The sequence below is a fragment of the Lissotriton vulgaris genome, chromosome 6 (genome assembly GCF_964263255.1).
Source record: "Lissotriton vulgaris chromosome 6, aLisVul1.2, whole genome shotgun sequence".
NCBI classification, from domain to species: domain Eukaryota; kingdom Metazoa; phylum Chordata; class Amphibia; order Caudata; family Salamandridae; genus Lissotriton; species Lissotriton vulgaris.
In genome coordinates this window covers 521,753,602-521,825,690 of record NC_141694.1, presented here as the reverse complement: position 1 = coordinate 521,825,690, position 72,089 = coordinate 521,753,602, and positions in this window count along the sequence as shown.

The following is a 72,089-nucleotide window of genomic DNA, read 5'->3' as shown; positions in this document are numbered from 1 at the left end:
GTGCCAGCCCTATACTGAAACCACATACTTCATTCCCAGTGTCCTCTTACTGTAAAAAGGCAGCTGGTAGGAGTGCTGACTACAGCCATGTTTAAAAAACTGTCACTGTCAACATCCCCTCATCCTTGTTAAATCTAGTGATACGCTCAAAATTAAACAGGGTTTGCTGCACAAATTTCTTATTTACATTCACAATATTTTTGGGGTCTGTGAAGACACGCTGTTAAGCAATCTCTTGAAAAACAGACTCCATAGCTCCAACTGCTAACCATGTGATTTGGTGTCCCCTTTCACACCAAAGACAGTCCCTATTAATATTCCTGGTTAAAGTGCTCTGCATTTTTACAAGCTGCTAACCACAGTTGTGCAAGTTATGCTCTTATGTGATCTTTTAATTAGTGTAAATCCAGTTCTTCGTGGCAGATCACATAGGAGGATGATATAGGGACCGACAGCACCTTCCTGCAGAACCTATTTTCTTTGATCTGTATAGCATCACATTTGGAGACACCCCATATCCCCGCTCAATATGTTGCCACAAGAGTGCAATAAGGGGCAAAGAGCACACTCTCCTGGTGGCTGTGGTGGATTACATAGTGAGACAACCACCCTCGACAACTTAGACATTGACTGAGAGATTGAGGCGTTCAGGACTCAGAAATAGCAAACATGACTCCCAAATAGGAAAAAGTGCTGGCGCATCTTACACTGTTATACCCACAAAAAAAGGGATGCTAACTGCTTGCTCTTTTGACCACATGGCATAATATAGGATTTAATAAAGTTGGTTTGTAAATCCATGGAACCCTTTAAGTTCACAAAAGCATTTATCAGCTGATGCAGGGCTTTAGGTGTCTGCATCATTGACCTAAAGGAGAGATGGGAGCTGTAGCCTTTGGGTTCTGTGTACATCTGGGGTAGCAGTGACCAAAAAAAGGGTGAAGCTTATTAATATATATCATAAATAAAAGATGGGCCGAAACACACCCTTGTCTCACTCCGCGTAAAATCATTGGATACCTTTCCTTCAATACTTATTCTAACAGTAGCCTTCATATATCGATACAAATATGCCATAAGGTACACCAGGGCATTGTCCATTCCATAAGAGAGAAGAGTTTTCCACAAAAAAGAGCAATTTACAGGCAAACGCTTGAGACAGGTCCCTAAATAGTAAGTATAAAGGGGAACATTTAGCCACAGTATAATTTGTAATAATCAGTGACAAAATAATACATTGATCAACAGTCCCACCCCGGTTTTTGAACCTGTATTGGCAAGGGTACAGAGTGGGCGTATCCTGTATCAACTCTTTAACCCTGTTATACAACAACTCCCTAAAGTTTTAACAGGTGTGTGAGTCATAAAACTTTATCCGGTCGATTTGACCATAAAAAGTATAATGGGTACAGAATAGTAGCTTTACAAGCACTTACAATGATTACTGATGTTACTATATACAACATTAGCTGACAATAAATACATCTTCATGAGAGGTTGAAAATAGATGCAAAAACAACAATTGATGGACAGAATGCAAAACAATGTCATACATTCACCCCAGTACAGAGATCTGGGCATAAATCCATCGTTTTTTTGCACTCCACACCACCCCGGTTCAGACATGGCCATATGCAAATCAGCCTTGACCCTGTGCCTCATGAGAACAGTCCAGCCCGCACTGCCAAGCCATGTCTTTCCTGGACCGGAATCAAGCATCCTAGGACCAGTTTCTGACTATCAGCCGTCTTCAGCCAGGATAGCTTGACTCCAGTGGTGTGGAGAGCATGGGACTCACGTCTGAGCATACCCATCCCACTCGGGGTGACAAATGCAAAAACAACAGTTGATGGACAGAATGCAGAACAATGTCATACATTCACCCCAGTACAGAGATCTGGGCCTAAATCCATCGTTTTTTTGCACTGCACACCACCCCAGTTCAGACATGGCCATATGCAAATCAGCATTGACCCTGTGCCTCATGGGAACAGTCCAGCCTTAACTGCCAAGCCATGTCTTTCCTGGACCGGAATCAAGCATCCTAGGACCGGTTTCTGGCTATCAGCCGTCTTCAGCCAGGATAGCTTGACTCCAGTGGTGTGAAGAGCATGGGACCCACGTCTGAGAATACCCATCCTACTTGGGGTGACAAATGCAAAAACAACAGTTGATGGACAGAATGCAGAACAATGTCATACATTCAACCCAGTACAGTGATCTGGGCCTAAATCCATCATTTTTTTGCACTCCACACCACCCCAGTTCAGACATGGCCATATGCAAATCAGCCTTGACCCTGTGCCTCATGAGAACAGTCCAGCCCGCACTGCCAAGCCATGTCTTTCCTGGACCGGAATCAAGCATCCAAGGACCGGTTTCTGGCTATCAGCCGTCTTCAGCCAGGATAGCTTGACTCCAGTGGTGTGGAGAGCATGGGACTCACGTCTGAGCATACCCATTCCACTTGGGGTGACAAATGCAAAAACAACAGTTGATGGACAGAATGCAGAACAATGTCATACATTCATCCCAGTACAGAGATCTAGGCCTAAACCCATCGTTTTTTTGCACTCCAACCACCCCAGTTCAGACATGGCCATATGCAAATCAGCCTTGACCCTGTGCCTCATGGGAACAGTCCAGCCCGAACTGCCAAGCCATGTCTTTCCTGGACCGAAATCAAGCATCCTAGGACCGGTTTCTGGCTATCAGCCCTCTTCAACCAGGATAGCTTGACTCCAGTGGTGTGGAGAGCATGGGACTCATGTCTGAGCATACCCATCCCACTCGGGGTGACAAATGCAAAAACAACAGTTGATGGACAGAATGCAGAACAATGTCATACATTCACCCCAGTACAGTGATCTGGGCCTAAATCCATCATTTTTTTGCACTCCACACCACCCCAGTTCAGACATGGCCATATGCAAATCAGCCTTGACCCTGTGCCTCATGGAAACAGTCCAGCCCGAGCTGCCAAGCCATGCCTTTCCTGGACCGGAATCAAGCATCCTAGGACCGGTTTCTGGCTATCAGCCGTCTTCAGCCAGAATAGCTTGACTCCAGTGGTGTGAAGAGCATGGGACCCACGTCTGAGAATACCCATCCTACTTGGGGTGACAAATGCAAAAACAACAGTTGATGGATAGAATGCGGAACAATGTCATACATTCACCCCAGTACAGAGATCTGGGCCTAAATCCATCGTTTTTTTGCAATCCACACCACCCCAGTTCAGACATGGCCATATGCAAATCAGCCTTGACCCTGTGCCTCATGGGAACATTCCTGCCCGAACTGCCAAGCCATGTCTTTCCTGGACCGGAATCAAGCATCCTAGGACCGGTTTCTGGCTATCAGCCCTCTTCAACCAGGATAGCTTGACTCCAGTGGTGTGGAGAGCATGGGACTCACGTCTGAGCATAACCCTTCCACTCGGGGTGGCAAATGCAAAAACAACAGTTGATGGACAGAATGCAGAACAATGTCATACATTCACCCCAGTACAGAGATCTGGGCCTAAATCCATCGTTTTTTTGCACTCCACACCACCCCAGTTCAGACATGGCCATATGCAAATCAGCCTTGACCCTGTGCCTCATGGGAAAAGTCCAGCCCGAACTGCCAAGCCATGTATTTCCTGGACCGGAATCAAGCATCCTAGGACCGGTTTCTGGCTATCAGCCATCTTCAGCTAGGATAGCTTGACTCCAGTGGTGTGGAGAGCATGGGACTTATGTCTGAGCATACCCATCCCACTCGGGGTGACAAATGCAAAAACAACAGTTGATGGACAGAATGCAGAACAATGTCATACATTCACCCCAGTACAGTGATCTGGGCCTAAATCCATCGTTTTTTTGCACTCCACACCACCCCAGTTCAGATATGGCCATATGCAAATCAGCCTTGACCCTGTGCCTCATGGGAACAGTCCAGCCTGAACTGCCAAGCCATGTCTTTCCTGGACCGGAATCAAGCATCCTAGGACCGGTTTCTGGCTATCAGCCATCTTCAGCCAGGATAGCTTGACTCCAGTGGTGTGGAGAGCATAGGACTCACGTCTGAGCATACCCATCCCACTCGGGGTGACGAATGCAAAAACAACAGTTGACGGACAAAATGCAGAACAATGTCATACATTCACCCCAGTACAGAGATCTGGGCCTAAATCCATCCTTTTTTTGCACTCCACACCACCCCACTTCAGACATGGCTATATGCAAATCAGCCTTGACCCTGTGCCTCATGGGAACAGTCCAGCCCGAACTGCCAAGCCATGTCTTTCCTGGACCAGAATTAAGCATCCTAAGACCGGTTTCTGGCTATCAGCCATCTTCAGCAAGGATAGCTTGAATCCAGTGGTATGGAGAGCATGGGACTCACGTCTGAGCATACCCATCCCACTGGGGGTGACAAATGCAAAAGCAACAGTTGACAGACAGAATGCAGAACAATGTCATACATTCACCCCAATGCAGAGATCTGGGCCTAACTCCATCATTTTTTTGCACTCCACACCACCCCAGTTCAGACATGGCCATATGCAAAACAGCCTTGACCGTGTGCCTCATGTGAACAGTCCAGCCCGAACTGCCAAGCCATGTCTTTCCTGGACCGGAATCAAGCATCCAAGGACCGTTTTTTGGCTATCAGCCGTCTTCAGCCAGGATAGCTTGACTCCAGTGGTGTGGAGAGCATGGTACTCACGTCTGAGCATACCCATTCCACTCGGGGTGACATATGCAAAATCAACAGTTGATGGACAGAATGCAGAAAAATGTCATACATTCATCCCAGTACAGAGATCTAGGCCTACATCCATCGTTTTTTTGCACTCCACACCACCCCAGTTCAGACTTGGCCATATGCAAATCAGCCTTGACCCGGTGCCTCATGGGAACAGTCCAGCCCGAACTGCCAAGCCATGTCTTTCCTGGACCTGAATCAAGCATCCTAGGACCGGTTTTTGGCTATCAGCCGTCTTCAGCCAGGATAGCTTGACTCCAGTGGTGTGGAGAGCATGGGACTAACGTCTGAGCATACCGATCCCACTCGGGGTGACAAATGCAAAAAAACCAGTTGATGGACAGAATGCAGAACAATGTCATACATTCACCCCAGTACAGAGATCTGGGCCTAAATCCATCGTTTTTTTGCACTCCACACCACACCAGTTCAGACATGGCCATATGCAAATCAGCCTTGACCCTGTGCCTCATGAGAACACTCCAGCCCGAACTCCGAAGCTATGTATTTCCTGGACCGGAATCAAGCATCCTAGGACCGGTTTCTGGCTATCAGCCATCTTCAGCTAGGATAGCTTGACTCCAGTGGTGTGGAGAGCATGGGACTCATGTCTGAGCATACCCATCCCACTCGGGGTGACAAATGCAAAAACAACAGTTGATGGACAGAATGCAGAACAATGTCATACATTCACCCCAGTACAGTGATCTGGGCCTAAATCCATTGTTTTTTTGCACTACACACCACCCCAGTTCAGACATGGCCATATGCAAATCAGCCTTGACCCTGTGCCTCATGGGAACAGTCCAGCCCGAACTGCCAAGCCATGTCTTTCCTGGACCGGAATCAAGCATCCTAGGACCGGTTTCTGGCTATCAGCCATCTTCAGCCAGGACAGCTTGACTCCAGTGGTGTGGAGAGCATAGGACTCACGTCTGAGCATACCCATCCCACTCGGGGTGACAAATGCAAAAACAACAGTTGATGGACAAAATGCAGAACAATGTCATACATTCAAGCCAGTACAGAGATCTGGGCCTAAATCCATCGTTTTTTTGCACTCCACACCACCCCAGTTCAGACATGGCTATATCCAAATCAGCCTTGACCCTGTGCCTCATGGGAACAGTCCAGCCCGAACTGCCAAGCCATGTCTTTCCTGGACCAGAATTAAGCATCCTAGGACCGGTTTCTGGTTAACAGCCGTCTTCAGCAAGGATAGCTTGACTCCAGTGGTATGGAGAGCATGGGACTCTTGTCTGAGCATACCCATCCCACTGGGGGTGACAAATGCAAAAACAACAGTTGATGGACAGAATGCAGAACAATTTCATACATTCACCCCAGTGCAGAGATCTGGCCCTAACTCCATCATTTTTTTGCACTCCACACCACCCCAGTTCAGACATGGCCATATGCAAATCAGCCTTGACCGTGTGCCTCGTGAACAGTCCAGCCCGAACTGCCAAGCCATGTTTTTCCTGGACCGGAATCAAGCATCCTAGGACCGGTTTCTGGCTATCAGCCATCTACAGCCAAGATAGCTTGACTCCAGTGGTGTGGAGAGCATGGGACTCACGTCTGAGCATACCCATCCCACTCGGGGTGACAAATGCAAAAACAACAGTTGATGGACAGAATGCAGAACAATGTCATACATTCAAACCAGTACAGAGATCTGGGCCTAAATCCATCGTTTTTTTGCACTCCACACCACCCCAGTTCAGACATGGCCATATGCAAATCAGCATTGACCCTGTGCCTCATGGGAAGAGTCCAGCCTTAACTGCCAAGCCATGTCTTTCCTGGACCGGAATCAAGCATCCAAGGACCGGTTTTTGGCTATCAGCCGTCTTCAGCCAGGATAGCTTTACTCCAGTGGTGTGGAGAGCATGGGACTCACGTCTGAGCATACTCATTCCACTCGGGGTGACAAATGCAAAAACAACAGTTGATGGACAGAATGCAGAACAATGTCATACATTCATCCCAGTACAGAGATCTAGGCCTAAATCCATCGTTTTTTTGCACTCCACACCACCCAAGTTCAGACAGGGCCATATGCAAATCAGCCTTGACCCTGTGCCTCATGGGAACATTCCAGCCCGAACTGCCAAGCCATGTCTTTCCTGGACCGGAATCAAGCATCCTAGGACCGGTTTCTGGCTATCAGCCGTCTTCAACCAGGATAGATTGACCCCAGTGGTGTGGAGAGCATGGGACTCACGTCTGAGCATAACCATTCCACTCGGGGTGACAAATGCAAAAACAACAGTTGATGGACAGAATGCAGAACAATGTCATACATTCACCCCAGTACAGAGATCTGGGCCTAAATCCATCGTTTTTTTGCACTCCACACCACCCCAGTTCAGACATGGCCATATGCAAATCAGCCTTGACCCTGTGCCTCATGAGAACACTCCAGCCCGAACTCCCAAGCTATGTATTTCCTGGACCGGAATCAAGCATCCTAGGACCGGTTTCTGGCTATCAGCCATCTTCAGCTAGGATAGCTTGACTCCAGTGGTGTGGAGAGCATGGGACTCATGTCTGAGCATACCCATCCCACTCGGGGTGACAAATGCAAAAACAACAGTTGATGGACAGAATGCAGAACAATGTCATACATTCACCCCAGTACAGTGATCTGGGCCTAAATCCATTGTTTTTTTGCACTACACACCACCCCAGTTCAGACATGGCCATATGCAAATCAGCCTTGACCCTGTGCCTCATGGGAACAGTCCAGCCCGAACTGCCAAGCCATGTCTTTCCTGGACCGGAATCAAGCATCCTAGGACTGGTTTCTGGCTATCAGCCATCTTCAGCCAGGACAGCTTGACTCCAGTGGTGTGGAGAGCATAGGACTCACGTCTGAGCATACCCATCCCACTCGGGGTGACAAATGCAAAAACAACAGTTGATGGACAGAATGCAGAACAATTTCATACATTCACCCCAGTGCAGAGATCTGGCCCTAACTCCATCATTTTTTTGCACTCCACACCACCCCAGTTCAGACATGGCCATATGCAAATCAGCCTTGACCGTGTGCCTCGTGAACAGTCCAGCCCGAACTGCCAAGCCATGTTTTTCCTGGACCGGAATCAAGCATCCTAAGACCAGTTTCTGGCTATCTGCCATCTACAGCCAAGATAGCTTGACTCCAGTGGTGTGGAGAGCATGGGACTCACGTCTGAGCATACCCATCCCACTCGGGGTGACAAATGCAAAAACAACAGTTGATGGACAGAATGCAGAACAATGTCATACATTCAAACCAGTACAGAGATCTGGGCCTAAATCCATCGTTTTTTTGCACTCCACACCACCCCAGTTCAGACATGGCCATATGCAAATCAGCATTGACCCTGTGCCTCATGGCAAGAGTCCAGCCTTAACTGCCAAGCCATGTCTTTCCTGGACCGGAATCAAGCATCCAAGGACCGGTTTTTGGCTATCAGCCGTCTTCAGCCAGGATAGCTTTACTCCAGTGGTGTGGAGAGCATGGGACTCACGTCTGAGCATACTCATTCCACTCGGGGTGACAAATGCAAAAACAACAGTTGATGGACAGAATGCAGAACAATGTCATACATTCATCCCAGTACAGAGATCTAGGCCTAAATCCATCGTTTTTTTGCACTCCACACCACCCAAGTTCAGACAGGGCCATATGCAAATCAGCCTTGACCCTGTGCCTCAAGGGAACATTCCAGCCCGAACTGCCAAGCCATGTCTTTCCTGGACCGGAATCAAGCATCCTAGGACCGGTTTCTGGCTATCAGCCCTCTTCAACCAGGATAGATTGACCCCAGTGGTGTGGAGAGCATGGGACTCACGTTTGAGCATTAACATTCCACTCGGGGTGACAAATGCAAAAACAACAGTTGATGGACAGAATGCAGAACAATGTCATACATTCACCCCAGTACAGAGATCTGGGCCTAAATCCATCGTTTTTTTGCACTCCACACCACCCCAGTTCAGACATGGCCATATGCAAATCAGCCTTGACCCTGTGCCTCATGAGAACACTCCAGCCCGAACTCCCAAGCTATGTATTTCCTGGACCGGAATCAAGCATCCTAGGACCGGTTTCTGGCTATCAGCCATCTTCAGCTAGGATAGCTTGACTCCAGTGGTGTGGAGAGCATGGGACTCATGTCTGAGCATACCCATCCCACTCGGGGTGACAAATGCAAAAACAACAGTTGATGGACAGAATGCAGAACAATGTCATACATTCACCCCAGTACAGTGATCTGGGCCTAAATCCATTGTTTTTTTGCACTACACACCACCCCAGTTCAGACATGGCCATATGCAAATCAGCCTTGACCCTGTGCCTCATGGGAACAGTCCAGCCCGAACTGCCAAGCCATGTCTTTCCTGGACCGGAATCAAGCATCCTAGGACCGGTTTCTGGCTATCAGCCATCTTCAGCCAGGACAGCTTGACTCCAGTGGTGTGGAGAGCATAGGACTCACGTCTGAGCATACCCATCCCACTCGGGGTGACAAATGCAAAAACAACAGTTGATGGACAAAATGCAGAACAATGTCATACATTCAAGCCAGTACAGAGATCTGGGCCTAAATCCATCGTTTTTTTGCACTCCACACCACCCCAGTTCAGACATGGCTATATCCAAATCAGCCTTGACCCTGTGCCTCATGGGAACAGTCCAGCCCGAACTGCCAAGCCATGTCTTTCCTGGACCAGAATTAAGCATCCTAGGACCGGTTTCTGGTTAACAGCCGTCTTCAGCAAGGATAGCTTGACTCCAGTGGTATGGAGAGCATGGGACTCACGTCTGAGCATACCCATCCCACTGGGGGTGACAAATGCAAAAACAACAGTTGATGGACAGAATGCAGAACAATTTCATACATTCACCCCAGTGCAGAGATCTGGCCCTAACTCCATCATTTTTTTGCACTCCACACCACCCCAGTTCAGACATGGCCATATGCAAATCAGCCTTGACCGTGTGCCTCGTGAACAGTCCAGCCCGAACTGCCAAGCCATGTTTTTCCTGGACCGGAATCAAGCATCCTAGGACCGGTTTCTGGCTATCAGCCATCTACAGCCAAGATAGCTTGACTCCAGTGGTGTGGAGAGCATGGGACTCACGTCTGAGCATACCCATCCCACTCGGGGTGACAAATGCAAAAACAACAGTTGATGGACAGAATGCAGAACAATGTCATACATTCAAACCAGTACAGAGATCTGGGCCTAAATCCATCGTTTTTTTGCACTCCACACCACCCCAGTTCAGACATGGCCATATGCAAATCAGCATTGACCCTGTGCCTCATGGGAAGAGTCCAGCCTTAACTGCCAAGCCATGTCTTTCCTGGACCGGAATCAAGCATCCAAGGACCGGTTTTTGGCTATCAGCCGTCTTCAGCCAGGATAGCTTTACTCCAGTGGTGTGGAGAGCATGGGACTCACGTCTGAGCATACTCATTCCACTCGGGGTGACAAATGCAAAAACAACAGTTGATGGACAGAATGCAGAACAATGTCATACATTCATCCCAGTACAGAGATCTAGGCCTAAATCCATCGTTTTTTTTGCACTCCACACCACCCAAGTTCAGACAGGGCCATATGCAAATCAGCCTTGACCCTGTGCCTCATGGGAACATTCCAGCCCGAACTGCCAAGCCATGTCTTTCCTGGACCGGAATCAAGCATCCTAGGACCGGTTTCTGGCTATCAGCCCTCTTCAACCAGGATAGCTTGACCCCAGTGGTGTGGAGAGCATGGGACTCACGTCTGAGCATAACCATTCCACTCGGGGTGACAAATGCAAAAACAACAGTTGATGGACAGAATGCAGAACAATGTCATACATTCACCCCAGTACAGAGATCTGGGCCTAAATCCATCGTTTTTTTGCACTCCACACCACCCCAGTTCAGACATGGCCATATGCAAATCAGCCTTGACCCTGTGCCTCATGAGAACACTCCAGCCCGAACTCCCAAGCTATGTATTTCCTGGACCGGAATCAAGCATCCTAGGACCGGTTTCTGGCTATCAGCCATCTTCAGCTAGGATAGCTTGACTCCAGTGGTGTGGAGAGCATGGGACTCATGTCTGAGCATACCCATCCCACTCGGGGTGACAAATGCAAAAACAACAGTTGATGGACAGAATGCAGAACAATGTCATACATTCACCCCAGTACAGTGATCTGGGCCTAAATCCATTGTTTTTTTGCACTACACACCACCCCAGTTCAGACATGGCCATATGCAAATCAGCCTTGACCCTGTGCCTCATGGGAACAGTCCAGCCCGAACTGCCAAGCCATGTCTTTCCTGGACCGGAATCAAGCATCCTAGGACCGGTTTCTGGCTATCAGCCATCTTCAGCCAGGACAGCTTGACTCCAGTGGTGTGGAGAGCATAGGACTCACGTCTGAGCATACCCATCCCACTCGGGGTGACAAATGCAAAAACAACAGTTGATGGACAAAATGCAGAACAATGTCATACATTCAAGCCAGTACAGAGATCTGGGCCTAAATCCATCGTTTTTTTGCACTCCACACCACCCCAGTTCAGACATGGCTATATCCAAATCAGCCTTGACCCTGTGCCTCATGGGAACAGTCCAGCCCGAACTGCCAAGCCATGTCTTTCCTGGACCAGAATTAAGCATCCTAGGACCGGTTTCTGGCTAACAGCCGTCTTCAGCAAGGATAGCTTAACTCCAGTGGTATGGAGAGCATGGGACTCACGTCTGAGCATACCCATCCCACTGGGGGTGACAAATGCAAAAACAACAGTTGATGGACAGAATGCAGAACAATTTCATACATTCACCCCAGTGCAGAGATCTGGCCCTAACTCCATCATTTTTTTGCACTCCACACCACCCCAGTTCAGACATGGCCATATGCAAATCAGCCTTGACCGTGTGCCTCGTGAACAGTCCAGCCCGAACTGCCAAGCCATGTTTTTCCTGGACCGGAATCAAGCATCCTAGGACCGGTTTCTGGCTATCAGCCATCTTCAGCCAGGATAGCTTGACTCCAGTGGTGTGGAGAGCATGGGACTCACGTCTGAGCATACCCATCCCACTCGGGGTGACAAATGCAAAAACAACAGTTGATGGACAGAATGCAGAACAATGTCATACATTCAAACCAGTACAGAGATCTGGGCCTAAATCCATCGTTTTTTTGCACTCCACACCACCCCAGTTCAGACATGGCCATATGCAAATCAGCATTGACCCTGTGCCTCATGGGAACAGTCCAGCCTTAACTGCCAAGCCATGTCTTTCCTGGACCGGAATCAAGCATCCAAGGACCGGTTTTTGGCTATCAGCCGTCTTCAGCCAGGATAGCTTTACTCCAGTGGTGTGGAGAGCATGGGACTCACGTCTGAGCATACTCATTCCACTCGGGGTGACAAATGCAAAAACAACAGTTGATGGACAGAATGCAGAACAATGTCATACATTCATCCCAGTACAGAGATCTAGGCCTAAATCCATCGTTTTTTTGCACTCCACACCACCCCAGTTCAGACAGGGCCATATGCAAATCAGCCTTGACCCTGTGCCTCATGGAAACAGTCCAGCCCGAGCTGCCAAGCCATGCCTTTCCTGGACCGGAATCAAGCATCCTAGGACCGGTTTCTGGCTATCAGCCGTCTTCAGCCAGGATAGCTTGACTCCAGTGGTGTGAAGAGCATGGGACCCACGTCTGAGAATACCCATCCTACTTGGGGTGACAAATGCAAAAACAACAGTTGATGGACAGAATGCAGAACAATGTCATACATTCACCCCAGTACCGAGATCTGGGCCTAAATCTATCGTTTCTTTGCACTCCACACCACCCCAGTTCAGACATGGCCATATGCAAATCAGCCTTGACCCTGTGCCTCATGGGAACAGTCCAGCCCGAACTGCCAAGCCATGTCTTTCCTGGACCGGAATCAAGCATCCTAGGACCCGTTTCTGGCTATCAGCCCTCTTCAACCAGGATAGCTTGACTCCAGTGGTGTGGAGAGCATGGGACCCACTTCTGAGAATACCCATCCTACTTGGGGTGACAAATGCAAAAACAACAGTTGATGGACAGAATGCAGAACAATGTCATACATTCACCCCAGTACAGAGATCTGGGCCTAAATCCATCGTTTTTTTGCACTCCACACCACCCCAGTTCAGACATGGCCATATGCAAATCAGCCTTGACCCTGTGCCTCATGGGAACAGTCTAACAGTCCAGCCCGAACTGCCAAGCCATGTCTTTCCTGGACCGGAATCAAGCATCCTAGGACCTGTTTCTGGCTATCAGCCCTCTTCAACCAGGATAGCTTGACTCTAGTGGTCTGGAGAGCATGGGACTCATGTCTGAGCATACCCATCATACTCGGGGTGACAAATGCAAAAACAACAGTTGATGGACAGAATGCAGAACAATGTCATACATTCACCCCAGTACAGTGATCTGGGCCTAAATCCATCGTTTTTTGGCACTCCACACCACCCCAGTTCAGACATGGCCATATGCAAATCAGCCTTGACCCTGTGCCTCATGGGAACAGTCAGGCCCGAACTGCCAAACCATGTCTTTCCTGGACCGGAATCAAGCATCCTAGGACCGGTTTCTGGCTATCAGCCGTCTTCAGCCAGGATAGCTTGACTCCAGTGGTGTGAAGAGCATGGAACCCACGTCTGAGAATACCCATCCTACTTGGGGTGACAAATGCAAAAACAACAGTTGATGGACAGAATGCAGAACAATGTCATACATTCAGCCCAGTAGAGAGATCTGGGCCTAAATCCATCGTTTTGTTTGCACTTCACAACACCCCAGTTCAGACTTGGCCATATGCAAATTAGCCTTGACCCGGTGCCTCACGGGAACAGTCCAGCCCGAACTGCCAAGCCATGTCTTTCCTGGACCTGAATCAAGCATCCTAGGACCGGTTTTTGGCTATCAGCCGTCTTCAGCCAGGATAGCTTGACTCCAGTGGTGTAGAGAGCATGGGACTCACGTCTGAGCATACCGATCCCACTCGGGGTGACAAATGCAAAAACAACAGTTGATGGACAGAATGCAGAACAATGTCATACATTCACCCCAGTACAGAGATCTGGGCCTAAATCCATCGTTCTTTTGCACTCCACACCACCCCAGTTCAGACATGGCCATATGCAAATCAGCCTTGACCCTGTGCCTCATGGGAACAGTCCAGCCCGAACTGCCGAGCCATGTATTTCCTGGACCGGAATCAAGCATCCTAGGACCGGTTTCTGGCTATCAGCCATCTTCAGCTAGGATAGCTTGACTCCAGTGGTGTGGAGAGCAATGGACTCATGTCTAAGCATACCCATCCCACTCGGGGTGACAAATGCAAAAACAACAGTTGATTGACAGAATGCAGAACAATGTCATACATTCACCCCAGTACAGTGATCTGGGCTTAAATCCATCGTTTTTTTGCACTCCACACCACCCCAGTTCAGACATGGCCATATGCAAATCAGCCTTGACCCTGTGCCTCATGGGAACAGTCCAGCCCGAACTGCCAAGCCATGTCTTTCCTGGACCAGAATTAGGCATCCTAGGACCAGTTTCTGGCTGTCAGCCGTCTTCAGCAAGGATAGCTTGACTCCAGTGGTATGGAGAGCATGGGACTCACGTCTGAGCATACCCATCCCACTGGGGTGACAAATGCAAAAGCAACAGTTGATGGACAGAATGCAGAACAATGTCATACATTCACCCCAGTACAGAGATCTAGGCCTAAATCCATCGTTTTTTTGCACTCCACATCACCCCAGTTCAGACATTGCAATATGCAAATCAGCCTTGACCCTGTGCCTCATGGAAACAGTCCAGCCCGAGCTGCCAAGCCATGCCTTTCCTGGACCGGAATCAAGCATCCTAGGACCGGTTTCTGGCTATCAGCCGTCTTCAGCCAGGATAGCTTGACTCCAGTGGTGTGAAGAGCATGGGACCCACGTCTGAGAATACCCATCCTACTTGGGGTGACAAATGCAAAAACAACAGTTGATGGACAGAATGCAGAACAATGTCATACATTCACCCCAGTACAGAGATCTGGGCCTAAATCCATCGTTTTTTTGCACTCCACACCACCCCAGTTCAGACATGGCCATATGCAAATCCGCCTTGACCCTGTGCCTCATGGGAACAGTCCAGCCCGAACTGCCAAGCCATGTCTTTCCTGGACTGGAATCAAGCATCCTAGGACCGGTTTCTGGCTATCAGCCCTCTTCAACCAGGATAGCTTGACTCCAGTGGTGTGGAGAGCATGGGACTCATGTCTGAGCATACCCATCCCACTCGGGGTGACAAATGCAAAAACAACAGTTGATGTACAGAATGCAGAACAATGTCATACATTCACCCCAGTACAGAGATCTGGGCCTAAATCCATCGTTTGTTTGCACTCCACAACACCCCAGTTCAGACTTGGCCATATGCAAATCAGCCTTGACCCGGTGCCTCATGGGAACAGTCCAGCCCGAACTGCCAAGCCATGTCTTTCCTGGACCTGAATCAAGCATCCTAGGACCGGTTTTTGGCTATCAGCCGTCTTCAGCCAGGATAGCTTGACTCCAGTGGTGTGGAGAGCATGGGACTCACGTCTGAGAATACCGATCCCACTCGGGGTGACAAATGCAAAAAAACCAGTTGATGGACAGAATGCAGAACAATGTCATACATTCACCCCAGTACAGAGATCTGGGCCTAAATCCATCGTTTTTTTGCACTCCACACCACCCCAGTTCAGACATGGCCATATGCAAATCAGCCTTGACCCTGTGCCTCATGAGAACACTCCAGCCCGCACTGCCAAGCTATGTATTTCCTGGACCGGAATCAAGCATCCTAGGACCGGTTTCTGGCTATCAGCCATCTTCAGCTAGGATAGCTCGACTCCAGTGGTGTGGAGAGCATGGGACTCATGTCTGAGCATACCCATCCCACTCGGGGTGACAAATGCAAAAACAACAGTTGATGGACAAAATGCAGAACAATGTCATACATTCACCCCAGTACAGTGATCTGGGCCTAAATCCATTGTTTTTTTGCACTCCACACCACCCCAGTTCAGACATGGCCATATGCAAATCAGCCTTGACCCTGTGCCTCATGGGAACAGTCCAGCCCGAACTGCCAAGCCATGTCTTTCCTGGACCGGAATCAAGCATCCTAGGACCGGTTTCTGGCTATCAGCCATCTTCAGCCAGGACAGCTTGACTCCAGTGGTGTGGAGAGCATAGGACTCACGTCTGAGCATACCCATCCCACTCAGGGTGACAAATGCAAAAACAACAGTTGATGGACAAAATGCAGAACAATGTCATACATTCAAGCCAGTACAGAGATCTGGGCCTAAATCCATCGTTTTTTTGCACTCCACACCACCCCAGTTCAGACATGGCTATATCCAAATCAGCCTTGACCCTGTGCCTCATGGGAACAGTCCAGCCCGAACTGCCAAGCCATGTCTTTCCTGGACCAGAATTAAGCATCCTAGGACCGGTTTCTGGCTAACAGCCGTCTTCAGCAAGGATACCTTGACTCCAGTGGTATGGAGAGCATGGGACTCACGTCTGAGCATACCCATCCCACTGGGGGTGACAAATGCAAAAGCAACAGTTGATGGACAGAATGCAGAACAATTTCATACATTCACCCCAGTGCAGAGATCTGGCCCTAACTCCATCATTTTTTTGCACTCCACACCACCCCAGTTCAGACATGGCCATATGCAAATCAGCCTTGATCGTGTGCCTCGTGAACAGTCCAGCCCGAACTGCCAAGCCATGTTTTTCCTGGACTGGAATCAAGCATCCTAGGACCGGTTTCTGGCTATCAGCCATCTTCAGCCAGGATAGCTTGACTCCAGTGGTGTGGAGAGCATGGGACTCACGTCTGAGCATACCCATCCCACTCGGGGTGACAAATGCAAAAACAACAGTTGATGGACAGAATGCAGAACAATGTCATACATTCAAACCAGTACAGAGATCTGGGCCTAAATCCATCGTTTTTTTGCACTCCACACCACCCCAGTTCAGACATGGCCATATGCAAATCAGCATTGACCCTGTGCCTCATGGGAACAGTCCAGCCTTAACTGCCAAGCCATGTCTTTCCTGGACCGGAATCAAGCATCCAAGGACCGGTTTTTGGCTATCAGCCGTCTTCAGCCAGGATAGCTTTACTCCAGTGGTGTGGAGAGCATGGGACTCACGTCTGAGCATACTCATTCCACTCGGGGTGACAAATGCAAAAACAACAGTTGATGGACAGAATGCAGAACAATGTTATACATTCATCCCAGTACAGAGATCTAGGCCTAAATCCATCGTTTTTTTGCACTCCACACCACCCCAGTTCAGACAGGGCCATATGCAAATCAGCCTTGACCCTGTGCCTCATGGAAACAGTCCAGCCCGAGCTGCCAAGCCATGCCTTTCCTGGACCGGAATCAAGCATCCTAGGACCGGTTTCTGGCTATCAGCCGTCTTCAGCCAGGATAGCTTGACTCCAGTGGTGTGAAGAGCATGGTACCCACGTCTGAGAATACCCATCCTACTTGGGGTGACAAATGCAAAAACAACAGTTGATGGACAGAATGCAGAACAATGTCATACATTCACCCCAGTACCGAGATCTGGGCCTAAATCTATCGTTTCTTTGCACTCCACACCACCCCAGTTCAGACATGGCCATATGCAAATCAGCCTTGACCCTGTGCCTCATGGGAACAGTCCAGCCCGAACTGCCAAGCCATGTCTTTCCTGGACCGGAATCAAGCATCCTAGGACCCATTTCTGGCTATCAGCCCTCTTCAACCAGGATAGCTTGACTCCAGTGGTGTGGAGAGCATGGGACCCACTTCTGAGAATACCCATCCTACTTGGGGTGACAAATGCAAAAACAACAGTTGATGGACAGAATGCAGAACAATGTCATACATTCACCCCAGTACAGAGATCTGGGCCTAAATCCATCGTTTTTTTGCACTCCACACCACCCCAGTTCAGACATGGCCATATGCAAATCAGCCTTGACCCTGTGCCTCATGGGAACAGTCTAACAGTCCAGCCCCAACTGCCAAGCCATGTCTTTCCTGGACCGGAATCAAGCATCCTAGGACCTGTTTCTGGCTATCAGCCCTCTTCAACCAGGATAGCTTGACTCCAGTGGTGTGGAGAGCATGGGACTCATGTCTGAGCATACCCATCCCACTCGGGGTGACAAATGCAAAAACAACAGTTGATGGACAGAATGCAGAACAGTGTCATACATTCACCCCAGTACAGTGATCTGGGCCTAAATCCATCGTTTTTTGGCACTCCACACCACCCCAGTTCAGACATGGCCATATGCAAATCAGCCTTGACCCTGTGCCTCATGGGAACAGTCAGGCCCGAACTGCCAAACCATGTCTTTCCTGGACCGGAATCAAGCATCCTAGGACCGGTTTCTGGCTATCAGCCGTCTTCAGCCAGGATAGCTTGACTCCAGTGGTGTGAAGAGCATGGGACCCACGTCTGAGAATACCCATCCTACTTGGGGTGACAAATGCAAAAACAACAGTTGATGGACAGAATGCAGAACAATGTCATACATTCAGCCCAGTAGAGAGATCTGGGCCTAAATCCATCGTTTTGTTTGCACTTCACAACACCCCAGTTCAGACTTGGCCATATGCAAATCAGCCTTGACCCGGTGCCTCACGGGAACAGTTCAGCCCGAACTGCCAAGCCATGTCTTTCCTGGACCTGAATCAAGCATCCTAGGACCGGTTTTTGGCTATCAGCCGTCTTCAGCCAGGATAGCTTGACTCCAGTGGTGTGGAGAGCATGGGACTCACGTCTGAGCATACCGATCCCACTCGGGGTGACAAATGCAAAAACAACAGTTGATGGACAGAATGCAGAACAATGTCATACATTCACCCCAGTACAGAGATCTGGGCCTAAATCCATCGTTCTTTTGCACTCCACACCACCCCAGTTCAGACATGGCCATATGCAAATCAGCCTTGACCCTGTGCCTCATGGGAACAGTCCAGCCCGAACTGCCGAGCCATGTATTTCCTGGACCGGAATCAAGCATCCTAGGACCGGTTTCTGGCTATCAGCCATCTTCAGCTAGGATAGCTTGACTCCAGTGGTGTGGAGAGCATTGGACTCATGTCTAAGCATACCCATCCCACTCGGGTGACAAATGCAAAAACAACAGTTGATGGACAAAATTCAGAACAATGTCATACATTCACCCCAGTACAGAGATCTGGACCTAAATCCATCGTTTTTTTGCACTCCACACCACCCCAGCTCAGACATGACCATATGCAAATCAGCCTTGACCCTGTGCCTCATGGGAACAGTCCAGCCCGAACTGCCAAGCCATGTCATTCCTGGACCGGAATCAAGCATCCTAGGACCAGTTTCTGGCTATCAGCCGTCTTCAACCAGGATAGTTTGATTCCAGTGGTGTGGAGAACATGGGACTCACGTCTGAGCATACCCATCCCACTCGTGGTAATAAATGCAAAAACAACAGTTGATGGACAGAATGCAGAAAAATTTCATACATTCACCCCAGTACAGAGATCTGGGCCTAAATCCATTGTTTTTTTGCACTCCACACCACCCCAGTTCAGACATTGCCATATGCAAATCAGCCTTGACCCTGTGCCTCATGGGAACAGTCCAGCCCGAACTGCCAAGCCATGTCTTTATTGGACCGGAATCAAGCATCCTAGGACCGGTTTCTGGCTATCAGCCCTCTTCAACCAGGATAGCTTGACTCCAGTGGTGTGGAGAGCATGGGACTCATATCTGAGCATACCAATCCCACTCGGGGTGACAAATGCAAAAACAACAGTTGATTGACAGAATGCAGAACAATGTCATACATTCACCCCAGTTGAGATATCTGGGCCTAAATCCATCGTTTTGTTTGCACTCCACAACACCCCAGTTCAGACTTGGCCATATGCAAATCAGCCTTGACCCGGTGCCTCATGGGAACAGTCCAGACCGAACTGCCAAGCCATGTCTTTCCTGGACCGGAATCAAGCATCCTAGGACCGGTTTCTGGCTTTCAGCCGTCTTCAGCCAGGATAGCTTGACTCCAGTGGTGTGGAGAGCATGGGACTCACGTCTGAGCATATCGATCCCACTCGGGGTGACAAATGCAAAAACAACAGTTGATGGACAGAATGCAGAACAATGTCATACATTCACCCCAGTACAGAGATCTGGGCCTAAATCCATCATTTTTTTGCACTCCACACCACCCCAGTTCAGACATGGCCATATGCAAGCCAGCCTTGACCCTGTGCCTCATGGGAACAGTCCAGCCCGAACTGCCAAGCCATGTCTTTCCTGGACCGGAATCAAGCATCCTAGGACCGGTTTCTGGCTATCAGCCATCTTCAGCTAGGATAGCTTGACTCCAGTGGTGTGGAGAGCATGGGAATCATGTCTGAGGATACCCATCCCACTCGGGGTGACAAATGCAAAAACAACAGTTGATGGACAGAATGCAGAACAATGTCATACATTCACCCCAGTACAGTGATCTGGGCCTAAATCCATCGTTTTTTTGCAATCCACACCACCCCAGCTCAGACATGGCCATATGCAAATCAGCCTTGACCCTGTGCCTCATGGGAACAGTCCAGTCCGAACTGCCAAGCCATGTCTTTCCTGGACCGGAATCAAGCATCCTAAGACCGGTTTCTGGCTATCAGCCATCTTCAGCCAGGATAGCTTGACTCCAGTGGTGTGGAGAGCATAGGACTCACGTCTGAGCATACCCATCCCACTCGGGGTGACACATGCAAAAACAACCGTCGATGGACAAAATTCAGAACAATGTCATACATTCACCCCAGTACAGAGATCTGGGCCTAAATCCATCGTTTTTTTGCACTCCACACCACCCCAGTTCAGACATGGCTATATGCAAATCAGCCTTGACCCTGTGCCTCATGGGAACAGTCCAGCCCGAACTGCCAAGTCATGTCTTTCCTGGACCAGAATTAAGCATCCTAGAACGTTTCTGACTATCAGCCGTCTTCAGCAACGATAGCTTGACTCCAGTGGTATGGAGAGCATGGGACTCACGTCTGAGCATACCCATCCCACTGGGGGTGACAAATGCAAAAGCAACAGTTGATGGACAGAATGCAGAACAATGTCATACATTCACCCCAGTGCAGAGATCCGGGCCTAAATCCATCGTTTTTTTGCACTCCACACCACCCCAGTTCAGACATGGCCATATGCAAATCAGCCTTGACCGTGTGCCTCATGTGAACAGTCCAGCCCGAACTGCCAAGCCATGTTTTTCCTGGACCGGAATCAAGCATCCTAGGACCGGTTTCTGGGTAACAGCAATCTTCAGCCAGGATAGCTTGACTCCAGTGGTGTGGAGAGCATGGGACTCACGTCTGAGCATACCCATCCCACTCGGGGTGACAAATGCAAAAACAACAGTTGATGGACAGAATGCAGAACAATGTCATACATTCACCCCAGTACAGAGATCTGAACCTAAATCCATCGTTTTTTTGCACTCCACACCACCCCAGCTCAGACATGACCATATGCAAATCAGCCTTGACCCTGTGCCTCATATGAACAGTCCAGCCCGAACTGCCAAGCCATGTCTTTCCTGGACCGGAATCAAGCATCCTAGGACCAGTTTCTGGCTATTAGCCGTCTTCAACCAGGATAGTTTGATTCCAGTGGTGTGGAGAACATGGGACTCACGTCTGAGCATACCCATCCCACTCGTGGTAATAAATGCAAAAACAACAGTTGATGGACAGAATGCAGAAAAATGTCATACATTCATCCCAGTACAGAGATCTGGGCCTAAATCCATTTTTTTTTCACTCCACACCACCCCAGTTCAGACATTGCCATATGCAAATCAGCCTTGACCCTGTGCCTCATGGGAACAGTCCAGCCCGAACTGCCAAGCCATGTCTTTCCTGGACCGGAATCAAGCATCCTAGGACCGGTTTCTGGCTATCAGCCCTCTTCAACCAGGATAGCTTGACTCCAGTGGTGTGGAGAGCATGGGACTCATATCTGAGCATACCCATCCCACCCGGGGTGACAAATGCAAAAACAACAGTTGATGGACAGAATGCAGAACAATGTCATACATTCACCCCAGTACAGTGATCTGGGCCTAAATCCATCGTTTTTTTGCACTCCACACCACCCCAGTTCAGACATGGCCATATGCAAATCAGCCTTGACCCTGTGCCTCATGGGAACAGTCCAGCCCAAACTGCCAAGCCATGTCTTTCCTGGACCTGAATCAAGCATCCTAGGACCGGTTTTTGGCTATCAGCCGTCTTCAACCAGGATAGTTTGATTCCAGTGGTGTGGAGAGCATGGGACTCATGTCTGAGCATACCCATCCCACTCAGGGTGACAAATGCAAAAACAACAGTTGATGTACAGAATGCAGAACAATGTCATGCATTCACCAATGTACAGAGATCTGGGCCTAAATCCATCGTTTTTTTGCACTCCACACCACCCCAGTTCAGACATGGCCATATGCAAATCAGCCTTGACCCTGTGCCTCATGAGAACACTCCAGCCCGAACTGCCAAGCTATGTATTTCCTGGACCGGAATCAAGCATCCTAGGACCGGTTTCTGGCTATCAGCCATCTTCAGCTAGGATAGCTTGACTCCAGTGGTGTGGAGAGCATGGGACTCATGTCTGAGCATACCCATCCCACTCGGGGTGACAAATGCAAAAACAACAGTTGATGGACAGAATGCAGAACAATGTCATACATTCACCCCAGTACAGTGATCTGGGCCTAAATCCATTGTTTTTTTGCACTCCACACCACCCCAGTTCAGACATGGCCATATGCAAATCAGCCTTGACCCTGTGCCTCATGGGAACAGTCCAGCCCGAACTGCCAAGCCATGTCTTTCCTGGACCGGAATCAAGCATCCTAGGACCAGTTTCTGGCTGTCAGCCGTCTTCAGCAAGGATAGCTTGACTCCAGTGGTATGGAGAGCATGGGACTCACGTCTGAGCATACCCATCCCACTGGGGTGACAAATGCAAAAGCAACAGTTGATGGACAGAATGCAGAACAATGTCATACATTCACCCCAGTGCAGAGATCTGGGCCTAAATCCATTGTTTTTTTGCACTCCACACCACCCCAGTTCAGACATGGCCATATGCAAATCAGCCTTGACTGTGTGCCTCATGTGAACAGTCCAGCCCGAACTGCCAAGCCATGTTTTTCCTGGACCGGAATCAAGCATCCTAGGACTGGTTTCTGGCTATCAGCAATCTTCAGCCAGGATAGCTTGACTCCAGTGGTGTGGAGAGCATGGGACTCACGTCTGAGGATACCCATCCCACTCGGGGTGACAAATGCAAAAACAACAGTTGATGGACAAAATCCAGAACAATGTCATACATTCACCCCAGTACAGAGATCTGGACCTAAATCCATCGTTTTTTTGCACTCCACACTACCCCAGCTCAGACATGACCATATGCAAATCAGCCTTGACCCTGTGCCTCATGGGAACAGTCCAGCCCGAACTGCCAAGCCATGTCTTTCCTGGACCGGAATCAAGCATCCTAGGACCAGTTTCTGGCTATCAGCCGTCTTCAACCAGGATAGTTTGATTCCAGTGGTGTGGAGAACATGGGACTCACGTCTGAGCATACCCATCCCACTCGTGGTAATAAATGCAAAAACAACAGTTGATGGACAGAATGCAGAACAATGTCATACATTCACCCCAGTACAGTGATCTGGGCCTAAATCCATCGTTTTTTTGCACTCCACACCACCCCAGTTCAGACATGGCCATATGCAAATCAGCCTTGACCCTGTGCCTCATGGGAACAGTCCAGCCCGAACTGCCAAGCCATGTCTTTCCTGGACCTGAATCAAGCATCCTAGGACCGGTTTTTGGCTATCAGCCGTCTTCAACCAGGATAGTTTGATTCCAGTGGTGTGGAGAGCATGGGACTCATGTCTGAGCATACCCATCCCACTCGGGGTGACAAATGCAAAAACAACAGTTGATGTACAGAATGCAGAACAATGTCATGCATTCACCCCAGTACAGAGATCTGGGCCTAAATCCATCGTTTTTTGGCACTCCACACCACCCCAGTTCAGACATGGCCATATGCAAATCAGCCTTGACCCTGTGCCTCATGGGAACAGTCCAGCCCGAACTGCCAAGCCATGTCTTTCCTGGACCAGAATTAGGCATCCTAGGACCAGTTTCTGGCTGTCAGCCGTCTTCAGCAAGGATAGCTTGACTCCAGTGGTATGGAGAGCATGGGACTCACGTCTGAGCATACCCATCCCACTGGGGTGACAAATGCAAAAGCAACAGTTGATGGACAGAATGCAGAACAATGTCATACATTCACCCCAGTGCAGAGATCTGGGCCTAAATCCATTGTTTTTTTGCACTCCACACCACCCCAGTTCAGACATGGCCATATGCAAATCAGCCTTGACTGTGTGCCTCATGTGAACAGTCCAGCCCGAACTGCCAAGCCATGTTTTTCCTGGACCGGAATCAAGCATCCTAGGACTGGTTTCTGGCTATCAGCAATCTTCAGCCAGGATAGCTTGACTCCAGTGGTGTGGAGAGCATGGGACTCACGTCTGAGGATGCCCATCCCACTCGGGGTGACAAATGCAAAAACAACAGTTGATGGACAAAATCCAGAACAATGTCATACATTCACCCCAGTACAGAGATCTGGACCTAAATCCATCGTTTTTTTGCACTCCACACCACCCCAGCTCAGACATGACCATATGCAAATCAGCCTTGACCCTGTGCCTCATGGGAACAGTCCAGCCCGAACTGCCAAGCCATGTCTTTCCTGGACCGGAATCAAGCATCCTAGGACCAGTTTCTGGCTATCAGCCGTCTTCAACCAGGATAGTTTGATTCCAGTGGTGTGGAGAACATGGGACTCACGTCTGAGCATACCCATCCCACTCGTGGTAATAAATGCAAAAACAACAGTTGATGGACAGAATGCAGAACAATGTCATACATTCACCCCAGTACAGTGATCTGGGCCTAAATCCATCGTTTTTTTGCACTCCACACCACCCCAGTTCAGACATGGCCATATGCAAATCAGCCTTGACCCTGTGCCTCATGGGAACAGTCCAGCCCGAACTGCCAAGCCATGTCTTTCCTGGACCTGAATCAAGCATCCTAGGACCGGTTTTTGGCTATCAGCCGTCTTCAACCAGGATAGTTTGATTCCAGTGGTGTGGAGAGCATGGGACTCATGTCTGAGCATACCCATCCCACTCGGGGTGACAAATGCAAAAACAACAGTTGATGTACAGAATGCAGAACAATGTCATGCATTCACCCCAGTACAGAGATCTGGGCCTAAATCCATCGTTTTTTTGCACTCCACACCACCCCAGTTCAGACATGGCCATATGCAAATCAGCCTTGACCCTGTGCCTCATGAGAACACTCCAGCCCGAACTGCCAAGCTATGTATTTCCTGGACCGGAATCAAGCATCCTAGGACCGGTTTCTGGCTATCAGCCATCTTCAGCTAGGATAGCTTGACTCCAGTGGTGTGGAGAGCATGGGACTCATGTCTGAGCATACCCATCCCACTCGGGGTGACAAATGCAAAAACAACAGTTGATGGACAGAATGCAGAACAATGTCATACATTCACCCCAGTACAGTGATCTGGGCCTAAATCCATTGTTTTTTTGCACTCCACACCACCCCAGTTCAGACATGGCCATATGCAAATCAGCCTTGACCCTGTGCCTCATGGGAACAGTCCAGCCCGAACTGCCAAGCCATGTCTTTCCTGGACCGGAATCAAGCATCCTAGGACCGGTTTCTGGCTATCAGCCATCTTCAGCCAGGACAGCTTGACTCCAGTGGTGTGGAGAGCATGGGACTCACGTCTGAGCATACTCATTCCACTCGGGGTGACAAATGCAAAAACAACAGTTGATGGACAGAATGCAGAACAATGTCATACATTCATCCCAGTACAGAGATCTAGGCCTAAATCCATCGTTTTTTTGCACTCCACACCACCCCAGTTCAGACAGGGCCATATGCAAATCAGCCTTGACCCTGTGCCTCATGGAAACAGTCCAGCCCGAGCTGCCAAGCCATGCCTTTCCTGGACCGGAATCAAGCATCCTAGGACCGGTTTCTGGCTATCAGCCGTCTTCAGCCAGGATAGCTTGACTCCAGTGGTGTGAAGAGCATGGGACCCACGTCTGAGAATACCCATCCTACTTGGGGTGACAAATGCAAAAACAACAGTTGATGGACAGAATGCAGAACAATGTCATACATTCACCCCAGTACCGAGATCTGGGCCTAAATCTATCGTTTCTTTGCACTCCACACCACCCCAGTTCAGACATGGCCATATGCAAATCAGCCTTGACCCTGTGCCTCATGGGAACAGTCCAGCCCGAACTGCCAAGCCATGTCTTTCCTGGACCGGAATCAAGCATCCTAGGACCCGTTTCTGGCTATCAGCCCTCTTCAACCAGGATAGCTTGACTCCAGTGGTGTGGAGAGCATGGGACCCACTTCTGAGAATACCCATCCTACTTGGGGTGACAAATGCAAAAACAACAGTTGATGGACAGAATGCAGAACAATGTCATACATTCACCCCAGTACAGAGATCTGGGCCTAAATCCATCGTTTTTTTGCACTCCACACCACCCCAGTTCAGACATGGCCATATGCAAATCAGCCTTGACCCTGTGCCTCATGGGAACAGTCTAACAGTCCAGCCCGAACTGCCAAGCCATGTCTTTCCTGGACCGGAATCAAGCATCCTAGGACCTGTTTCTGGCTATCAGCCCTCTTCAACCAGGATAGCTTGACTCCAGTGGTGTGGAGAGCATGGGACTTATGTCTGAGCATACCCATCCCACTCGGGGTGACAAATGCAAAAACAACTGTTGATGGACAGAATGCAGAACAATGTCATACATTCACCCCAGTACAGTGATCTGGGCCTAAATCCATCGTTTTTTGGCACTCCACACCACCCCAGTTCAGACATGGCCATATGCAAATCAGCCTTGACCCTGTGCCTCATGGGAACAGTCAGGCCCGAACTGCCAAACCATGTCTTTCCTGGACCGGAATCAAGCATCCTAGGACCGGTTTCTGGCTATCAGCCGTCTTCAGCCAGGATAGCTTGACTCCAGTGGTGTGAAGAGCATGGGACCCTCGTCTGAGAATACCCATCCTACTTGGGGTGACAAATGCAAAAACAACAGTTGATGGACAGAATGCAGAACAATGTCATACATTCAGCCCAGTAGAGAGATCTGGGCCTAAATCCATCGTTTTGTTTGCACTTCACAACACCCCAGTTCAGACTTGGCCATATGCAAATCAGCCTTGACCCAGTGCCTCACGGGAACAGTCCAGCCCGAACTGCCAAGCCATGTCTTTCATGGACCTGAATCAAGCATCCTAGGACCGGTTTTTGGCTATCAGCCGTCTTCAGCCAGGATAGCTTGACTCCAGTGGTGTGGAGAGCATGGGACTCACGTCTGAGCATACCGATCCCACTCGGGGTGACAAATGCAAAAACAACAGTTGATGGACAGAATGCAGAACAATGTCATACATTCACCCCAGTACAGAGATCTGGGCCTAAATCCATCGTTCTTTTGCACTCCACACCACCCCAGTTCAGACATGGCCATATGCAAATCAGCCTTGACCCTGTGCCTCATGGGAACAGTCCAGCCCGAACTGCCGAGCCATGTATTTCCTGGACCGGAATCAAGCATCCTAGGACCGGTTTCTGGCTATCAGCCATCTTCAGCTAGGATAGCTTGACTCCAGTGGTGTGGAGAGCATTGGACTCATGTCTAAGCATACCCATCCCACTCGGGGTGACAAATGCAAAAACAACAGTTGATTGACAGAATGCAGAACAATGTCATACATTCACCCCAGTACAGTGATCTGGGCTTAAATCCATCGTTTCTTTGCACTCCACACCACCCCAGTTCAGACACGGCCATATGCAAATCAGCCTTGACCCTGTGCCTCATGGGAACAGTCCAGCCCGAACTGCCAAGCCATGTCTTTCCTGGACCAGAATTAGGCATCCTAGGACCAGTTTCTGGCTGTCAGCCGTCTTCAGCAAGGATAGCTTGACTCCAGTGGTATGGAGAGCATGGGACTCACGTCTGAGCATACCCATCCCACTGGGGTGACAAATGCAAAAGCAACAGTTGATGGACAGAATGCAGAACAATGTCATACATTCACCCCAGTGCAGAGATCTGGGCCTAAATCCATTGTTTTTTTGCACTCCACACCACCCCAGTTCAGACATGGCCATATGCAAATCAGCCTTGACTGTGTGCCTCATGTGAACAGTCCAGCCCGAACTGCCAAGCCATGTTTTTCCTGGACCGGAATCAAGCATCCTAGGACTGGTTTCTGGCTATCAGCAATCTTCAGCCAGGATAGCTTGACTCCAGTGGTGTGGAGAGCATGGGACTCACGTCTGAGGATACCCATCCCACTCGGGGTGACAAATGCAAAAACAACAGTTGATGGACAAAATCCAGAACAATGTCATACATTCACCCCAGTACAGAGATCTGGACCTAAATCCATCGTTTTTTTGCACTCCACACCACCCCAGCTCAGACATGACCATATGCATATCAGCCTTGACCCTGTGCCTCATGGGAACAGTCCAGCCCGAACTGCCAAGCCATGTCTTTCCTGGACCGGAATCAAGCATCCTAGGACCAGTTTCTGGCTATCAGCCGTCTTCAACCAGGATAGTTTGATTCCAGTGGTGTGGAGAACATGGGACTCACGTCTGAGCATACCCATCCCACTCGTGGTAATAAATGCAAAAACAACAGTTGATGGACAGAATGCAGAACAATGTCATACATTCACCCCAGTACAGAGATCTGGGCCTAAATCCATCGTTCTTTTGCACTCCACACCACCCCAGTTCAGACATGGCCATATGCAAATCAGCCTTGACCCTGTGCCTCATGGGAACAGTCCAGCCCGAACTGCCGAGCCATGTATTTCCTGGACCGGAATCAAGCATCCTAGGACCGGTTTCTGGCTATCAGCCATCTTCAGCTAGGATAGCTTGACTCCAGTGGTGTGGAGAGCATTGGACTCATGTCTAAGCATACCCATCCCACTCGGGGTGACAAATGCAAAAACAACAGTTGATTGACAGAATGCAGAACAATGTCATACATTCACCCCAGTACAGTGATCTGGGCTTAAATCCATCGTTTTTTTGCACTCCACACCACCCCAGTTCAGACACGGCCATATGCAAATCAGCCTTGACCCTGTGCCTCATGGGAACAGTCCAGCCCGAACTGCCAAGCCATGTCTTTCCTGGACCAGAATTAGGCATCCTAGGACCAGTTTCTGGCTGTCAGCCGTCTTCAGCAAGGATAGCTTGACTCCAGTGGTATGGAGAGCATGGGACTCACGTCTGAGCATACCCATCCCACTGGGGTGACAAATGCAAAAGCAACAGTTGATGGACAGAATGCAGAACAATGTCATACATTCACCCCAGTGCAGAGATCTGGGCCTAAATCCATTGTTTTTTTGCACTCCACACCACCCCAGTTCAGACATGGCCATATGCAAATCAGCCTTGACTGTGTGCCTCATGTGAACAGTCCAGCCCGAACTGCCAAGCCATGTTTTTCCTGGACCGGAATCAAGCATCCTAGGACTGGTTTCTGGCTATCAGCAATCTTCAGCCAGGATAGCTTGACTCCAGTGGTGTGGAGAGCATGGGACTCACGTCTGAGGATACCCATCCCACTCGGGGTGACAAATGCAAAAACAACAGTTGATGGACAAAATCCAGAACAATGTCATACATTCACCCCAGTACAGAGATCTGGACCTAAATCCATCGTTTTTTTGCACTCCACACCACCCCAGCTCAGACATGACCATATGCATATCAGCCTTGACCCTGTGCCTCATGGGAACAGTCCAGCCCGAACTGCCAAGCCATGTCTTTCCTGGACCTGAATCAAGCATCCTAGGACCGGTTTTTGGCTATCAGCCGTCTTCAACCAGGATAGTTTGATTCCAGTGGTGTGGAGAGCATGGGACTCATGTCTGAGCATACCCATCCCACTCGGGGTGACAAATGCAAAAACAACAGTTGATGTACAGAATGCAGAACAATGTCATGCATTCACCCCAGTACAGAGATCTGGGCCTAAATCCATCGTTTTTTTGCACTCCACACCACCCCAGTTCAGACATGGCCATATGCAAATCAGCCTTGACCCTGTGCCTCATGAGAACACTCCAGCCCGAACTGCCAAGCTATGTATTTCCTGGACCGGAATCAAGCATCCTAGGACCGGTTTCTGGCTATCAGCCATCTTCAGCTAGGATAGCTTGACTCCAGTGGTGTGGAGAGCATGGGACTCATGTCTGAGCATACCCATCCCACTCGGGGTGACAAATGCAAAAACAACAGTTGATGGACAGAATGCAGAACAATGTCATACATTCACCCCAGTACAGTGATCTGGGCCTAAATCCATTGTTTTTTTGCACTCCACACCACCCCAGTTCAGACATGGCCATATGCAAATCAGCCTTGACCCTGTGCCTCATGGGAACAGTCCAGCCCGAACTGCCAAGCCATGTCTTTCCTGGACCGGAATCAAGCATCCTAGGACCGGTTTCTGGCTATCAGCCATCTTCAGCCAGGACAGCTTGACTCCAGTGGTGTGGAGAGCATGGGACTCACGTCTGAGCATACTCATTCCACTCGGGGTGACAAATGCAAAAACAACAGTTGATGGACAGAATGCAGAACAATGTCATACATTCATCCCAGTACAGAGATCTAGGCCTAAATCCATCGTTTTTTTGCACTCCACACCACCCCAGTTCAGACAGGGCCATATGCAAATCAGCCTTGACCCTGTGCCTCATGGAAACAGTCCAGCCCGAGCTGCCAAGCCATGCCTTTCCTGGACCGGAATCAAGCATCCTAGGACCGGTTTCTGGCTATCAGCCGTCTTCAGCCAGGATAGCTTGACTCCAGTGGTGTGAAGAGCATGGGACCCACGTCTGAGAATACCCATCCTACTTGGGGTGACAAATGCAAAAACAACAGTTGATGGACAGAATGCAGAACAATGTCATACATTCACCCCAGTACCGAGATCTGGGCCTAAATCTATCGTTTCTTTGCACTCCACACCACCCCAGTTCAGACATGGCCATATGCAAATCAGCCTTGACCCTGTGCCTCATGGGAACAGTCCAGCCCGAACTGCCAAGCCATGTCTTTCCTGGACCGGAATCAAGCATCCTAGGACCCGTTTCTGGCTATCAGCCCTCTTCAACCAGGATAGCTTGACTCCAGTGGTGTGGAGAGCATGGGACCCACTTCTGAGAATACCCATCCTACTTGGGGTGACAAATGCAAAAACAACAGTTGATGGACAGAATGCAGAACAATGTCATACATTCACCCCAGTACAGAGATCTGGGCCTAAATCCATCGTTTTTTTGCACTCCACACCACCCCAGTTCAGACATGGCCATATGCAAATCAGCCTTGACCCTGTGCCTCATGGGAACAGTCTAACAGTCCAGCCCGAACTGCCAAGCCATGTCTTTCCTGGACCGGAATCAAGCATCCTAGGACCTGTTTCTGGCTATCAGCCCTCTTCAACCAGGATAGCTTGACTCCAGTGGTGTGGAGAGCATGGGACTTATGTCTGAGCATACCCATCCCACTCGGGGTGACAAATGCAAAAACAACTGTTGATGGACAGAATGCAGAACAATGTCATACATTCACCCCAGTACAGTGATCTGGGCCTAAATCCATCGTTTTTTGGCACTCCACACCACCCCAGTTCAGACATGGCCATATGCAAATCAGCCTTGACCCTGTGCCTCATGGGAACAGTCAGGCCCGAACTGCCAAACCATGTCTTTCCTGGACCGGAATCAAGCATCCTAGGACCGGTTTCTGGCTATCAGCCGTCTTCAGCCAGGATAGCTTGACTCCAGTGGTGTGAAGAGCATGGGACCCTCGTCTGAGAATACCCATCCTACTTGGGGTGACAAATGCAAAAACAACAGTTGATGGACAGAATGCAGAACAATGTCATACATTCAGCCCAGTAGAGAGATCTGGGCCTAAATCCATCGTTTTGTTTGCACTTCACAACACCCCAGTTCAGACTTGGCCATATGCAAATCAGCCTTGACCCAGTGCCTCACGGGAACAGTCCAGCCCGAACTGCCAAGCCATGTCTTTCATGGACCTGAATCAAGCATCCTAGGACCGGTTTTTGGCTATCAGCCGTCTTCAGCCAGGATAGCTTGACTCCAGTGGTGTGGAGAGCATGGGACTCACGTCTGAGCATACCGATCCCACTCGGGGTGACAAATGCAAAAACAACAGTTGATGGACAGAATGCAGAACAATGTCATACATTCACCCCAGTACAGAGATCTGGGCCTAAATCCATCGTTCTTTTGCACTCCACACCACCCCAGTTCAGACATGGCCATATGCAAATCAGCCTTGACCCTGTGCCTCATGGGAACAGTCCAGCCCGAACTGCCGAGCCATGTATTTCCTGGACCGGAATCAAGCATCCTAGGACCGGTTTCTGGCTATCAGCCATCTTCAGCTAGGATAGCTTGACTCCAGTGGTGTGGAGAGCATTGGACTCATGTCTAAGCATACCCATCCCACTCGGGGTGACAAATGCAAAAACAACAGTTGATTGACAGAATGCAGAACAATGTCATACATTCACCCCAGTACAGTGATCTGGGCTTAAATCCATCGTTTCTTTGCACTCCACACCACCCCAGTTCAGACACGGCCATATGCAAATCAGCCTTGACCCTGTGCCTCATGGGAACAGTCCAGCCCGAACTGCCAAGCCATGTCTTTCCTGGACCAGAATTAGGCATCCTAGGACCAGTTTCTGGCTGTCAGCCGTCTTCAGCAAGGATAGCTTGACTCCAGTGGTATGGAGAGCATGGGACTCACGTCTGAGCATACCCATCCCACTGGGGTGACAAATGCAAAAGCAACAGTTGATGGACAGAATGCAGAACAATGTCATACATTCACCCCAGTGCAGAGATCTGGGCCTAAATCCATTGTTTTTTTGCACTCCACACCACCCCAGTTCAGACATGGCCATATGCAAATCAGCCTTGACTGTGTGCCTCATGTGAACAGTCCAGCCCGAACTGCCAAGCCATGTTTTTCCTGGACCGGAATCAAGCATCCTAGGACTGGTTTCTGGCTATCAGCAATCTTCAGCCAGGATAGCTTGACTCCAGTGGTGTGGAGAGCATGGGACTCACGTCTGAGGATACCCATCCCACTCGGGGTGACAAATGCAAAAACAACAGTTGATGGACAAAATCCAGAACAATGTCATACATTCACCCCAGTACAGAGATCTGGACCTAAATCCATCGTTTTTTTGCACTCCACACCACCCCAGCTCAGACATGACCATATGCATATCAGCCTTGACCCTGTGCCTCATGGGAACAGTCCAGCCCGAACTGCCAAGCCATGTCTTTCCTGGACCGGAATCAAGCATCCTAGGACCAGTTTCTGGCTATCAGCCGTCTTCAACCAGGATAGTTTGATTCCAGTGGTGTGGAGAACATGGGACTCACGTCTGAGCATACCCATCCCACTCGTGGTAATAAATGCAAAAACAACAGTTGATGGACAGAATGCAGAACAATGTCATACATTCACCCCAGTACAGAGATCTGGGCCTAAATCCATCGTTCTTTTGCACTCCACACCACCCCAGTTCAGACATGGCCATATGCAAATCAGCCTTGACCCTGTGCCTCATGGGAACAGTCCAGCCCGAACTGCCGAGCCATGTATTTCCTGGACCGGAATCAAGCATCCTAGGACCGGTTTCTGGCTATCAGCCATCTTCAGCTAGGATAGCTTGACTCCAGTGGTGTGGAGAGCATTGGACTCATGTCTAAGCATACCCATCCCACTCGGGGTGACAAATGCAAAAACAACAGTTGATTGACAGAATGCAGAACAATGTCATACATTCACCCCAGTACAGTGATCTGGGCTTAAATCCATCGTTTTTTTGCACTCCACACCACCCCAGTTCAGACACGGCCATATGCAAATCAGCCTTGACCCTGTGCCTCATGGGAACAGTCCAGCCCGAACTGCCAAGCCATGTCTTTCCTGGACCAGAATTAGGCATCCTAGGACCAGTTTCTGGCTGTCAGCCGTCTTCAGCAAGGATAGCTTGACTCCAGTGGTATGGAGAGCATGGGACTCACGTCTGAGCATACCCATCCCACTGGGGTGACAAATGCAAAAGCAACAGTTGATGGACAGAATGCAGAACAATGTCATACATTCACCCCAGTGCAGAGATCTGGGCCTAAATCCATTGTTTTTTTGCACTCCACACCACCCCAGTTCAGACATGGCCATATGCAAATCAGCCTTGACTGTGTGCCTCATGTGAACAGTCCAGCCCGAACTGCCAAGCCATGTTTTTCCTGGACCGGAATCAAGCATCCTAGGACTGGTTTCTGGCTATCAGCAATCTTCAGCCAGGATAGCTTGACTCCAGTGGTGTGGAGAGCATGGGACTCACGTCTGAGGATACCCATCCCACTCGGGGTGACAAATGCAAAAACAACAGTTGATGGACAAAATCCAGAACAATGTCATACATTCACCCCAGTACAGAGATCTGGACCTAAATCCATCGTTTTTTTGCACTCCACACCACCCCAGCTCAGACATGACCATATGCATATCAGCCTTGACCCTGTGCCTCATGGGAACAGTCCAGCCCGAACTGCCAAGCCATGTCTTTCCTGGACCGGAATCAAGCATCCTAGGACCAGTTTCTGGCTATCAGCCGTCTTCAACCAGGATAGTTTGATTCCAGTGGTGTGGAGAACATGGGACTCACGTCTGAGCATACCCATCCCACTCGTGGTAATAAATGCAAAAACAACAGTTGATGGACAGAATGCAGAAAAATGTCATACATTCACCCCAGTACAGAGATCTGGGCCTAAATCCATTGTTTTTTTGCACTCCACACCACCCCAGTTCAGACATTGCCATATGCAAATCAGCCTTGACCCTGTGCCTCATGGGAACAGTCCAGCCCGAACTGCCAAGCCATGTCTTTATTGGACCGGAATCAAGCATCCTAGGACCGGTTTCTGGCTATCAGCCCTCTTCAACCAGGATAGCTTGACTCCAGTGGTGTGGAGAGCATGGGACTCATATCTGAGCATACCAATCCCACTCGGGGTGACAAATGCAAAAACAACAGTTGATTGACAGAATGCAGAACAATGTCATACATTCACCCCAGTTGAGAGATCTGGGCCTAAATCCATCGTTTTGTTTGCACTCCACAACACCCCAGTTCAGACTTGGCCATATGCAAATCAGCCTTGACCCGGTGCCTCATGGGAACAGTCCAGCCCGAACTGCCAAGCCATGTCTTTCCTGGACCTGAATCAAGCATCCTAGGACCGGTTTTTGGCTATCAGCCGTCTTCAGCCAGGATAGCTTGACTCCAGTGGTGTGGAGAGCATGGGACTCACGTCTGAGCATACCGATCCCACTCGGGGTGACAAATGCAAAAACAACAGTTGATGGACAGAATGCAGAACAATGTCATACATTAACCCCAGTACAGAGATCTGGGCCTAAATCCATCATTTTTTTGCACTCCACACCACCCCAGTTCAGACATGGCCATATGTAAACCAGCCTTGACCCTGTGCCTCATGGGAACAGTCCAGCCCGAACTGCCGAGCCATGTATTTCCTGGACCGGAATCAAGCATCCTAGGACCGGTTTCTGTCTATCAGCCATCTTCAGCTAGGATAGCTTGACTCCAGTGGTGTGGAGAGCATGGGACTCATGTCTGAGGATACCCATCCCACTCGGGGTGACAAATGCAAAAACAACAGTTGATGGACAGAATGCAGAACAATGTCATACATTCACCCCAGTACAGTGATCTGGGCCTAAATCCATCGTTTTTTTGCACTCCACACCACCCCAGCTCAGACATGGCCATATGCAAACCAGCCTTGACCCTGTGCCTCATGGGAACAGTCCAGCCCGAACTGCCGAGCCATGTATTTCCTGGACCTGAATCAAGCATTCTAGGACCGGTTTCTGGCTATCAGCCATCTTCAGCTAGGATAGCTTGACTCCAGTGGTGTGGAGAGCATGGGACTCATGTCTGAGGATACCCATCCCACTCGGGGTGACAAATGCAAAAACAACAGTTGATGGACAGAATGCAGAACAATGTCATACATTCACCCCAGTACAGTGATCTGGGCCTAAATCCATCGTTTTTTTGCACTCCACACCACCCCAGCTCAGACATGGCCATATGCAAATCAGCCTTGACCCTGTGCCTCATGGGAACAGTCCAGTCCGAACTGCCAAGCCATGTCTTTCCTGGACCGGAATCAAGCATCCTAGGACCGGTTTCTGGCTATCAGCCATCTTCAGCCAGGATAGCTTGACTCCAGTGGTGTGGAGAGCATAGGACTCACGTCTGAGCATACCCATCCCACTCGGGGTGACAAATGCAAAAACAACCGTTGATGGACAAAATTCAGAACAATGTCATACATTCACCCCAGTACAGAGATCTGGGCCTAAATCCATCGTTTTTTTGCACTCCACACCACCCCAGTTCAGACATGGCTATATGCAAATCAGCCTTGACCCTGTGCCTCATGGGAACAGTCCAGCCCGAACTGCCAAGTCATGTCTTTCCTGGACCAGAATTAAGCATCCTAGAACGTTTCTGGCTATCAGCCGTCTTCAGCAACGATAGCTTGACTCCAGTGGTATGGAGAGCATGGGACTCACGTCTGAGCATACCCATCCCACTGGGGGTGACAAATGCAAAAGCAACAGTTGATGGACAGAATGCAGAACAATGTCATACATTCACCCCAGTGCAGAGATCCGGGCCTAAATCCATCGTTTTTTTGCACTCCACACCACCCCAGTTCAGACATGGCCATATGCAAATCAGCCTTGACCGTGTGCCTCATGTGAACAGTCCAGCCCGAACTGCCAAGCCATGTTTTTCCTGGACCGGAATCAAGCATCCTAGGACCGGTTTCTGGGTAACAGCAATCTTCAGCCAGGATAGCTTGACTCCAGTGGTGTGGAGAGCAGGGGACTCACGTCTGAGCATACCCATCCCACTCGGGGTGACAAATGCAAAAACAACAGTTGATGGACAGAATGCAGAACAATGTCATACATTCACCCCAGTACAGAGATCTGAACCTAAATCCATCGTTTTTTTGCACTCCACACCACCCCAGCTCAGACATGACCATTTGCAAATCAGCCTTGACCCTGTGCCTCATGGGAACAGTCCAGCCCGAACTGCCAAGCCATGTCTTTCCTGGACCGGAATCAAGCATCCTAGGACCAGTTTCAGGCTATTAGCCGTCTTCAACCAGGATAGTTTGATTCCAGTGGTGTGGAGAACATGGGACTCACGTCTGAGCATACCCATCCCACTCGTGGTAACAAATGCAAAAACAACAGTTGATGGACAGAATGCAGAAAAATGTCATACATTCATCCCAGTACAGAGATCTGGGCCTAAATCCATTTTATTTTCACTCCACACCACCCCAGTTCAGACATTGCCATATGCAAATCAGCCTTGACCCTGTGCCTCATGGGAACAGTCCAGCCCGAACTGCCAAGCCATGTCTTTCCTGGACCGGAATCAAGCATCCTAGGACCGGTTTCTGGCTATCAGCCCTCTTCAACCAGGATAGCTTGACTCCAGTGGTGTGGAGAGCATGGGACTCATATCTGAGCATACCCATCCCACTCGGGGTGACAAATGCAAAAACAACAGTTGATGGACAGAATGCAGAACAATGTCATACATTCACCCCAGTACAGTGATCAGGGCCTAAATCCATCGTTTTTTTGCACTCCACACCACCCCAGTTCAGACATGGCCATATGCAAATCAGCCTTGACTGTGTGCCTCATGTGAACAGTCCAGCCCGAACTGCCAAGCCATGTTTTTCCTGGACCGGAATCAAGCATCCTAGGACCGGTTTCTGGCTATCAGCAATCTTCAGCCAGGATAGCTTGACTCCAGTGGTGTGGAGAGCATCGGACTCACGTCTGAGCATACCCATCCCACTCGGGGTGACAAATCCAAAAACAACAGTTGATGTACAGAATGCAGAACAATGTCATGCATTCACCCCAGTACAGTGATCTGGGCCTAAATCCATCGTTTTTTTGCACTCCACACCACCCCAGTTCAGACATATCCATATGCAAATCAGCCTTGACCCTGTGACTCATGGGAACAGTCCAGTCCGAACTGCCAAGCCATGTCTTTCCTGGACCGGAATCAAGCATCCTAGGACCGGTTTCTGGCTATCAGCCATCTTCAGCCAGGATAGCTTGACTCCAGTGGTGTGGAGAGCATAGGACTCACGTCTGAGCTTACCCATCCCACTTGGGGTGACAAATGCAAAAACAACAGTTGATGGACAAAATGCAGAACAATGTCATACATTCACCCCAGAACAGAGATCTGGGCCTAAATCCATCGTTTTTTTGTACTCCACACCACCCCAGTTCAGACATGGCTATATGCAAATCAGCCTTGACCCTGTGCCTCATGGGAACAGTCCAGCCCGAACTGCCAAGCTATGTCTTTCCTGGACCAGAATTAAGCCTCCTAGAACGTTTCCGGCTATCAGCCGTCTTCAGCAAGGATAGCTTGACTCCAGTGGTATGGAGAGCATGGGACTCACGTCTGAGCATACCCATCCCACTGGGGGTGACAAATGCAAAAGCAACAGTTGATGGACAGAATGCAGAACAATGTCATACATTCACCCCAGTACAGAGATCTGGGCCTAAATCCATCGTTTTTTTGCACTCCACACCAGCCCAGTTCAGACATGGCCATATGCAAATCAGCCTTGACCGTGTGCCTCATGTGAACAGTCCAGCCCGAACTGCCAAGCCATGTTTTTCCTGGATCGGAATCAAGCATCCTAGGACCGGTTTCTGGCTATCAGCAATCTTCAGCCAGGATAGCTTGACTCCAGTGGTGTGGAGAGCATGGGACTCACGTCTGAGCATACCCATCCCACTCGGGGTGACAAATGCAAAAACAACAGTTGATGGACAGAATGCAGAACAATGTCATACATTCACCCCAGTACAGAGATCTGGACCTAAATCCATCGTTTTTTTGCACTCCACACCACCCCAGCTCAGACATGACCATATGCAAATCAGCCTTGACTCTGTGCCTCATGGGAATAGTCCAGCCTGAACTGCCAAGCCATGACTTTCCTGGACCGGAATCAAGCATCCTAGGACCGGTTTCTGGCTATCAGCCCTCTTCAACCAGGATAGCTTGACTCCAGTGGTGTGGAGAGCATGGGACTCATATCTGAGCATACCCATCCCACTCGGGGTGACAAATGCAAAAACAACAGTTGATGGACAGAATGCAGAACAATGCCATACATTCACCCAAGTACAGTGATCTGGGCCTAAATCCATCGTTTTTTTGCACTCCACACCACCCCAGTTCAGACATGGCCATATGCAAATCAGCCTTGACCCTGTGCCTCATGGGAACAGTCCAGCCCGAACTGCCAAGCCATGTCTTTCCTGGACCGGAATCAAGCATCCTAGGACCGGTTTCTGGCTTTCAGCCGTCTTCAGCCAGGATAGCTTGACTCCAGTGGTGTGAAGAGCATGGGACCCACGTCTGAGAATACCCATCCTACTTGGGGTGACAAATGCAAAAACAACAGTTGATGGACAGAATGCAGAACAATGTCATACATTCACCCCAGTACAGAGATCTGGGCCTAAATCCATCGTTTGTTTGCACTCCACAACACCCCAGTTCAGACTTGGCCATATGCAAATCAGCCTTGACCCGGTGCCTCATGGGAACAGTCCAGCCCGAACTACCAAGCCATGTCTTTCCTGGACCTGAATCAAGCATCCTAGGACCGGTTTTTGGCTATCAGCCGTCTTCAGCCAGGATAGCTTAACTCCAGTGGTGTGGAGAGCATGAGACTCACGTCTGAGCATACCGATCCCGCTCGGGGTGACAAATGCAAAAACAACAGTTGATGGACAGAATGCAGAACAATGTCATATATTCACCCCAGTACAGAGATCTGGGCCTAAATCCATCGTTTTTTTGCACTCCACACCACCCCAGCTCAGACATGACCATATGCAAATCAGCCTTGACCCTGTGCCTCATGGGAACAGTCCAGCCCGAACTGCCAAGCCATGTCTTTCCTGGACCGGAATCAAGCTTCATAGGACCGGTTTCTGGCTATCAGCCGTCTTCAACCAGGATAGTTTGATTCCAGTGGTGTGGAGAGCATGGGACTCATGTCTGAGCATACCCATCCCACTCGGGGTGACAAATGCAAAAACAACAGTTGATGTACAGAATGCAGAACAATGTCATGCATTCACCCCAGTACAGTGATCTGGGCCTAAATCCATCGTTTTTTTGCACTCCACACCACCCCAGTTCAGACATATCCATATGCAAATCAGCCTTGACCCTGTGCCTCATGGGAACAGTCCAGCCCGAACTGCCAAACCATGTCTTTCCTGGACCTGAATCAAGCATCCTAGGACCGGTTTTTGGCTATCAGCCGTCTTCAGCCAGGATAGCTTGACTCCAGTGGTGTGGAGAGCATGGGACTCACGTCTGAGCATACCGATCCCACTCGGGGTGACAAATGCAAAAACAACAGTTGATGGACAGAATGCAGAACAATGTCATACATTCACCCCAGTACAGAGATCCGGGCCTAAATCCATTTTTTTTTTGCACTCCAAACCACCCCAGTTCGGACATGGCCATTTGCAAACCAGCCTTGACCCTGTGCCTCATGGGAACAGTCCAGCCCGAACTGCCGAGCCATGTATTTCCTGGACCGGAATCAAGCATCCTAGGACCGGTTTCTGGCTATCAGCCATCTTCAGCTAGGATAGCTTGACTCCAGTGGTGTGGAGAGCATGGGACTCATGTCTGAGCATACCCATCCCACTCGGGGTGACAAATGCAAAAACAACAGTTGATGGACAGAATGCAGAACAATGTCATACATTCACCCCAGTACAATGATCTGGGCCTAAATCCATCGTTTTATTGCACTCCACACCACCCTAGTTCAGACATGGCCATATGCAAATCAGCCTTGACCCTGTGCCTCATGGGAACAGTCCAGTCCGAACTGCCAAGCCATGTCTTTCCTGGACCGGAATCAAGCATCCTAGGACCGGTTTCTGGCTATCAGCCATCTTCAGCCAGGATAGCTTGACTCCAGTGGTGTGGAGAGCATAGGACTCACGTCTGAGCATACCCATCCCACTCGGGGTGACAAATGCAAAAACAACAGTTGATGGACAAAATGCAGAACACTGTCATATATTCACCCCAGTACAGAGATCTGGGCCTAAATCCATCGTTTTTTTGTACTCCACACCACCCCAGTTCAGACATGGCTATATGCAAATCAGCCTTGACCCTGTGCCTCATGGGAACAGTCCAGCCTGAACTGCCAAGCTATGTCTTTCCTGGACCAGAATTAAGCCTCCTAGAACGTTTCTGGCTATCAGCCGTCTTCAGCAAGGATAGCTTGACTCCAGTGGTATGGAGAGCATGGGACTCACGTCTGAGCATACCCATCCCACTGGGGGTGACAAATGCAAAAGCAACAGTTGATGGACAGAATGCAGAACAATGTCATACATTCACCCCAGTGCAGAGATCTGGGCCTAAATCCATCGTTTTTTTGCACTCCACACCACCCCAGTTCAGACATGGCCATATGCAAATCAGCCTTGACCGTGTGCCTCATGTGAACAGTCCAGCCCGAACTACCAAGCCATGTTTTTCCTGGACTGGAATCAAGCATCTTAGGACCGGTTTCTGGCTTTCAGCAATCTTCAGCCAGGATAGCTTGACTCCAGTGGTGTGGAGAGCATGGGACTCACGTCTGAGCATACCCATCCCACTCGGGGTGACAAATGCAAAAACAGTTGATGGACAGAATGCAGAACAATGTCATATATTCACCCCAGTACAGAGATCTGGACCTAAATCCATCGTTTTTTTGCACTCCACACCACCCCAGCTCAGACATGACCATATGCAAATCAGCCTTGACCCTGTGCCTCATGGGAACAGTCCAGCCTGAACTGCCAAGCCATGACTTTCCTGGACCGGAATCAAGCATCCTAGGACCGGTTTCTGGCTATCAGCCCTCTTCAACCAGGATAGCTTGACTCCAGTGGTGTGGAGAGCATGGGACTCATATCTGAGCATACCCATCCCACTCGGGGTGACAAATGCAAAAACAACAGTTGATGGACAGAATGCAGAACAATGCCATACATTCACCCAAGTACAGTGACCTGGGCCTAAATCCATTGTTTTTTTGCACTCCACACCACCCCAGTTCAGACATGGCCATATGCAAATCAGCCTTGACCCTGTGCCTCATGGGAACAGTCCAGCCCGAACTGCCAAGCCATGTCTTTCCTGGACCGGAATCAAGCATCCTAGGACCGGTTTCTGGCTTTCAGCCGTCTTCAGCCAGGATAGCTTGACTCCAGTGGTGTGAAGAGCATGGGACCCACGTCTGAGAATACCCATCCTACTTGGGGTGACAAATGCAAAAACAACAGTTGATGGACAGAATGCAGAACAATGTCATACATTCACCCCAGTACAGAGATCTGGGCCTAAATCCATCGTTTGTTTGCACTCCACAACACCCCAGTTCAGACTTGGCCATATGCAAATCAGCCTTGACCCGGTGCCTCATGGGAACAGTCCAGCCCGAACTACCAAGCCATGTCTTTCCTGGACCTGAATCAAGCATCCTAGGACCGGTTTTTGGCTATCGGCCGTCTTCAGCCAGGATAGCTTAACTCCAGTGGTGTGGAGAGCATGAGACTCACGTCTGAGCATACCGATCCCGCTCGGGGTGACAAATGCAAAAACAACAGTTGATGGACAGAATGCAGAACAATGTCATATATTCACCCCAGGACAGAGATATGGGCCTAAATCCATCGTTTTTTTGCACTCCACACCACCCCAGTTCAGACATGGCCATATGCAAATCAGCCTTGACCCTGTGCCTCATGGGAACAGTCCAGCCCGAACTGCCAAGCCATGTATTTCCTGGACCGGAATCAAGCATCCTAGGACCGGTTTCTGGCTATCAGCCATCTTCAGCTAGGATAGCTTGACTCCAGTGGTGTGGAGAGCATGGGACTCATGTCTGAGCATACCCATCCCACTCGGGGTGACAAATGCAAAAACAACAGTTGATGGACAGAATGCAGAACAATGTCATACATTCACCCCAGTACAGTGATCTGGGCCTAAATCCATCATTTTTTTGCACTCCACACCACCCCAGTTCAGACATGGCCATATGCAATTCAGCCTTGACCCTGTGCCTCATGGGAACAGTCCAGTCCGAACTGCCAAGCCATGTCTTTCCTGGACCAGAATCAAGCATCCTAGGACCGGTCTCTGGCTATCAGCCGTCTTCAGCCAGGATAGCTTGACTCCAGTGGTGTGGAGAGCATAGGATTCACGTCTGAGCATACCCATCCCACTCGGGGTGACAAATGCAAAAACAACAGTTGATGGACAGAATGCAGAACAATGTCATACATTCACCCCAGTACAGAGATCTGGGCCTAAATCCATCATTTTTTTGCCCTCCACACCACCCCAGTTCAGACATGGCCATATGCAAATCAGCCTTGACCGTGTGCCTCATGTGAACAGTCCAGCCGGAACTGCCAAGCCATGTTTTTCCTGGACCGGAATCAAGCATCCTAGGACCGGTTTCTGGCTATCAGCCATCTTAAGCCAGGATAGCTTGACTCCAGTGGTGTGGAGAGCATGGGACTCACGTCTGAGCATACCCATCCCACTCGGGGTGACAAATGCAAAAACAACAGTTGATGGACAGAATGCAGAACAATGACATACATTCACCCCAGTACAGAGATCTGGACCTAAATCCATCGTTTTTTTGCACTCCACACCACCCCAGTTCAGACATGACCATATGCAAATCAGCCTTGACCCTGTGCCTCATGGGAACAGTCCAGCCCGAACTGCCAAGCCATGTCTTTCCTGGACTGGAATCAAGCATCCTAGGACCAGTTTCTGGCTATCAGCCGTCTTCAACCAGGATAGTTTGACTCCAGTGGTTTGGAGAGCATGGGACTCACGTCTGAGCATACCCATCCCACTCGGGGTAACAAATGCAAAAACAACAGTTGATGGACAGAATGCAGAAAAATTTCATACATTCACCCCAGTGCAGAGATCAGGGCCTAAATCCATCGTTTTTTTGCACTCCACACCACCCCAGTTCAGACATGACCATATGCAAATCAGCCTTGACCCTGTGCCTCATGGGAACAGTCCAGCCCGAACTGCCAAACCATGTCTTTCCTGGACCGGAATCAAGCATCCTAGGACCGGTTTTTGGCTATCAGCCGTCTTCAGCCAGGATAGCTTGACTCCAGTGGTGTGGAGAGCATGGGACTCATATCTGAGCATACCCATCCCACTCGGGGTGACAAATGCAAAAACAACAGTTGATGGACAGAATGCAGAACAATGCCATACATTCACCCAAGTACAGTGATCTGGGCCTAAATCCATCGTTTTTTTGCACTCCACACCACCCCAGTTCAGACATGGCCATATGCAAATCAGCCTTGACCCTGTGCCTCATGGGAACAGTCCAGCCCGAACTGCCAAGCCATGTCTTTCCTGGACCGGAATCAAGCATCCTAGGACCGGTTTCTGGCTTTCAGCCGTCTTCAGCCAGGATAGCTTGACTCCAGTGGTGTGAAGAGCATGGGACCCACGTCTGAGAATACCCATCCTACTTGGGGTGACAAATGCAAAAACAACAGTTGATGGACAGAATGCAGAACAATGTCATACATTCACCCCAGTACAGAGATCTGGGCCTAAATCCATCGTTTGTTTGCACTCCACAACACCCCAGTTCAGACTTGGCCATATGCAAATCAGCCTTGACCCGGTGCCTCATGGGAACAGTCCAGCCCGAACTACCAAGCCATGTCTTTCCTGGACCTGAATCAAGCATCCTAGGACCGGTTTTTGGCTATCAGCCGTCTTCAGCCAGGATAGCTTAACTCCAGTGGTGTGGAGAGCATGAGACTCACGTCTGAGCATACCGATCCCGCTCGGGGTGACAAATGCAAAAACAACAGTTGATGGACAGAATGCAGAGCAATGTCATATATTCACCCCAGTACAGAGATCTGGGCCTAAATCCATCGTTTTTTTGCACTCCACACCACCCCAGCTCAGACATGACCATATGCAAATCAGCCTTGACCCTGTGCCTCATGGGAACAGTCCAGCCCGAACTGCCAAGCCATGTCTTTCCTGGACCGGAATCAAGCATCATAGGACCGGTTTCTGGCTATCAGCCGTCTTCAACCAGGATAGTTTGATTCCAGTGGTGTGGAGAGCATGGGACTCATGTCTGAGCATACCCATCCCACTCGGGGTGACAAATGCAAAAACAACAGTTGATGTACAGAATGCAGAACAATGTCATGCATTCACCCCAGTACAGTGATCTGGGCCTAAATCCATCGTTTTTTTGCACTCCACACCACCCCAGTTCAGACATATCCATATGCAAATCAGCCTTGACCCTGTGCCTCATGGGAACAGTCCAGCCCGAACTGCCAAACCATGTCTTTCCTGGACCTGAATCAAGCATCCTAGGACCGGTTTTTGGCTATCAGCCGTCTTCAGCCAGGATAGCTTGACTCCAGTGGTGTGGAGAGCATGGGACTCACGTCTGAGCATACCGATCCCACTCGGGGTTACAAATGCAAAAACAACAGTTGATGGACAGAATGCAGAACAATGTCATACATTCACCCCAGTACAGAGATCCGGGCCTTAATCCATTTTTTTTTGCACTCCACACCACCCCAGTTCGGACATGGCCATTTGCAAACCAGCCTTGACCCTGTGCCTCATGGGAACAGTCCAGCCCGAACTGCCGAGCCATGTATTTCCTGGACCGGAATCAAGCATCCTAGGACCGGTTTCTGGCTATCAGCCATCTTCAGCTAGGATAGCTTGACTCCAGTGGTGTGGAGAGCATGGGACTCATGTCTGAGCATACCCATCCCACTCGGGGTGACAAATGCAAAAACAACAGTTGATGGACAGAATGCAGAACAATGTCATACATTCACCCCAGTACAGTGATCTGGGCCTAAATCCATCGTTTTTTTGCACTCCACACCACCCCAGTTCAGACATGGCCATATGCAAATCAGCCTTGACCCTGTGCCTCATGGGAACAGTCCAGTCCGAACTGCCAAGCCATGTCTTTCCTGGACCGGAATCAAGCATCCTAGGACCGGTTTCTGGCTATCAGCCATCTTCAGCCAGGATAGCTTGACTCCAGTGGTGTGGAGAGCATAGGACTCACGTCTGAGCATACCCATCCCACTCGGGGTGACAAATGCAAAAACAACAGTTGATGGACAAAATGCAGAACACTGTCATATATTCACCCCAGTACAGAGATCTGGGCCTAAATCCATCGTTTTTTTGTACTCCACACCACCCCAGTTCAGACATGGCTATATGCAAATCAGCCTTGACCCTGTGCCTCATGGGAACAGTCCAGCCTGAACTGCCAAGCTATGTCTTTCCTGGACCAGAATTAAGCCTCCTAGAACGTTTCTGGCTATCAGCCGTCTTCAGCAAGGATAGCTTGACTCCAGTGGTATGGAGAGCATGGGACTCACGTCTGAGCATACCCATCCCACTGGGGGTGACAAATGCAAAAGCAACAGTTGATGGACAGAATGCAGAACAATGTCATACATTCACCCCAGTGCAGAGATCTGGGCCTAAATCCATCGTTTTTTTGCACTCCACACCACCCCAGTTCAGACATGGCCATATGCAAATCAGCCTTGACCGTGTGCCTCATGTGAACAGTCCAGCCCGAACTACCAAGCCATGTTTTTCCTGGACTGGAATCAAGCATCCTAGGACCGGTTTCTGGCTATCAGCAATCTTCAGCCAGGATAGCTTGACTCCAGTGGTGTGGAGAGCATGGGACTCACGTCTGAGCATACCCATCCCACTCGGGGTGACAAATGCAAAAACAGTTGATGGACAGAATGCAGAACAATGTCATATATTCACCCCAGTACAGAGATCTGGACCTAAATCCATCGTTTTTTTGCACTCCACACCACCCCAGCTCAGACATGACCATATGCAAATCAGCCTTGACCCTGTGCCTCATGGGAACAGTCCAGCCTGAACTGCCAAGCCATGACTTTCCTGGACCGGAATCAAGCATCCTAGGACCGGTTTCTGGCTATCAGCCCTCTTCAACCAGGATAGCTTGACTCCAGTGGTGTGGAGAGCATGGGACTCATATCTGAGCATACCCATCCCACTCGGGGTGACAAATGCAAAAACAACAGTTGATGGACAGAATGCAGAACAATGCCATACATTCACCCAAGTACAGTGACCTGGGCCTAAATCCATTGTTTTTTTGCACTCCACACCACCCCAGTTCAGACATGGCCATATGCAAATCAGCCTTGACCCTGTGCCTCATGGGAACAGTCCAGCCCGAACTGCCAAGCCATGTCTTTCCTGGACCGGAATCAAGCATCCTAGGACCGGTTTCTGGCTTTCAGCCGTCTTCAGCCAGGATAGCTTGACCCCAGTGGTGTGAAGAGCATGGGACCCACGTCTGAGAATACCCATCCTACTTGGGGTGACAAATGCAAAAACAACAGTTGATGGACAGAATGCAGAACAATGTCATACATTCACCCCAGTACAGAGATCTGGGCCTAAATCCATCGTTTGTTTGCACTCCACAACACCCCAGTTCAGACTTGGCCATATGCAAATCAGCCTTGACCCGGTGCCTCATGGGAACAGTCCAGCCCGAACTACCAAGCCATGTCTTTCCTGGACCTGAATCAAGCATCCTAGGACCGTTTTTTGGCTATCAGCCGTCTTCAGCCAGGATAGCTTAACTCCAGTGGTGTGGAGAGCATGAGACTCACGTCTGAGCATACCGATCCCGCTCGGGGTGACAAATGCAAAAACAACAGTTGATGGACAGAATGCAGAACAATGTCATATATTCACCCCAGTACAGAGATCTGGGCCTAAATCCATCGTTTTTTTGCACTCCACACCACCCCAGTTCAGACATGGCCATATGCAAATCAGCCTTGACCCTGTGCCTCATGGGAACAGTCCAGCCCGAACTGCCAAGCCATGTATTTCCTGGACCGGAATCAAGCATCCTAGGACCGGTTTCTGGCTATCAGCCATCTTCAGCTAGGATAGCTTGACTCCAGTGGTGTGGAGAGCATGGGACTCATGTCTGAGCATACCCATCCCACTCGGGGTGACAAATGCAAAAACAACAGTTGATGGACAGAATGCAGAACAATGTCATACATTCACCCCAGTACAGTGATCTGGGCCTAAATCCATCATTTTTTTGCACTCCACACCACCCCAGTTCAGACATGGCCATATGCAATTCAGCCTTGACCCTGTGCCTCATGGGAACAGTCCAGTCCGAACTGCCAAGCCATGTCTTTCCTGGACCAGAATCAAGCATCCTAGGACCGGTCTCTGGCTATCAGCCGTCTTCAGCCAGGATAGCTTGACTCCAGTGGTGTGGAGAGCATAGGATTCACGTCTGAGCATACCCATCCCACTCGGGGTGACAAATGCAAAAACAACAGTTGATGGACAGAATGCAGAACAATGTCATACATTCACCCCAGTACAGAGATCTCGGCCTAAATCCATCATTTTTTTGCCCTCCACACCACCCCAGTTCAGACATGGCCATATGCAAATCAGCCTTGACCGTGTGCCTCATGTGAACAGTCCAGCCGGAACTGCCAAGCCAGGTTTTTCCTGGACCGGAATCAAGCATCCTAGGACCGGTTTCTGGCTATCAGCCATCTTAAGCCAGGAGAGCTTGACTCCAGTGGTGTGGAGAGCATGGGACTCACGTCTGAGCATACCCATCCCACTCGGGGTGACAAATGCAAAAACAACAGTTGATGGACAGAATGCAGAACAATGACATACATTCACCCCAGTACAGTGATCTGGGCCTAAATCCATCGTTTTTTTGCACTCCACACCACCCCAGTTCAGACATGGCCATATGCAAATCAGCCTTGACCCTGTGCCTCATGGGAACAGTCCAGCCCGAACTGCCAAGCCATGTCTTTCCTGGACCGGAATCAAGCATCCTAGGACCGGTTTCTGGCTTTCAGCCGTCTTCAGCCAGGATAGCTTGACTCCAGTGGTGTGAAGAGCATGGGACCCACGTCTGAGAATACCCATCCTACTTGGGGTGACAAATGCAAAAACAACAGTTGATGGACAGAATGCAGAACAATGTCATACATTCACCCCAGTACAGAGATCTGGGCCTAAATCCATTTTTTTTTGCACTCCACACCACCCCAGTTCGGACATGGCCATTTGCAAACCAGCCTTGACCCTGTGCCTCATGGGAACAGTCCAGCCCGAACTGCCGAGCCATGTATTTCCTGGACCGGAATCAAGCATCCTAGGACCGGTTTCTGGCTATCAGCCATCTTCAGCTAGGATAGCTTGACTCCAGTGGTGTGGAGAGCATGGGACTCATGTCTGAGCATACCCATCCCACTCGGGGTGACAAATGCAAAAACAACAGTTGATGGACAGAATGCAGAACAATGTCATACATTCACCCCAGTACAGTGATCTGGGCCTAAATCCATCGTTTTTTTGCACTCCACACCACCCCAGTTCAGACATGGCCATATGCAAATCAGCCTTGACCCTGTGCCTCATGGGAACAGTCCAGTCCGAACTGCCAAGCCATGTCTTTCCTGGACCGGAATCAAGCATCCTAGGACCGGTTTCTGGCTATCAGCCATCTTCAGCCAGGATAGCTTGACTCCAGTGGTGTGGAGAGCATAGGACTCACGTCTGAGCATACCCATCCCACTCGGGGTGACAAATGCAAAAACAACAGTTGATGGACAAAATGCAGAACACTGTCATATATTCACCCCAGTACAGAGATCTGGGCCTAAATCCATCGTTTTTTTGTACTCCACACCACCCCAGTTCAGACATGGCTATATGCAAATCAGCCTTGACCCTGTGCCTCATGGGAACAGTCCAGCCTGAACTGCCAAGCTATGTCTTTCCTGGACCAGAATTAAGCCTCCTAGAACGTTTCTGGCTATCAGCCGTCTTCAGCAAGGATAGCTTGACTCCAGTGGTATGGAGAGCATGGGACTCACGTCTGAGCATACCCATCCCACTGGGGGTGACAAATGCAAAAGCAACAGTTGATGGACAGAATGCAGAACAATGTCATACATTCACCCCAGTGCAGAGATCTGGGCCTAAATCCATCGTTTTTTTGCACTCCACACCACCCCAGTTCAGACATGGCCATATGCAAATCAGCCTTGACCGTGTGCCTCATGTGAACAGTCCAGCCCGAACTACCAAGCCATGTTTTTCCTGGACTGGAATCAAGCATCCTTGGACCGGTTTCTGGCTATCAGCAATCTTCAGCCAGGATAGCTTGACTCCAGTGGTGTGGAGAGCATGGGACTCACGTCTGAGCATACCCATCCCACTTGGGGTGACAAATGCAAAAACAGTTGATGGACAGAATGCAGAACAATGTCATATATTCACCCCAGTACAGAGATCTGGACCTAAATCCATCGTTTTTTTGCACTCCACACCACCCCAGCTCAGACATGACCATATGCAAATCAGCCTTGACCCTGTGCCTCATGGGAACAGTCCAGCCTGAACTGCCAAGCCATGACTTTCCTGGACCGGAATCAAGCATCCTAGGACCGGTTTCTGGCTATCAGCCCTCTTCAACCAGGATAGCTTGACTCCAGTGGTGTGGAGAGCATGGGACTCATATCTGAGCATACCCATCCCACTCGGGGTGACAAATGCAAAAACAACAGTTGATGGACAGAATGCAGAACAATGCCATACATTCACCCAAGTACAGTGACCTGGGCCTAAATCCATTGTTTTTTTGCACTCCACACCACCCCAGTTCAGACATGGCCATATGCAAATCAGCCTTGACCCTGTGCCTCATGGGAACAGTCCAGCCCGAACTGCCAAGCCATGTCTTTCCTGGACCGGAATCAAGCATCCTAGGACCGGTTTCTGGCTTTCAGCCGTCTTCAGCCAGGATAGCTTGACCCCAGTGGTGTGAAGAGCATGGGACCCACGTCTGAGAATACCCATCCTACTTGGGGTGACAAATGCAAAAACAACAGTTGATGGACAGAATGCAGAACAATGTCATACATTCACCCCAGTACAGAGATCTGGGCCTAAATCCATCGTTTGTTTGCACTCCACAACACCCCAGTTCAGACTTGGCCATATGCAAATCAGCCTTGACCCGGTGCCTCATGGGAACAGTCCAGCCCGAACTACCAAGCCATGTCTTTCCTGGACCTGAATCAAGCATCCTAGGACCGTTTTTTGGCTATCAGCCGTCTTCAGCCAGGATAGCTTAACTCCAGTGGTGTGGAGAGCATGAGACTCACGTCTGAGCATACCGATCCCGCTCGGGGTGACAAATGCAAAAACAACAGTTGATGGACAGAATGCAGAACAATGTCATATATTCACCCCAGTACAGAGATCTGGGCCTAAATCCATCGTTTTTTTGCACTCCACACCACCCCAGTTCAGACATGGCCATATGCAAATCAGCCTTGACCCTGTGCCTCATGGGAACAGTCCAGCCCGAACTGCCAAGCCATGTATTTCCTGGACCGGAATCAAGCATCCTAGGACCGGTTTCTGGCTATCAGCCATCTTCAGCTAGGATAGCTTGACTCCAGTGGTGTGGAGAGCATGGGACTCATGTCTGAGCATACCCATCCCACTCGGGGTGACAAATGCAAAAACAACAGTTGATGGACAGAATGCAGAACAATGTCATACATTCACCCCAGTACAGTGATCTGGGCCTAAATCCATCATTTTTTTGCACTCCACACCACCCCAGTTCAGACATGGCCATATGCAATTCAGCCTTGACCCTGTGCCTCATGGGAACAGTCCAGTCCGAACTGCCAAGCCATGTCTTTCCTGGACCAGAATCAAGCATCCTAGGACCGGTCTCTGGCTATCAGCCGTCTTCAGCCAGGATAGCTTGACTCCAGTGGTGTGGAGAGCATAGGATTCACGTCTGAGCATACCCATCCCACTCGGGGTGACAAATGCAAAAACAACAGTTGATGGACAGAATGCAGAACAATGTCATACATTCACCCCAGTACAGAGATCTGGGCCTAAATCCATCATTTTTTTGCCCTCCACACCACCCCAGTTCAGACATGGCCATATGCAAATCAACCTTGACCGTGTGCCTCATGTGAACAGTCCAGCCGGAACTGCCAAGCCATGTTTTTCCTGGACCGGAATCAAGCATCCTAGGACCGGTTTCTGGCTATCAGCCATCTTAAGCCAGGATAGCTTGACTCCAGTGGTGTGGAGAGCATGGGACTCACGTCTGAGCATACCCATCCCACTCGGGGTGACAAATGCAAAAACAACAGTTGATGGACAGAATGCAGAACAATGACATACATTCACCCCAGTACAGAGATCTGGACCTAAATCCATCGTTTTTTTGCACTCCACACCACCCCAGTTCAGACATGACCATATGCAAATCAGCCTTGACCCTGTGCCTCATGGGAACAGTCCAGCCCGAACTGCCAAACCATGTCTTTCCTGGACCTGAATCAAGCATCCTAGGACCGGTTTTTGGCTATCAGCCGTCTTCAGCCAGGATAGCTTGACTCCAGTGGTGTGGAGAGCATGGGACTCATATCTGAGCATACCCATCCCACTCGGGGTGACAAATGCAGAAACAACAGTTGATGGACAGAATGCAGAACAATGCCATACATTCACCCAAGTACAGTGATCTGGGCCTAAATCCATCGTTTTTTTGCACTCCACACCACCCCAGTTCAGACATGGCCATATGCAAATCAGCCTTGACCCTGTGCCTCATGGGAACAGTCCAGCCCGAACTGCCAAGCCATGTCTTTCCTGGACCGGAATCAAGCATCCTAGGACCGGTTTCTGGCTTTCAGCCGTCTTCAGCCAGGATAGCTTGACTCCAGTGGTGTGAAGAGCATGGGACCCACGTCTGAGAATACCCATCCTACTTGGGGTGACAAATGCAAAAACAACAGTTGATGGACAGAATGCAGAACAATGTCATACATTCACCCCAGTACAGAGATCTGGGCCTAAATCCATCGTTTGTTTGCACTCCACAACACCCCAGTTCAGACTTGGCCATATGCAAATCAGCCTTGACCCGGTGCCTCATGGGAACAGTCCAGCCCGAACTACCAAGCCATGTCTTTCCTGGACCTGAATCAAGCATCCTAGGACCGGTTTTTGGCTATCAGCCGTCTTCAGCCAGGATAGCTTAACTCCAGTGGTGTGGAGAGCATGAGACTCACGTCTGAGCATACCGATCCCGCTCGGGGTGACAAATGCAAAAACAACAGTTGATGGACAGAATGCAGAGCAATGTCATATATTCACCCCAGTACAGAGATCTGGGCCTAAATCCATCGTTTTTTTGCACTCCACACCACCCCAGCTCAGACATGACCATATGCAAATCAGCCTTGACCCTGTGCCTCATGGGAACAGTCCAGCCCGAACTGCCAAGCCATGTCTTTCCTGGACCGGAATCAAGCATCATAGGACCGGTTTCTGGCTATCAGCCGTCTTCAACCAGGATAGTTTGATTCCAGTGGTGTGGAGAGCATGGGACTCATGTCTGAGCATACCCATCCCACTCGGGGTGACAAATGCAAAAACAACAGTTGATGTACAGAATGCAGAACAATGTCATGCATTCACCCCAGTACAGTGATCTGGGCCTAAATCCATCGTTTTTTTGCACTCCACACCACCCCAGTTCAGACATATCCATATGCAAATCAGCCTTGACCCTGTGCCTCATGGGAACAGTCCAGCCCGAACTGCCAAACCATGTCTTTCCTGGACCTGAATCAAGCATCCTAGGACCGGTTTTTGGCTATCAGCCGTCTTCAGCCAGGATAGCTTGACTCCAGTGGTGTGGAGAGCATGGGACTCACGTCTGAGCATACCGATCCCACTCGGGGTTACAAATGCAAAAACAACAGTTGATGGACAGAATGCAGAACAATGTCATACATTCACCCCAGTACAGAGATCCGGGCCTTAATCCATTTTTTTTTGCACTCCACACCACCCCAGTTCGGACATGGCCATTTGCAAACCAGCCTTGACCCTGTGCCTCATGGGAACAGTCCAGCCCGAACTGCCGAGCCATGTATTTCCTGGACCGGAATCAAGCATCCTAGGACCGGTTTCTGGCTATCAGCCATCTTCAGCTAGGATAGCTTGACTCCAGTGGTGTGGAGAGCATGGGACTCATGTCTGAGCATACCCATCCCACTCGGGGTGACAAATGCAAAAACAACAGTTGATGGACAGAATGCAGAACAATGTCATACATTCACCCCAGTACAGTGATCTGGGCCTAAATCCATCGTTTTTTTGCACTCCACACCACCCCAGTTCAGACATGGCCATATGCAAATCAGCCTTGACCCTGTGCCTCATGGGAACAGTCCAGTCCGAACTGCCAAGCCATGTCTTTCCTGGACCGGAATCAAGCATCCTAGGACCGGTTTCTGGCTATCAGCCATCTTCAGCCAGGATAGCTTGACTCCAGTGGTGTGGAGAGCATAGGACTCACGTCTGAGCATACCCATCCCACTCGGGGTGACAAATGCAAAAACAACAGTTGATGGACAAAATGCAGAACACTGTCATATATTCACCCCAGTACAGAGATCTGGGCCTAAATCCATCGTTTTTTTGTACTCCACACCACCCCAGTTCAGACATGGCTATATGCAAATCAGCCTTGACCCTGTGCCTCATGGGAACAGTCCAGCCTGAACTGCCAAGCTATGTCTTTCCTGGACCAGAATTAAGCCTCCTAGAACGTTTCTGGCTATCAGCCGTCTTCAGCAAGGATAGCTTGACTCCAGTGGTATGGAGAGCATGGGACTCACGTCTGAGCATACCCATCCCACTGGGGGTGACAAATGCAAAAGCAACAGTTGATGGACAGAATGCAGAACAATGTCATACATTCACCCCAGTGCAGAGATCTGGGCCTAAATCCATCGTTTTTTTGCACTCCACACCACCCCAGTTCAGACATGGCCATATGCAAATCAGCCTTGACCGTGTGCCTCATGTGAACAGTCCAGCCCGAACTACCAAGCCATGTTTTTCCTGGACTGGAATCAAGCATCCTAGGACCGGTTTCTGGCTATCAGCAATCTTCAGCCAGGATAGCTTGACTCCAGTGGTGTGGAGAGCATGGGACTCACGTCTGAGCATACCCATCCCACTCGGGGTGACAAATGCAAAAACAGTTGATGGACAGAATGCAGAACAATGTCATATATTCACCCCAGTACAGAGATCTGGACCTAAATCCATCGTTTTTTTGCACTCCACACCACCCCAGCTCAGACATGACCATATGCAAATCAGCCTTGACCCTGTGCCTCATGGGAACAGTCCAGCCTGAACTGCCAAGCCATGACTTTCCTGGACCGGAATCAAGCATCCTAGGACCGGTTTCTGGCTATCAGCCCTCTTCAACCAGGATAGCTTGACTCCAGTGGTGTGGAGAGCATGGGACTCATATCTGAGCATACCCATCCCACTCGGGGTGACAAATGCAAAAACAACAGTTGATGGACAGAATGCAGAACAATGCCATACATTCACCCAAGTACAGTGACCTGGGCCTAAATCCATTGTTTTTTTGCACTCCACACCACCCCAGTTCAGACATGGCCATATGCAAATCAGCCTTGACCCTGTGCCTCATGGGAACAGTCCAGCCCGAACTGCCAAGCCATGTCTTTCCTGGACCGGAATCAAGCATCCTAGGACCGGTTTCTGGCTTTCAGCCGTCTTCAGCCAGGATAGCTTGACCCCAGTGGTGTGAAGAGCATGGGACCCACGTCTGAGAATACCCATCCTACTTGGGGTGACAAATGCAAAAACAACAGTTGATGGACAGAATGCAGAACAATGTCATACATTCACCCCAGTACAGAGATCTGGGCCTAAATCCATCGTTTGTTTGCACTCCACAACACCCCAGTTCAGACTTGGCCATATGCAAATCAGCCTTGACCCGGTGCCTCATGGGAACAGTCCAGCCCGAACTACCAAGCCATGTCTTTCCTGGACCTGAATCAAGCATCCTAGGACCGTTTTTTGGCTATCAGCCGTCTTCAGCCAGGATAGCTTAACTCCAGTGGTGTGGAGAGCATGAGACTCACGTCTGAGCATACCGATCCCGCTCGGGGTGACAAATGCAAAAACAACAGTTGATGGACAGAATGCAGAACAATGTCATATATTCACCCCAGTACAGAGATCTGGGCCTAAATCCATCGTTTTTTTGCACTCCACACCACCCCAGTTCAGACATGGCCATATGCAAATCAGCCTTGACCCTGTGCCTCATGGGAACAGTCCAGCCCGAACTGCCAAGCCATGTATTTCCTGGACCGGAATCAAGCATCCTAGGACCGGTTTCTGGCTATCAGCCATCTTCAGCTAGGATAGCTTGACTCCAGTGGTGTGGAGAGCATGGGACTCATGTCTGAGCATACCCATCCCACTCGGGGTGACAAATGCAAAAACAACAGTTGATGGACAGAATGCAGAACAATGTCATACATTCACCCCAGTACAGTGATCTGGGCCTAAATCCATCATTTTTTTGCACTCCACACCACCCCAGTTCAGACATGGCCATATGCAATTCAGCCTTGACCCTGTGCCTCATGGGAACAGTCCAGTCCGAACTGCCAAGCCATGTCTTTCCTGGACCAGAATCAAGCATCCTAGGACCGGTCTCTGGCTATCAGCCGTCTTCAGCCAGGATAGCTTGACTCCAGTGGTGTGGAGAGCATAGGATTCACGTCTGAGCATACCCATCCCACTCGGGGTGACAAATGCAAAAACAACAGTTGATGGACAGAATGCAGAACAATGTCATACATTCACCCCAGTACAGAGATCTCGGCCTAAATCCATCATTTTTTTGCCCTCCACACCACCCCAGTTCAGACATGGCCATATGCAAATCAGCCTTGACCGTGTGCCTCATGTGAACAGTCCAGCCGGAACTGCCAAGCCAGGTTTTTCCTGGACCGGAATCAAGCATCCTAGGACCGGTTTCTGGCTATCAGCCATCTTAAGCCAGGAGAGCTTGACTCCAGTGGTGTGGAGAGCATGGGACTCACGTCTGAGCATACCCATCCCACTCGGGGTGACAAATGCAAAAACAACAGTTGATGGACAGAATGCAGAACAATGACATACATTCACCCCAGTACAGTGATCTGGGCCTAAATCCATCGTTTTTTTGCACTCCACACCACCCCAGTTCAGACATGGCCATATGCAAATCAGCCTTGACCCTGTGCCTCATGGGAACAGTCCAGCCCGAACTGCCAAGCCATGTCTTTCCTGGACCGGAATCAAGCATCCTAGGACCGGTTTCTGGCTTTCAGCCGTCTTCAGCCAGGATAGCTTGACTCCAGTGGTGTGAAGAGCATGGGACCCACGTCTGAGAATACCCATCCTACTTGGGGTGACAAATGCAAAAACAACAGTTGATGGACAGAATGCAGAACAATGTCATACATTCACCCCAGTACAGAGATCTGGGCCTAAATCCATTTTTTTTTGCACTCCACACCACCCCAGTTCGGACATGGCCATTTGCAAACCAGCCTTGACCCTGTGCCTCATGGGAACAGTCCAGCCCGAACTGCCGAGCCATGTATTTCCTGGACCGGAATCAAGCATCCTAGGACCGGTTTCTGGCTATCAGCCATCTTCAGCTAGGATAGCTTGACTCCAGTGGTGTGGAGAGCATGGGACTCATGTCTGAGCATACCCATCCCACTCGGGGTGACAAATGCAAAAACAACAGTTGATGGACAGAATGCAGAACAATGTCATACATTCACCCCAGTACAGTGATCTGGGCCTAAATCCATCGTTTTTTTGCACTCCACACCACCCCAGTTCAGACATGGCCATATGCAAATCAGCCTTGACCCTGTGCCTCATGGGAACAGTCCAGTCCGAACTGCCAAGCCATGTCTTTCCTGGACCGGAATCAAGCATCCTAGGACCGGTTTCTGGCTATCAGCCATCTTCAGCCAGGATAGCTTGACTCCAGTGGTGTGGAGAGCATAGGACTCACGTCTGAGCATACCCATCCCACTCGGGGTGACAAATGCAAAAACAACAGTTGATGGACAAAATGCAGAACACTGTCATATATTCACCCCAGTACAGAGATCTGGGCCTAAATCCATCGTTTTTTTGTACTCCACACCACCCCAGTTCAGACATGGCTATATGCAAATCAGCCTTGACCCTGTGCCTCATGGGAACAGTCCAGCCTGAACTGCCAAGCTATGTCTTTCCTGGACCAGAATTAAGCCTCCTAGAACGTTTCTGGCTATCAGCCGTCTTCAGCAAGGATAGCTTGACTCCAGTGGTATGGAGAGCATGGGACTCACGTCTGAGCATACCCATCCCACTGGGGGTGACAAATGCAAAAGCAACAGTTGATGGACAGAATGCAGAACAATGTCATACATTCACCCCAGTGCAGAGATCTGGGCCTAAATCCATCGTTTTTTTGCACTCCACACCACCCCAGTTCAGACATGGCCATATGCAAATCAGCCTTGACCGTGTGCCTCATGTGAACAGTCCAGCCCGAACTACCAAGCCATGTTTTTCCTGGACTGGAATCAAGCATCCTTGGACCGGTTTCTGGCTATCAGCAATCTTCAGCCAGGATAGCTTGACTCCAGTGGTGTGGAGAGCATGGGACTCACGTCTGAGCATACCCATCCCACTTGGGGTGACAAATGCAAAAACAGTTGATGGACAGAATGCAGAACAATGTCATATATTCACCCCAGTACAGAGATCTGGACCTAAATCCATCGTTTTTTTGCACTCCACACCACCCCAGCTCAGACATGACCATATGCAAATCAGCCTTGACCCTGTGCCTCATGGGAACAGTCCAGCCTGAACTGCCAAGCCATGACTTTCCTGGACCGGAATCAAGCATCCTAGGACCGGTTTCTGGCTATCAGCCCTCTTCAACCAGGATAGCTTGACTCCAGTGGTGTGGAGAGCATGGGACTCATATCTGAGCATACCCATCCCACTCGGGGTGACAAATGCAAAAACAACAGTTGATGGACAGAATGCAGAACAATGCCATACATTCACCCAAGTACAGTGACCTGGGCCTAAATCCATTGTTTTTTTGCACTCCACACCACCCCAGTTCAGACATGGCCATATGCAAATCAGCCTTGACCCTGTGCCTCATGGGAACAGTCCAGCCCGAACTGCCAAGCCATGTCTTTCCTGGACCGGAATCAAGCATCCTAGGACCGGTTTCTGGCTTTCAGCCGTCTTCAGCCAGGATAGCTTGACCCCAGTGGTGTGAAGAGCATGGGACCCACGTCTGAGAATACCCATCCTACTTGGGGTGACAAATGCAAAAACAACAGTTGATGGACAGAATGCAGAACAATGTCATACATTCACCCCAGTACAGAGATCTGGGCCTAAATCCATCGTTTGTTTGCACTCCACAACACCCCAGTTCAGACTTGGCCATATGCAAATCAGCCTTGACCCGGTGCCTCATGGGAACAGTCCAGCCCGAACTACCAAGCCATGTCTTTCCTGGACCTGAATCAAGCATCCTAGGACCGTTTTTTGGCTATCAGCCGTCTTCAGCCAGGATAGCTTAACTCCAGTGGTGTGGAGAGCATGAGACTCACGTCTGAGCATACCGATCCCGCTCGGGGTGACAAATGCAAAAACAACAGTTGATGGACAGAATGCAGAACAATGTCATATATTCACCCCAGTACAGAGATCTGGGCCTAAATCCATCGTTTTTTTGCACTCCACACCACCCCAGTTCAGACATGGCCATATGCAAATCAGCCTTGACCCTGTGCCTCATGGGAACAGTCCAGCCCGAACTGCCAAGCCATGTATTTCCTGGACCGGAATCAAGCATCCTAGGACCGGTTTCTGGCTATCAGCCATCTTCAGCTAGGATAGCTTGACTCCAGTGGTGTGGAGAGCATGGGACTCATGTCTGAGCATACCCATCCCACTCGGGGTGACAAATGCAAAAACAACAGTTGATGGACAGAATGCAGAACAATGTCATACATTCACCCCAGTACAGTGATCTGGGCCTAAATCCATCATTTTTTTGCACTCCACACCACCCCAGTTCAGACATGGCCATATGCAATTCAGCCTTGACCCTGTGCCTCATGGGAACAGTCCAGTCCGAACTGCCAAGCCATGTCTTTCCTGGACCAGAATCAAGCATCCTAGGACCGGTCTCTGGCTATCAGCCGTCTTCAGCCAGGATAGCTTGACTCCAGTGGTGTGGAGAGCATAGGATTCACGTCTGAGCATACCCATCCCACTCGGGGTGACAAATGCAAAAACAACAGTTGATGGACAGAATGCAGAACAATGTCATACATTCACCCCAGTACAGAGATCTGGGCCTAAATCCATCATTTTTTTGCCCTCCACACCACCCCAGTTCAGACATGGCCATATGCAAATCAACCTTGACCGTGTGCCTCATGTGAACAGTCCAGCCGGAACTGCCAAGCCATGTTTTTCCTGGACCGGAATCAAGCATCCTAGGACCGGTTTCTGGCTATCAGCCATCTTAAGCCAGGATAGCTTGACTCCAGTGGTGTGGAGAGCATGGGACTCACGTCTGAGCATACCCATCCCACTCGGGGTGACAAATGCAAAAACAACAGTTGATGGACAGAATGCAGAACAATGACATACATTCACCCCAGTACAGAGATCTGGACCTAAATCCATCGTTTTTTTGCACTCCACACCACCCCAGTTCAGACATGACCATATGCAAATCAGCCTTGACCCTGTGCCTCATGGGAACAGTCCAGCCCGAACTGCCAAACCATGTCTTTCCTGGACCTGAATCAAGCATCCTAGGACCGGTTTTTGGCTATCAGCCGTCTTCAGCCAGGATAGCTTGACTCCAGTGGTGTGGAGAGCATGGGACTCATATCTGAGCATACCCATCCCACTCGGGGTGACAAATGCAGAAACAACAGTTGATGGACAGAATGCAGAACAATGCCATACATTCACCCAAGTACAGTGATCTGGGCCTAAATCCATCGTTTTTTTGCACTCCACACCACCCCAGTTCAGACATGGCCATATGCAAATCAGCCTTGACCCTGTGCCTCATGGGAACAGTCCAGCCCGAACTGCCAAGCCATGTCTTTCCTGGACCGGAATCAAGCATCCTAGGACCGGTTTCTGGCTTTCAGCCGTCTTCAGCCAGGATAGCTTGACTCCAGTGGTGTGAAGAGCATGGGACCCACGTCTGAGAATACCCATCCTACTTGGGGTGACAAATGCAAAAACAACAGTTGATGGACAGAATGCAGAACAATGTCATATATTCACCCCAGTACAGAGATCTGGGCCTAAATCCATCGTTTTTTTGCACTCCACACCACCCCAGCTCAGACATGACCATATGCAAATCAGCCTTGACCCTGTGCCTCATGGGAACAGTCCAGCCCGAACTGCCAAGCCATGTCTTTCCTGGACCGGAATCAAGCATCATAGGACCGGTTTCTGGCTATCAGCCGTCTTCAACCAGGATAGTTTGATTCCAGTGGTGTGGAGAGCATGGGACTCATGTCTGAGCATACCCATCCCACTCGGGGTGACAAATGCAAAAACAACAGTTGATGTACAGAATGCAGAACAATGTCATGCATTCACCCCAGTACAGTGATCTGGGCCTAAATCCATCGTTTTTTTGCACTCCACACCACCCCAGTTCAGACATATCCATATGCAAATCAGCCTTGACCCTGTGCCTCATGGGAACAGTCCAGCCCGAACTGCCAAACCATGTCTTTCCTGGACCTGAATCAAGCATCCTAGGACCGGTTTTTGGCTATCAGCCATCTTCAGCCAGGATAGCTTGACTCCAGTGGTGTGGAGAGCATGGGACTCACGTCTGAGCATACCGATCCCACTCGGGGTGACAAATGCAAAAACAACAGTTGATGGACAGAATGCAGAACAATGTCATACATTCACCCCAGTACAGAGATCCGGGCCTAAATCCATCGTGTTTTTTGCACTCCACACCACCCCAGTTCAGACATGGCCATATGCAAACCAGCCTTGACCCTGTGCCTCATGGGAACAGTCCAGCCCGAACTGCCGAGCCATGTATTTCCTGGACCGGAATCAAGCATCCTAGGACCGGTTTCTGGCTATCAGCCATCTTCAGCTAGGATAGCTTGACTCCAGTGGTGTGGAGAGCATGGGACTCATGTCTGAGCATACCCATCCCACTCGGGGTGACAAATGCAAAAACAACAGTTGATGGACAGAATGCAGAACAATGTCATACATTCACCCCAGTACAGTGATCTGGGCCTAAATCCATCGTTTTTTTGCACTCCACACCACCCCAGTTCAGACATGGCCATATGCAAATCAGCCTTGACCCTGTGCCTCATGGGAACAGTCCAGTCCGAACTGCCAAGCCATGTCTTTCCTGGACCGGAATCAAGCATCCTAGGACCGGTTTCTGGCTATCAGCCATCTTCAGCCAGGATAGCTTGACTCCAGTGGTGTGGAGAGCATAGGACTCACGTCTGAGCATACCCATCCCACTCGGGGTGACAAATGCAAAAACAACAGTTGATGGACAAAATGCAGAACACTGTCATATATTCACCCCAGTACAGAGATCTGGGCCTAAATCCATCGTTTTTTTGTACTCCACACCACCCCAGTTCAGACATGGCTATATGCAAATCAGCCTTGACCCTGTGCCTCAGGGGAACAGTCCAGCCCGAACTGCCAAGCTATGTCTTTCCTGGACCAGAATTAAGCCTCCTAGAACGTTTCTGGCTATCAGCCGTCTTCAGCAAGGATAGCTTGACTCCAGTGGTATGGAGAGCATGGGACTCACGTCTGAGCATACCCATCCCACTGGGGGTGACAAATGCAAAAGCAACAGTTGATGGACAGAATGCAGAACAATGTCATACATTCACCCCAGTGCAGAGATCTGGGCCTAAATCCATCGTTTTTTTGCACTCCACACCACCCCAGTTCAGACATGGCCATATGCAAATCAGCCTTGACCGTGTGCCTCATGTGAACAGTCCAGCCCGAACTGCCAAGCCATGTTTTTCCTGGACCGGAATCAAGCATCCTAGGACCGGTTTCTGGCTATCAGCAATCTTCAGCCAGGATAGCTTGACTCCAGTGGTGTGGAGAGCATGGGACTCACGTCTGAGCATACCCATCCCACTCGGGGTGACAAATGCAAAAACAACAGTTGATGGACAGAATGCAGAACAATGTCATACATTCACCCCAGTACAGAGATCTGGACCTAAATCCATCGTTTTTTTGCACTCCACACCACCCCAGCTCAGACATGACCATATGCAAATCAGCCTTGACCCTGTGCCTCATGGGAACAGTCCAGCCTGAACTGCCAAGCCATGACTTTCCTGGACCGGAATCAAGCATCCTAGGACCGGTTTCTGGCTATCAGCCCTCTTCAACCAGGATAGCTTGACTCCAGTGGTGTGAAGAGCATGGGACTCATATCTGAGCATACCCATCCCACTCGAGGTGACAAATGCAAAAACAACAGTTGATGGACAGAATGCAGAACAATGCCATACATTCACCCAAGTACAGTGATCTGGGCCTAAATCCATTGTTTTTTTGCACTCCACACCACCCCAGTTCAGACATGGCCATATGCAAATCAGCCTTGACCCTGTGCCTCATGGGAACAGTCCAGCCCGAACTGCCAAGCCATGTCTTTCCTGGACCGGAATCAAGCATCCTAGGACCGGTTTCTGGCTTTCAGCCGTCTTCAGCCAGGATAGCTTGACTCCAGTGGTGTGAAGAGCATGGGACCCACGTCTGAGAATACCCATCCTACTTGGGGTGACAAATGCAAAAACAACAGTTGATGTACAGAATGCAGAACAATGTCATGCATTCACCCCAGTACATTGATCTGGGCCTAAATCCATCGTTTTTTTGCACTCCACACCACCCCAGTTCAGACATATCCATATGCAAATCAGCCTTGACCCTGTGCCTCATGGGAACAGTCCAGCCCGAACTGCCAAACCATGTCTTTCCTGGACCTGAATCAAGCATCCTAGGACCGGTTTTTGGCTATCAGCCATCTTCAGCCAGGATAGCTTGACTCCAGTGGTGTGGAGAGCATGGGACTCACGTCTGAGCATACCGATCCCACTCGGGGTGACAAATGCAAAAACAACAGTTGATGGACAGAATGCAGAACAATGTCATACATTCACCCCAGTACAGAGATCCGGGCCTAAATCCATCGTGTTTTTTGCACTCCACACCACCCCAGTTCAGACATGGCCATATGCAAACCAGCCTTGACCCTGTGCCTCATGGGAACAGTCCAGCCCGAACTGCCGAGCCATGTATTTCCTGGACCGGAATCAAGCATCCTAGGACCGGTTTCTGGCTATCAGCCATCTTCAGCTAGGATAGCTTGACTCCAGTGGTGTGGAGAGCATGGGACTCATGTCTGAGCATACCCATCCCACTCGGGGTGACAAATGCAAAAACAACAGTTGATGGACAGAATGCAGAACAATGTCATACATTCACCCCAGTACAGTGATCTGGGCCTAAATCCATCGTTTTTTTGCACTCCACACCACCCCAGTTCAGACATGGCCATATGCAAATCAGCCTTGACCCTGTGCCTCATGGGAACAGTCCAGTCCGAACTGCCAAGCCATGTCTTTCCTGGACCGGAATCAAGCATCCTAGGACCGGTTTCTGGCTATCAGCCATCTTCAGCCAGGATAGCTTGACTCCAGTGGTGTGGAGAGCATAGGACTCACGTCTGAGCATACCCATCCCACTCGGGGTGACAAATGCAAAAACAACAGTTGATGGACAAAATGCAGAACACTGTCATATATTCACCCCAGTACAGAGATCTGGGCCTAAATCCATCGTTTTTTTGTACTCCACACCACCCCAGTTCAGACATGGCTATATGCAAATCAGCCTTGACCCTGTGCCTCAGGGGAACAGTCCAGCCCGAACTGCCAAGCTATGTCTTTCCTGGACCAGAATTAAGCCTCCTAGAACGTTTCTGGCTATCAGCCATCTTCAGCAAGGATAGCTTGACTCCAGTGGTATGGAGAGCATGGGACTCACGTCTGAGCATACCCATCCCACTGGGGGTGACAAATGCAAAAGCAACAGTTGATGGACAGAATGCAGAACAATGTCATACATTCACCCCAGTGCAGAGATCTGGGCCTAAATCCATCGTTTTTTTGCACTCCACACCACCCCAGTTCAGACATGGCCATATGCAAATCAGCCTTGACCGTGTGCCTCATGTGAACAGTCCAGCCCGAACTGCCAAGCCATGTTTTTCCTGGACCGGAATCAAGCATCCTAGGACCGGTTTCTGGCTATCAGCAATCTTCAGCCAGGATAGCTTGACTCCAGTGGTGTGGAGAGCATGGGACTCACGTCTGAGCATACCCATCCCACTCGGGGTGACAAATGCAAAAACAACAGTTGATGGACAGAATGCAGAACAATGTCATACATTCACCCCAGTACAGAGATCTGGACCTAAATCCATCGTTTTTTTGCACTCCACACCACCCCAGCTCAGACATGACCATATGCAAATCAGCCTTGACCCTGTGCCTCATGGGAACAGTCCAGCCTGAACTGCCAAGCCATGACTTTCCTGGACCGGAATCAAGCATCCTAGGACCGGTTTCTGGCTATCAGCCCTCTTCAACCAGGATAGCTTGACTCCAGTGGTGTGGAGAGCATGGGACTCATATCTGAGCATACCCATCCCACTCGAGGTGACAAATGCAAAAACAACAGTTGATGGACAGAATGCAGAACAATGCCATACATTCACCCAAGTACAGTGATCTGGGCCTAAATCCATTGTTTTTTTGCACTCCACACCACCCCAGTTCAGACATGGCCATATGCAAATCAGCCTTGACCCTGTGCCTCATGGGAACAGTCCAGCCCGAACTGCCAAGCCATGTCTTTCCTGGACCGGAATCAAGCATCCTAGGACCGGTTTCTGGCTTTCAGCCGTCTTCAGCCAGGATAGCTTGACTCCAGTGGTGTGAAGAGCATGGGACCCACGTCTGAGAATACCCATCCTACTTGGGGTGACAAATGCAAAAACAACAGTTGATGTACAGAATGCAGAACAATGTCATGCATTCACCCCAGTACAGTGATCTGGGCCTAAATCCATCGTTTTTTTGCACTCCACACCACCCCAGTTCAGACATATCCATATGCAAATCAGCCTTGACCCTGTGCCTCATGGGAACAGTCCAGCCCGAACTGCCAAACCATGTCTTTCCTGGACCTGAATCAAGCATCCTAGGACCGGTTTTTGGCTATCAGCCATCTTCAGCCAGGATAGCTTGACTCCAGTGGTGTGGAGAGCATGGGACTCACGTCTGAGCATACCGATCCCACTCGGGGTGACAAATGCAAAAACAACAGTTGATGGACAGAATGCAGAACAATGTCATACATTCACCCCAGTACAGAGATCCGGGCCTAAATCCATCGTGTTTTTTGCACTCCACACCACCCCAGTTCAGACATGGCCATATGCAAACCAGCCTTGACCCTGTGCCTCATGGGAACAGTCCAGCCCGAACTGCCGAGCCATGTATTTCCTGGACCGGAATCAAGCATCCTAGGACCGGTTTCTGGCTATCAGCCATCTTCAGCTAGGATAGCTTGACTCCAGTGGTGTGGAGAGCATGGGACTCATGTCTGAGCATACCCATCCCACTCGGGGTGACAAATGCAAAAACAACAGTTGATGGACAGAATGCAGAACAATGTCATACATTCACCCCAGTACAGTGATCTGGGCCTAAATCCATCGTTTTTTTGCACTCCACACCACCCCAGTTCAGACATGGCCATATGCAAATCAGCCTTGACCCTGTGCCTCATGGGAACAGTCCAGTCCGAACTGCCAAGCCATGTCTTTCCTGGACCGGAATCAAGCATCCTAGGACCGGTTTCTGGCTATCAGCCATCTTCAGCCAGGATAGCTTGACTCCAGTGGTGTGGAGAGCATAGGACTCACGTCTGAGCATACCCATCCCACTCGGGGTGACAAATGCAAAAACAACAGTTGATGGACAAAATGCAGAACACTGTCATATATTCACCCCAGTACAGAGATCTGGGCCTAAATCCATCGTTTTTTTGTACTCCACACCACCCCAGTTCAGACATGGCTATATGCAAATCAGCCTTGACCCTGTGCCTCAGGGGAACAGTCCAGCCCGAACTGCCAAGCTATGTCTTTCCTGGACCAGAATTAAGCCTCCTAGAACGTTTCTGGCTATCAGCCGTCTTCAGCAAGGATAGCTTGACTCCAGTGGTATGGAGAGCATGGGACTCACGTCTGAGCATACCCATCCCACTGGGGGTGACAAATGCAAAAGCAACAGTTGATGGACAGAATGCAGAACAATGTCATACATTCACCCCAGTGCAGAGATCTGGGCCTAAATCCATCGTTTTTTTGCACTCCACACCACCCCAGTTCAGACATGGCCATATGCAAATCAGCCTTGACCGTGTGCCTCATGTGAACAGTCCAGCCCGAACTGCCAAGCCATGTTTTTCCTGGACCGGAATCAAGCATCCTAGGACCGGTTTCTGGCTATCAGCAATCTTCAGCCAGGATAGCTTGACTCCAGTGGTGTGGAGAGCATGGGACTCACGTCTGAGCATACCCATCCCACTCGGGGTGACAAATGCAAAAACAACAGTTGATGGACAGAATGCAGAACAATGTCATACATTCACCCCAGTACAGAGATCTGGACCTAAATCCATCGTTTTTTTGCACTCCACACCACCCCAGCTCAGACATGACCATATGCAAATCAGCCTTGACCCTGTGCCTCATGGGAACAGTCCAGCCTGAACTGCCAAGCCATGACTTTCCTGGACCGGAATCAAGCATCCTAGGACCGGTTTCTGGCTATCAGCCCTCTTCAACCAGGATAGCTTGACTCCAGTGGTGTGGAGAGCATGGGACTCATATCTGAGCATACCCATCCCACTCGGGGTGACAAATGCAAAAACAACAGTTGATGGACAGAATGCAGAACAATGCCATACATTCACCCAAGTACAGTGATCTGGGCCTAAATCCATTGTTTTTTTGCACTCCACACCACCCCAGTTCAGACATGGCCATATGCAAATCAGCCTTGACCCTGTGCCTCATGGGAACAGTCCAGCCCGAACTGCCAAGCCATGTCTTTCCTGGACCGGAATCAAGCATCCTAGGACCGGTTTCTGGCTTTCAGCCGTCTTCAGCCAGGATAGCTTGACTCCAGTGGTGTGAAGAGCATGGGACCCACGTCTGAGAATACCCATCCTACTTGGGGTGACAAATGCAAAAACAACAGTTGATGGACAGAATGCAGAACAATGTCATACATTCACCCCAGTACAGAGATCTGGGCCTAAATCCATTGTTTGTTTGCACTCCACAACACCCCAGTTCAGACTTGGCCATATGCAAATCAGCCTTGACCCGGTGCCTCATGGGAACAGTCCAGCCCGAACTACCAAGCCATGTCTTTCCTGGACCTGAATCAAGCATCCTAGGACCGGTTTTTGGCTATCAGCCGTCTTCAGCCAGGATAGCTTAACTCCAGTGGTGTGGAGAGCATGAGACTCACGTCTGAGCATACCGATCCCGCTCGGGGTGACAAATGCAAAAACAACAGTTGATGGACAGAATGCAGAACAATGTCATACATTCACCCCAGTACAGAGATCTGGGCCTAAATCCATCATTTTTTTGCACTCCACACCACCCCAGTTCAGACATGGCCATATGCAAATCAGCCTTGACCGTGTGCCTCATGTGAACAGTCCAGCCGGAACTGCCAAGCCATGTTTTTCCTGGACCGGAATCAAGCATCCTAGGACCGGTTTCTGGCTATCAGCCATCTTAAGCCAGGATAGCTTGACTCCAGTGGTGTGGAGAGCATGGGACTCACATCTGAGCATACCCATCCCACTCGGGGTGACAAATGCAAAAACAACAGTTGATGGACAGAATGCAGAACAATGTCATACATTCACCCCAGTACAGATATCTGGGCCTAATTCCATCGTTTTTTTGCACTCCACACCACCCCAGTTCAGACATGACCATATGCAAATCAGCCTTGACCCTGTGCCTCATGGGAACAGTCCAGCCCGAACTGCCAAACCATGTCTTTCCTGGACCTGAATCAAGCATCCTAGGACCGGTTTTTGGCTATCAGCCGTCTTCAGCCAGGATAGCTTGACTCCAGTGGTGTGGAGAGCATGGGACTCACGTCTGAGCATACCCATCCCGCTCCGGGTGACAAATGCAAAAACAACAGTTGATGGACAGAATGCAGAACAATGTCATACATTCACCCCAGTACAGATATCTGGGCCTAATTCCATTGTTTTTTTTCACTCCACCCCCCCAGTTCAGACATGGCCATATGCAAATCAGCCTTGACCCTGTGCCTCATGGGACCAGTCCAGCCCGACCTGCCAAGTCATGTCGTTCCTGGACCGGAATCAAGCATCCTAGGACCGGTTTCTGGCTATCAGCCATCTTCAGCTAGGATAGCTTGACTCCAGTGGTGTGGAGAGCATGGGACTCACGTCTGAGCATACCCATCCCACTCGGGGTGACAAATGCAAAAACAACAGTTGATGGACAGAATGCAGAACAATGTCATACATTCACCCCAGTACAGTGATCTGGGCCTAAATCCATCGGTTTTTTTCACTCCACACCACCCCAGTTCAGACATGGCCATATGCAAATCAGCCTTGACCCTGTGCCTCAGGGACCAGTCCAGCCCGACCTGCCAAGTCATGTCGTTCCTGGACCGGAATCAAGCATCCTAGGACCGGTTTCTGGCTATCAGCCATCTTCAGCTAGGATAGCTTGACTCCAGTGGTGTGGAGAGCATGGGACTCACGTCTGAGCATACCCATCCCACTCGGGGTGACAAATGCAAAAACAACAGTTGATGGACAGAATGCAGAACAATGTCATACATTCACCCCAGTACAGTGATCTGGGCCTAAATCCATTGTTGTTTTGCACTCAACCCCACCCCAGTTCAGACATGGCCATATGCAAATCAGCCTTGACCCTGTGCCTCATGGGAACAGTCCAGTCCGAACTGCCAAGCCATGTCTTTCCTGGACGGGAATCAAGCATCCTAGGACCGGTTTCTGGCTATCAGCCATCTTCAGCCAGGATAGCTTGACTCCAGTGGTGTGGAGAGCATAGGACTCATGTCTGAGCATACCCATCCCACTCGGGGTGACAAATGCAAAAACAACAGTTGATGGACAAAATGCAGAACAATGTCATACATTCACCCCGGTACAGAGATCTGGGCCTAAATCCATCGTTTTTTTGCACTCCACACCACCCCAGTTCAGGCATGGCTATATGCAAATCAGCCTTGACCCTGTGCCTCATGGGAACAGTCCAGCCCGAACTGCCAAGCCATGTCTTTCCTGGACCGGAATCAAGAGTCCTAGGACCAGTTTCTGGCTATCAGCCATCTTCAGCCAGGATAGCTTAACTCCAGTGGTGTGGAGAGCATGGGACTCACGTCTGAGCATACCCATCCCGCTCCGGGTGACAAATGCAAAAACAACAGTTGATGGACAGAATGCAGAACAATGTCATACATTCACCCCAGTACGGAGATCTGGGCCTAAAACCATCGTTTTTTTGCACTCCACACCACCCCAGTTCAGACATGGCCATAAGCAAATCAGCCTTGACCGTGTGCCTCATGGGAACAGTCCAGCCCGAACTGCCAAGCCATGTCTTTCCTGGACCGGAATCAAGCATCCTAGGATCGGTTTCTGTCTATCAGCCATCTTCAGCCAGGATAGCTTGACTCCAGTGGAAATAGATCAAACATTGCAAATTAAAAAGATAAAATAGAAATTAAAACTTGTCAATAAAAAACATACATTAGCAATAAACAAATATTATAAGCATGCAACTAATGTATAATAGGCGTAGTTTCCTTGAATCAACTGAATAGCTCCTTTTGTTGAGTCGACTAAGCTTACAAATATCATAATAAAAGGAAGCTTCATATTGATAAAGTTAAGAGCAAAAATGAGCACCAAACAGTGTTCTCAAACATAAAGCATAAGAGTGGAAGATGGAGAAGAAAAGTGCTAGTGCTTGTAATGCAGGAGTACCACTGTACAAACTTGTTATTTAGCTAGTACAAATGCACCTTACACTGTTTCACCCTAATAAAGATGAAACAAATGCGCAAATAAATAGGGCATACATACATAATAGAAAAGTCCACTTCATCTCCATAGCATCTAAGCCTGTAGTACAATTTGTGAACATTTACTTTCGAAAGCACAGCCTTGCTGTCAAAACTACAGATGTTAGTGCTAATGGTGTAACATGCTCTAACTATATGTTATGTTATATATGTTATGTTATTGTGTTCTTTTATAGCGCATGACTCACCCAGGGGCATCTCAGCGCTTTGCCAATGGAAATCCGAAAGACAAAACAGAACGTGTTATACCCAGAGTTGAGTTAAAATAAAAATAT